The sequence below is a fragment of the Bombina bombina genome, chromosome 2, assembly GCF_027579735.1.
Source record: "Bombina bombina isolate aBomBom1 chromosome 2, aBomBom1.pri, whole genome shotgun sequence".
Lineage (NCBI taxonomy): Eukaryota > Metazoa > Chordata > Amphibia > Anura > Bombinatoridae > Bombina > Bombina bombina.
In genome coordinates this window covers 1,223,838,255-1,223,910,343 of record NC_069500.1, presented here as the reverse complement: position 1 = coordinate 1,223,910,343, position 72,089 = coordinate 1,223,838,255, and positions in this window count along the sequence as shown.

Genomic DNA, 72,089 nt, shown 5'->3' with positions numbered 1-72,089 from the left:
AAGTCAGGTTTACAAACATTGCAATAAAGACAGAGTCATAGGCAATAATACAAGTCAATAACTTCCCATAATTACAAACATTCTCTAACTAGCGATGAGGCCGGGGAGTTGACCCTAATGCTGCCTCATTTAGCACATTAAGTAACAAACATACAAATGTCAACGATACCAAATAGATCCACTCATGGGATCTGTAGTCTGGTTCCAGCAGGAGACTTAATTCTTACAATTATAAATGCTCATTGGGCTTCACATAGAATAGGAAGTGGATACTGTGCATATAGAGACGTCTAAGATATGTTGGGGTTGAGTTTATGAACTACTGTAGACCACCCAATGGACTCAGCTTGGGAATGGGGGAAAATTAGGTGGCCCGAAGAACTATTGGCAGATATGAGGATGAGAGAAGAGTAAAAGGAAGGAAGAGGGAGGTAGAGAGAGAAAAAAAAAAAAAAAAAAAAAAGGAAAGGGGAAGGGGAAGGAAGGGAAGAGACTCAGCCGCCTCGGCAGAGCAGCCATATCGCCATTAATTAAGTTTCACCACAAACTGCTCTCCAATCTGGTGGTTAACCTAATCATTAAGGTCTTTTGTCCTCCTGTATTCTTCCCAAGGAAGCCAGATTGAGCAGTAAAGATCATAACGGCCTTCAACCCTCAGCGCATACTGATGTAGTCTAGGGACTCCAGGACTGGGGTTAGCAGGACAGGGGTATGCTTCGCCCACTGTCTAGCGATAGTGAGCTTTGCCGCCAACAGGATAATAACTCCAAGTAGACGGGATGGTTTTGGGAGGTTCTGTAGTCCAAGGTGGAAAAGCGCCGTTTCGCTAGTGAGAGTATCAAGGAGACCCAGCCTCTGTAACAGGACTGTCACCTGGGCCCAAAAACGCCCCAGTCTTAGTATTTTTTTTATGTAAAACAGCTGTTTAACAAAATATCCTTTTAAGGGCTATTGGTAGTTTAGTTTAGATTAAGGAGTGTTTTTATTTTGTTTTTGTTTTTTATTTTCATAGGAGTATTAGATTAGGTTTAAAGTGAAGGTCCATTTTGATGAATTAGTGCCCAGTTTTTAATAAACCTATTAAAAACAAGGGCACTTTAATTCATTAAAATTGACATTTCACTGTTTTCTTCAAAAACTTACCTTTTAATCCTGGCAGCCGATCCAGTACTTCCTCCGCCCGTCACAAGCAGTCTTCTCGGGTCCGAAATGACAAATCCGGCTTCCTCGAATGACAGCGTTGCATCAGACCAAGATTCCCCCGGGGGGAAGCTATGATTGGAGGAAGCCTGATTCGTCATTTCTGACGTCTGCAGAGGCTTCAGACAGCCGGGGGAATTGCTGGAGCTGCGCAAGGATTAAAAGGGAACGGCTAGATTACGAGTTTTGCGTTATGAGGGATGCGTTGCTAACTTGCAGTTTTTTCTCACCGCTCACTTCCCTGCAGCACTGGTATCACGGGTTTTTATCAACCCGGCATTAACAGGCAAGAAATGAGCGTAGAGCAGAATTGTGCTCCATACCGCACTCCAATACCAGCACTGCTTAAGTCAGCAGTGAGCTGGTTGTACGTGCTTGTGCACGATTTCCCCATAGACATCAATGGGGAGAGCCGGCTGAGAAAAAGTCTAACACCTGCAAAAAAGCAGCGTAAAACTCAATAACGCAGCCCCATTGATTCCTATGGGGAAACTAAAGTTATGTTTACACCTAACACCCTAACATGAACCCCGAGTCTAAACACCCCTAACCTTACACTTATTAACCCCTAATCTGCCGCCCCCGACATCGCCGACACCTGCATTATACTTATTAACCCCTAATCTGCCGCTCCGGACATCGACACCACCTACATTATATTTATTAACCCTAATCTGCTGCCCCCAATATCGCCGACATCGCCGACACCGACATTATATTTATTAACCCCTAATCTGCTGCCCCTAACAATGCCACCACTATTCTAATTTTATTAACCCCTAACACCCCCTAACTTAAATATAATTTAAATAAATCTAAATAAAATTCCTATCATTAACTAAATTATTCCTATTTAAAACTAAATACTTATCTGTAAAATAAACCCTAAGCTATCTACGATATAACTAATAGTTAGCTAATAGTTAGCTAGTTTAGGGTTTATTTTTATTTTACAGGCAAGTTTGTATTTATTTTAACTAGGTAGAAAAGTTACTAAATAGTTATTAACTATTTAATAACTACCTAGCTAAAATAAATACAAATTGACCTGTAAAATAAAACCTAACCTAAGTTACACTAACACCTAACACTACACTACAATTAAATAACTTACATAAATTAAATACAATTAAATAAATTAAATACAATTACCTAAATTACAACAAAAAAAACAAACACTAAATTACAGAAAATAAAAAACAAATTACAAGATATTTAAACTAATTACACCTAATCTAAGAACCCTATAAAAATAAAAAAGCCCCCCCAAGATAAAAAAACCCCTAGCCTAAACTAAACTACCAATAGCCCTTAAAAGGGCCTTTTGCGGGGCATTGCCCCAAAGAAATCAGCTCTTTTACCTGTAAATAAAAAAATAAATAAAAAAAAAACCCACCACCCACACAACCAACCCCCAAAATAAAATCCTAACTAAAAAAACCTAAGCTCCCCATTGCCCTGAAAAGGGCATTTGGATGGGCATTGCCCTTAAAAGGTCATTTAGCTCTATTGCTGCCCAAAGTCCTAACCTAAAAATAAAACCCACCCAATACACCCTTAAAAAAATCCTAACACTAACCCCCGAAGATTCACTTACCGGGAGAAGTCTTCATCCAAGCGGCAAGATATCTTCAACAAAGCCGGCAGAAGTGGTCCTCCAGATGGGCAGAAGTCTTCATCCAGACGGCATCTTCTATCTTCATCCTTCCGACGGGGATCTTCAAGACATCCAGTGCGGAGCATCCTCTTCAATTGACGGCTTCTTAAGAATGATTGTACCTTTATGTGACATCATCCAAGATGGCGTCCCTTAGATTCCGATTGGCTGATAGAATTCTATCAGCCAATCGGAATTAAGGTAGAAAAAATCCTATTGGCTGATCCAATCAGCCAATAGGATTGAGCTTGCATTCTATTGGCTGATTGGAACAGCCAATAGAATGCCAGCTCAATCCTATTGGCTGATTGCATCAGCCAATAGGATTTTTTCTACCTTAATTCCGATTGGCTGATAGAATTCTATCAGCCAATCGGAATCTAAGGGACGCCATCTTGGATGACGTCACTTAAAGAAACATTCATTCCGAAGAAACCGCCGATTGAAGAGGATGCTCCGCCCCGGATGTCTTGAAGATGGAGCCGCTCCGCGTCGGAAGGATGAAGATAGAAGATGCTGTCTGGATGAAGACTTCTGCCCGTCTGGAGGACCACTTCTGCCTGTCTGGAGGACCACTTCTAATTCGGATAGGATTGATGGCACCACTTAAACGTGTTGTGTCGGGTCTTATACCATTCAGTTAATAAGGTCTGTGGCCTTAATATTCTACAATAATGTGTGGTTAGGTGCTATGTATCAACAAAGTTACATGACAAATTGGTTAGCAAAAGAAACTAACCGAAAAAAGATACTAATAAGCACTCAAAAGACCCCCAATTATATGGAGTTGGAAAAAGAAACACACTAATTAAAACATAAATCTTTATTGGAAATACTAAAATCTGGGATTTAAAACTAAAATGCTGGTCTGGAGTTCCCAGTACAAAGACTGGATATGAACCACTAGAACCTCTGGTTAGTGGTCAACAAATGGCAAATTAGAGAGCCGCTGGTTTATGTATCACTAGAAAATATCAATTGGGGTCAAGAAAGTATGGTTGGTAAGGTGATATGATCTCTGCAAAAGCAGCTGGCACTCTCACCTAATGTATCCTTGATGGTAAGGTAAATCACATAAAAAAATAAGTAACAATAGTGTTATATGTTAAACACATAGATAAAGTTGTGCCCTGTAGCAATCATATTATATATGATCAATTATAGCATTGGTTACCTGCATATACAGTTATCAATTTTATAAAGTTAACATCATACTGGTTGTAAAACACACTGAAACCTATTTGAACAGTGGGAGGCCAAGCCCCCTTATAATAGGTGAATAGAATAATGAATTTATACAATTGATACTGATAAAGTTATTGGTTCTGTAAATTATATCATATATCCCTATATAGGGGGTTAAATATTAGATTAACCAACAGCTTAATCAATTGAGATTGTTAGATGTCTCTGTTACCAGAATACATGTGGCGAGAAAAAGGGTTAAAGTGCTTGGTGTAAACTTTTTGCAGGCGTGATACAGCCTGACTATATTTACTCATAGATCCTGATTGAACTTTGATTAAAGTAAAACACAACAGATATACAAGAGTAAATTATATTGTTCTAAGCGCTAACATTAAGCCCATTAGAAACTAATGTATTAAATGTAGTTCTATTAAATCAACTGTAGTGTTAGTGATACTGATTACAAAGCCAGTGGTTAATTTTAATTCAGCATTACATTTATATCCTAGCAGCGTTCGTGTGGTTTGGGCAGCTGCCAATTCTGACGCTTGTTCATATAAGTATCAAACCAAGTGACACCTAGAACTATACTAGCTGCTGTAGTGCAGTCCCAATGGCTAAGTGAAAAAAAGAACTCTGTCAGCAGGGAGCTCCTAATTTTGGGTTTCCCTGCGAGTTAATTTAGCGTCTATATTATGTGGAACGCTGCCAGTTTCCTATCTCATTGCTAAATGTTTATAATAAAGGATACATCATTCCCAGCTCTGCCGCTTCATTACAGCCTCTATATAATAAATAAATTGTTAAGAGTGGCTATGTTAGCAAAGAGCTATTTCTGTGTAGGTTTGCAATGGTGCTATTTAATTAGATAGCCTGAATGTAATGTGAACCGTTGCCGTTTACTTCACAAACGGCAACGGTTCACATTACATTCTCGCCTTTTTCTCGCCACATGTATTCTGGTAACAGAGACATCTAACAATCTCAATTGATTAAGCTGTTGGTTAATCTAATATTTAACCCCCTATATAGGGATATATGATATAATTTACAGAACCAATAACTTTATCAGTATCAATTGTATAAATTCATTATTCTATTCACCTATTATAAGGGGGCTTGGCCTCCCACTGTTCAAATAGGTTTCAGTGTGTTTTACAACCAGTATGATGTTAACTTTATAAAATTGATAACTGTATATGCAGGTAACCAATGCTATAATTGATCATATATAATATGATTGCTACAGGGCACAACTTTATCTATGTGTTTAACATATAACACTATTGTTACTTATTTTTTTATGTGATTTACCTTACCATCAAGGATACATTAGGTGAGAGTGCCAGCTGCTTTTGCAGAGATCATATCACCTTACCAACCATACTTTCTTGACCCCAATTGATATTTTCTAGTGATACATAAACCAGCGGCTCTCTAATTTGCCATTTGTTGACCACTAACCAGAGGTTCTAGTGGTTCATATCCAGTCTTTGTACTGGGAACTCCAGACCAGCATTTTAGTTTTAAATCCCAGATTTTAGTATTTCCAATAAAGATTTATGTTTTAATTAGTGTGTTTCTTTTTCCAACTCCATATAATTGGGGGTCTTTTGAGTGCTTATTAGTATCTTTTTTCGGTTAGTTTCTTTTGCTAACCAATTTGTCATGGAGGACCACTTCTGCCAGCTTCGTTGAGGACATCTTGCCGCTTGGATGAAGACTTCTCCCAGTAAGTGAATCTTCGGGGGTTAGTGTTAGGATTTATTTAAGGGTGTATTGGGTGGGTTTTATTTTTAGGTTAGGGCTTTGGGCAGCAATAGAGCTAAATGCCCTTTTAAGGGCAATGCCCATCCAAATGCCCTTTTCAGGGCAATGGGGAGCTTAGGTTTTTTTTAGTTAGGGTTTTATTTGGGGGGTTGGTTGTGTGGGTGGTGGGTTTTACTGTTGGGTGGTATTTGTATTTTTTATTTACAGGTAAAAGAGCTTATTTCTTTGGGGCAATGCCCCACAAAATGCCCTTTTAAGGGCTATTGATAGTTTAGTTTAGGCTAAGGGGTTTTTTATTTTGGGGGGGCTTTTTTTTAGGGCTCTTAGATTAGGTGTAATTAGTTTAAATATCTTGTAATTTTTTTATTTTGTGTAATTTAGTGTTTATATTTTTTGTAATTTAGCTAGTTGTATTTAATTTATATAATTGTATTTAATTTATTTAAGTTATTTAATTGTAGTGTAGTGTTAGGTGTTAGTGTAACTTAGGTTAGGTTTTGTTTTACAGGTCAATTTGTATTTATTTTAGCTAGGTAGTTATTAAATAGTTACTAACTATTTAGTAACTATTCTGCCTAGTTAAAATAAATACAAACTTGCCTGTAAAATAAAAATAAACCCTAAGCTAACTACAATGTAACTATTAGTTATATTGTAGCTAGCTTAGGCTTTATTTTCTAGGTAAGTATTTAGTTTTAAATAGGAATAATTTAGTTAATGATATTAATTTTATTTAGATTTATTTAAATTATATTTAAGTTTGGTGGTGTTAGGCTTACAGTTAGAATTAGGTTTAAAGGGTTAATAAATTTAGAATAGTGGCAGCGACGTTGGAGATGGCAGATTAGGGGTTAATAAATGTAGGTAGGTGGCAACGATGTTGGAGGCAGCAGATTAGGGTTTAATAAATATAATGTAGGTGGCGGCGATGTTGGGGGCAGCAGATTAGGGGTTAATAATATTTAACTAATGTTTGCGAGGCGGGAGTGCGGCGGTTTAGGGGTTAATATGTTTATTACAGTGGCGGCGATGTCCTGAGCGGCAGATTAAGGGTTAAAAATGTTATTATAGTGTTTGCGATGCGGGAGGGCCTCAGTTTAGGGGTTAATATGTAGTTTAAGGGTGTTAGTGTACTTTGTAGCACTTTAGTTATGAGTTTTATGCTACAGCTTTGTAGCGTAAAACTCATAACTACTGACTTTAAAATGCGTTAGGAATCTTGTTGGTAGAGGGTGTACCCCTCACTTTTTGGCCACCCAGGACAAACTCGTAATACCAGCGCTATGAAAGTCCCATAGAAAAAAGGCTTTACAAAATTTACGTAAGTTGGTTTGCGGTAAGGCCAAAAAAGTGTGCAGTACACCTATACCTGCAAGACTCGTAATACCAGCGGGCGTAAAAAAGCAGCGTTAGGACCTTGTTAACGCTGCTTTTTTACCTTAACGCACAACTGGTAATCTAACCGTATGTTTTTGAAGTAAAAAGTGAAATGTCAATTTTGATGAATTAAAGTGCCCTTCTTTTTAATAGGTTTATTAAAAACCGGGCACTAATTCATCAAAATGGACCTTCACTTTAATTTTTTTATTTTTTATAATTTGGTTTATTTTTTTCTGTAATGTTAGATTTTTTTTTATTTTTTGTAATTTTAGATTAATTTAATTTAATCTTAGTTTTTTTTTAAGTAATGTTAATTTTTTTTAATTTTAATTGTAACTTAGTATTTTTTTATTTTATGTAATAGGTGTTAGGTTAGGGGGCTTAGTAATTAAATTAGTTATTTGCGTTGTGGGGTGTTGGCGGTGTCGGGTTTATTTTTGGGAGGCGGGTTAGACTGTCACGTGCGATTTAACTTTTTTTTTGTTTGTGTTTTTTTTCATATGTGCAGGCAATTTCTAAACTGCTATAAGTCACTGGCGTTTATGAACTTCCGGCGGGGTTTATGTGATTCCCCGATGTGCAGTGTGAAATTACAGGCAACACGGGTTTCAGCAGTTACGCTGAAGCCTGCGCCGTATATCTAATCTCGCCCCATGTCTGCATAAACCAGACAAAAGACTTAATTCTCGTAATTTAATACAATTATCTTCTTCTTCTTCAGATTCTGAGATTATAGCTCCTAAAAAACGTGCTGCCAAGAGAAAGGTAGACTTAGTCTCTACATCTGAGTTTTCGGACTCCAATATGGATACAGATAATAATTCTTGGCATTCTATTTATACCCCAGAATTCTCTGAGGATTCAATAAAATCGCAAAAGTTAAACTTTATCATAATGAAGGACAAGAATATTTAGATCAAGAAGATTTACAACACCCTCACTCCTCTAATTGGAGATCTTCCAAGAGGGTAGCAAAGTTTCTGGATCATTATATGAGAAAATCTTTATCAAATAAAGCTAGATCTACCCTTAAGGCGGAATGCCCACGTCCTGATTTACCTCACAAAACCTCTGTTAACCCAGAAATTGATGCAAATATAGTTCAGTTTGTGGGTAATAAGAATTTTAACATTAAAAAAGGTCCTGTTAGATACCTTAAAGCATGTCAGGTTAGATTCTTAGATACTTTAGGCCCTATAATTAAAAAATTTTAATTGACTGAAGAAGCAATTGTCAATAAATCTATGCTGGATCCTTATATTATTAGACAATGGATCCAGCGCTCTGTTTATTTGCTTGGAGATGCAAATATTGCACTCTCTACCCAACGTAGAAGAATAGTTTTACGGAAAATATATCTGAAAATTCCAGACTTTGCCCCTACTTAAATGGGGCCTCAAGCTGAGGGTTTACTTTTTGGGGATTCAGGTTTAAAATAATTAAAATCATACATTAATACCTTTAATTCATTGAACAAAGTTAAAACTTCCACTAAGAAAATCTTTTACAATCAACCAAGTTGTGTTTTTGACTAGGCCGGGAAAGGAAGAGGTCGCTTTCCCGGTCGCCCCTACTTCAGTAATAGGCCTTAATTTCAGTCATTTTCACCTCCGAACCCATGCTTTACAAGTTTTTTCCCCTCGAGATCCCATTCATGGAATTCGAGAATTTCCAGATCCAGTCCAAGACTCTTAACAGGTAAGAACATCTCATTTACACAACATACATTTTTCCCCTCACAAAGTTGGGGACAGATTGTCCATTTTTATAAAAAATTGGTCTTTAATAACATCAGATGCTTGCGTTATTCAGACCGTATCAGGTTTTCTCTTAGACTTTGGGGCATATTTATCAAGCTCCGAATGGAGCTTGATGCCCCGTGTGTCTGGCGAGTCTTCAGGCTCGCCAGAAACAGCAGTTATGAAGCAGCGGTCACAAAGACCGCAGCTCCATAACCTGTCCGCCTGCTCTGAGCAGGCAGACAGACATCGCCGGAAATCAACCCGATCGAGTGCGATCGGGTTGATTGACACCCCCCCTGCTGGCGGCCTATTGGCCGCGAGTCTGCAGGGGGCGGCGTTGCACCAGCAGCTCTTGTGAGCTGCTGGTGCATTGCTGAATACGGCAAGCGTATTGCTCGCCGTATTCAGCGAGGTCTGTCGGACCTGATCCGCACTGTCATTTCAAAAATATCTTCCTAATCCGATTGTATTTTCAGAGATAGACTCAAGACTTTTAGATCAGGAAATCTTAAATCTCTATCTGAAACAAGCCATAGAACCAGCTTACGATATAATAAATTATTTTATAAGCAATATGTTCTTCGTAAAAAAGAAAGCAGGATCTATCCGTCCTGTGATAAATATAAGGATTTTGAATGCTTTCCTCTCTTACAATCATTTCAAGATGGAGGACATTCATCTTCTGAGGGATTGTTTAATGGACAAGGATTGGTTAGTAAGATTAGACTTTACAGATGCTTATTTAACAAACCCTATTCATTACTCTCATTGCAAATTTCTCAGTTTTTACTGGAGAAAATCGCTTAGGCAGTTTACTTGTCTCCCATTTGGTCTTTCATCAGCTCCTTGGGCTTTTAAAAAAAATGTAAAACCTGTAGTAGCCTGGATGACATTAAGAGGTATTTTTTACTTAGACGATATACTTCTTATGAATCAGGATCCTTCTCTTCTTTTATTACATTTAGAGATGACCATCAACGTTTTAAAGAATTTAGTTGTTTTTTTTATCAATTACAACAAATCAGTTCTTTTGCCTTCTCAGAAGTTGTTTTTTCTGGGTTTTATAATAGATACAACCTTATCTACCCTAAGTTTACTGGAGAGAAAATAAAGAAAATAAAGTTAGAAATGTCACATCTTTTAAAGAAAAAATTCTTTCCTATCCGGACTCTTGCTCAAATTGTGGGACTTCTCTCCTCTTCAATTCAAGCAATATTTCCGGCTCCATTACATTACAGAGCTCTTCAGAAATTAAAAATGTATTATTTAAGGAAGGGTTTTTCTTATTTTCACAACATTTATTTATCAGCAGAAGCCAGACAAGAATTGACCTGCTTGCTTTCCAATATAGAAGTGTTGAATGGCAAAGTTATATTTGGAAAGTCACCAGACATTATAATCGAGTCGGATGCAAGCAATTCAGGTTGGGGTGCTAGATGTGGTTCTCAGATAACGGGAGGCAAATGGTCCCATTCAGAACGCAATCTACACATAAATTGTCTAGAATTAAATGCAGGTTCTTTTGCAATAAAAAGTTTCATCAAACAGAATACTCCAATTTCTATTCTTCTGAGGATGGACAATATTTCAGTGGTTCAATATTTGAATCGTCTGGGTGGAACTCATTCCAAACAATTGTCAAATATCACAAATAATTTTATACATCAATGTCTTCAGAACAATATTTCTATTCAAGCAGAATATACTCCAGGTCTCTCCAACTCTGCAGTAGACTGGGGCTCCTGGTATATCACAGACTCAAGCGATTGAAATTCAGATCCAAATCTTTTTCAGAATTTACAATTTATTAGAGGTCCTTTCTCCTTAGATTTATTTGCTTCTCATTTGAATGATCAAATTCTTCCTTATTACAGCTGGCGTCCGGATCTAGCCATAGACGCATTTCTTCAGAATTGGCCCCATCAGAGAGCATATGCCTTTCCTCCATTTTCAATGATTCCTCGATTTTTGAATGTTGTCAGGAGGAACAAAATCTCTCTCCTTCTGATATCCCCTTTTTGGTCCACCCAGTCTTGGTACCCATCCCTATTGGAAATGTAATTGTAATTGCCAATCCTGTTCCCTTAAGTTCCTTACCTCCTATCCGATCCAAACAGATATTTTCACGACCTAGTACTTCAAGGTTCTCTTCAACTTATTGCATGGGCAATTTCAGGGGATCCTGGGGTTCCGAAGGTCTTTCATCATCAGCTAAATCATTATTACAAGCCTCCTGGGCTCCAGGTACAAGAAAATGTTACCTATCCTCCTGGTCTAAATGGTCTAGCTGGTGCCATCAAAGACATTTGTATCCCTTTTCAGCTACCTTGACTGAAATTTAAAATGTTCTTACTTTTCTATTCAATTCAGGTTTAGATTATAGATCTATTAATGTTTATAGATCAGCTATATCAGCTGGACATGAATTATTTAATAACTCTCTTATAGGCCAACATATATCAGTTTGCAGACTTATGAAATCTATTAAGCATAAATGACCTGCTTCTGCTAAATATTCTTTCTTTTGGGATGTTAAAGGGACACTGAACCCAATTTTTTTCTTTTGTGATTCAGATAGAGCATGACATTTAAGCAACTTTCAAATTTACTCTATTATCAAATTTTCTTCATTCTCTTGGTATTTTTATTTGAAATGCAAGAATGTTAGTTTAGATGCCGGCCATTTTTGGGTGAACAACCTGGGGTTGTCCTTATGGGATTGGTGGTTTAATTCATCCACCAATAAAAAAGTGCTGTCCAGAGTTCTGAACTAAAAATAAGGCTTAGATGGCTTATTTTTCAAATAAAGATACAAGACAACAAAGAAAAAATTGATAATAGGATAAATTAGAAAGTTGCTTAAAATTGCATGCTCTGGGGGTAGTTATCAACGTGTCTACTTTCCTGCCTTCGCCGGCCCAATACGCCCCGCCTAAGCTCGCCTAACTTCGCCGCTGCGACCTGAAAAAATACGCCTAAGTTATCAAAAAAAGCTGTCAAAAAGCCGCAGGCGATGAGCAGCGGACTGTGAGAGTTTATCACTCATCCGATCTCGCTGCTCTTCGGCTGTTTGACAGCTTTCTTGCTAGCCTGTCACTAAGCACTCACACTAAACTACACTGTTCTACCCCCTATACCGGCGCCCCCGGAGCCCCCCGCAACTAAATAAAGTTACTAACCCCTAAACCGCCGCTCCTAGACCCTGCCGCAACTATTAAAAATGTATTAACCACTAAACCCGCCACTCCTAGACCCTGCCGCAATGTCTTATAAATGTATTAACCCCTAAACCGCCGCTCCCGGACACCGCTGCCACCTACATATACCTAGTAACCCCTATCCTGCCCCCCCTATACCGTCGCCCTCTATAATAAAGTTATTAACCCCTATCCTGCTGATCCCGCCACCATCGCCGCAAATAAAAAAATAGTTTAACCCCTAAACCGCCGCTCCCTGAACCCGCCGCAACCTATATTAAAATTTATTAACCCCTATCCTGCCCCCCCTACACCGCCGCCACTGTAATAAAATTATTAACCCCTAAACCTAAGTCTAACACTATACACTAACACCCCCCTAACGTAAATATTAATTAAATAAATCTAAATAATATTTATATTATATACTAAGTTAATCCTATTTAAAACTAAATACTTACCTGTAAAATAAACCCTAATATAGCTACAATATAAATAATAATTATATTGTAGCTATCTTAGGTTTTGTTTTTTATTTTACAGGTACCTTTCAATTTTTTTTAACTAGGTACAATAGCTATTAAATAGTTATTAACTATTTAATAGCTTACCTAGCTAAAATAAAGGAGAAATTTACCTGTAAAATAAAAACTAACCCTAAGTTACAATTACACCTAACACTACACTATACTTTAATAAATATTCCTATTTAAAACTAAATCTTACCTGTAAAATAAACCCTAATATAGCTACAATATAATTAATAATTACATTGTAGCTATCTTAGATTTATATTTATTTTACAGGTAACTTTGTATTTATTTTTAGCTAGTTAGAATAGTTATTAAATAGTTATTAACTATTTAATAAATACCCTAGCTAAAAGAAATACAAAATTACCTGTAAAATAAATCCTAACCTAAGTTACAATTAAACCTAACACTACACTATCATTAAATAAAATTAAATAAACTACCTACAAATAACTACAATGAAATACAATTACATAAACTAACTAAGATACAAATAATAAAAAAGCTAATTACAAAAAAAAAAAAAAGTTACAAACATTTAAAAACTATTACAACAATTTAAGCTACTTACACCCTAATCTAAGCCCCTATAAAATAACAAACCCCCCCAAAATAAAAAAATGCCCTACCCTATTCTACATTAAAAAAGTTCAAAGCTCTTTTACCTTACCAGCCCTTAAAAGGGCTTTTGTGGGGGCATGCCCCAAAGAGTTTAGCTCTTTTGCCTGAAAAGAAAATACAACCCCCCCCAACATTAAAACACACCACCCGCATACCCCTAATCTAACCCAAACCCCTCTTAAAATAACCTAACACTAATCCCTGAAGATCATCCTACCTTTAGTTGTCTTCACTCAGCCGAGCCACCGATGGAACTTGAAGAGGACATCCGGACCGGCAGAATTATCCTCCAAGGGGCGCTGAAGAAATCTTCCATCCGATGAAGTGATCCTCCAAGCGGCGCTGAGAAATCTTCCATCCGGGCGAGGTCATCTTCCAAGAGGCGCTGAAGAAGTCTGTCTATCCGGGCGAGGTCATCTTCGAAGCCGGGTCTTGAATCTTCATCCCGCCGGACGCTGGTACATCCTTCTTTCCCGACGAACTACCGACGAATGAAGGCTCCTTTAAGGGACGTCATCCAAGATGGCGTCCCTTCAATTCCGATTGGCTAATAGGATTCTATCAGCCAATCGAATTAAGGGTAGGAAAAATCTGATTGGCTGATGGAATCAGCCAATCAGATTCAAGTTCAATCCGATTGCTGATCAAATCAGCCAATCAGATTGAGCCTCGCATTCTATTGGCTGTTCCGATAGTATTTAGACGATTTTATTTCAAACTATTCATTCTATTTCCTCATCTTCTATTAGATTAATATAGTACTCAGAAAGGAACCCTATATAAGTGAATAGGGAAAACAGAAAGAATGCTCTTGTAGCACTTAAATTAATCAACAATGGTTAAAATGTAACTTTTACTAATGTCTCAATAAAATGACAGCTTCAATAATAATGTGAGAATTAATTATTTAGACATGCCAGAAAAAAAAACATTTAAAAACAACTAAGTTCATCGAATAGTGTTCACCAAATAGTTTCTTGGCTTTTTCAATAGTCGCTTGGCTTGAAAAAGCCAAGCGACTATTTGGTGAAACGATCGTGGAGCGTGTGATGTCACGTTGTGGGCGGACACCAACCTTCTAAAACAAGCATAGACATTGTTTACAACTATACAGTCAGTGTAATATACAGGATGTTCTAGCTATGGTTGTTCTCTGTAAACCCCTGTGATTTTACACATGTTTTAATAAATTTTTGTAAACATTAATCTGAGTTCACTTCTATCTGCTCCTGTTGGAGTCTCCCATTGCGTTTATATCTAGAGCTTGATGGTGAAGCTCTGCAAGCATGTGAGTATACAACTTAAATGTGAATTAACCCTGTTGTCTCACAGGACTTCACCTTTGCAGCATTGATCTGTTGTATTTGAGGTTAACCCTTGGAGTTTGACTGCAGCTTTGTTTCCACTGAAAAGGTAATCCCTGGGATCACTTATGCACATTTGGAGTTGGGATTTAGTCTTTTTTGGACCTATCCTTTTTGCACTAACACATTGTTTTTTGTCTGATTTATTATTGTTTGTGTTTTAACAGGTTAATAATGTTCTTTTTGTGTATTAAACTTCATATATAACTTGTTTTTTCTGAATTTGAAAAAATATAGGTAGGTTTTTTATATTTAAATTAGAATATACCCATAGCCTTTTCCATATTTAAGTTATGTTGTCTCCATTTGTAGTGTTATGATGAGTAACAAGAGCTGGTTTAACATATGTTTCATATATATCTCAGGTCCAAGAGTTGCTTGGAATATTTCCTTTTTGTTCCCCTTAGCATTTGATGATCTATTTGCTGTCCAAAAGAGGCCCTATTTTTCATATTCTATATACTTTGGGCCCAAAAATGACCCTAACCAATATGTTTGTTTATAGGTCCCTCCTGGTCATCAGCCGACTCTATGTAATGCTCAAAAGCGGCCATTAAACATTTTATAGATGGAATTCTTATACTCTTTAATTTAACTCTAAATTAGTGGTTAACTCAGTTTTGTTTTACCTTTTCTAACTATTCGTCCACACCAAACTGTCACATATGCTCTTGATGTTTTTCAGTAACTTGTAATTGAATTTTATGACATGCACTTATGAATATGTTGGAGAGCTTTTGTTTCAAATACTTGTATATTCCATTTTGATTACCTTAATAAAAAACTAAAAAAGATAATGAATGTATATTGCAAAAAAAAAAAAAAAAAAATCAAACTTGCTTTAGAACAAGGTTCTATTGAAAACAATTTTACAAACTGTATTAAAATATAAAAAATAAATTTATAAACAAATGTCAAATGAGATAAATGCTCACACTAATCCTACATAAACATACAGGCTCAGAAAGATATACGTAAACAAAAAGAGCGTTAACCAGCCAGGTGCAGGGCGCCCTGTTGTGTTACAAATGTGGGATGCTCGTGACCCTTAGGGAAGACACATCAACTCTTTGTGTTGTAGAACTTCCATAGTTTCTTTATATTAGTTTAGTAATATTACCCCCTTTAATGAGGTTGTATTTTTATTAGTTTGTCTGTCGTTTAAAACATACATAATTAGTTCAGTTGTAAATATGTGTTACTAATTTTACTGAAAAGACCATGGGAGTTTTTGCAATGGTTTAATGTTATGAAAACCTTATGGTGTATGGACCAAATGTTGCATATTTTGTAGACTTTTCCTGTTATGTAAGTGTGATTAGGGTCAAGTAGACTATGGCCAATTGCTACAAGGCTTCCTGCTGAGTTCAGTATGCAAAAAATGTTTTTGTTCTACATATTTACCTATGTCTGGAATAAGACCAGCAAATAATAAAGTAAAAACACGTTTACGGGAGTTTAAACTACTGTAATTTATTTAATTAGTCCAGACATTCTTTCTCAATATACTGGAAGCACTGGACAATCCAGGCAAAAGGAATGTGCTTGATGGCAATATCTCCAGCAGTTAGGGGACGTTGTGCTGAGACTTGATGTGCCTATATCCTTCACTGCATTAATTTAATTAATTCATAAACTACCCCCATTAGTGAATTTATTAACGCCCCCTTACTATTTTGCACTTAAAGGGCAATAGAGCATGTTGTCTTTGCACTAGTTATCCTAGCTTATCATGCTTTTATGTTGTACAAAGGTTTTAAACACATATGAAATGTCCTACTTAAAAGGGACATTAAACACTAAATACATTATAAGCATAGTATTGAGGTTATTCCCATCTCCCACTAGTCATGGGTGTCGCCATGTTGAAATCTTTTCTTCACTACATTCCAGTATTACGGCACCTCCCTCAGATACCTGCAGTGTAACCTAGGCTCCATAATGGTAGCACTCATGATTTGAGGGAGGTGCATAAATGTATTGTGTTTAGTGTGTTTAGTATTGCAGCTTCTAAGCAGGATACAGCCAGTGAGTGATTTGAGGTGACATGTGATTTCCATTTCTGGTTGGCTCATCAGCCATGTTCTGCTCAGCAGCTGCAATTCTAGGGTCAGTAATGCAAAAGTTGCACCCTCTAACTGATTAATACTTTTATGTTTTCCTTTAGAGTGTTTTACATTATTATCATCATTTATTTCAAAAGCACCAATGTGTTACACCACATCAGTAACACATACTATACATCCTAAGATTTCCTGCATTTCAAAACTATACTGTTCAAAAAATACATGTACTTCTTCTGCATTAGTGGGATGGAAGTTCTTATGTATACCTTTAAAATTAAAGGGACAGTCAACACCAACATTGCTATTGTTTAAAAAGATAAGATAACACCTTTACAACCCATTCCTCAGCTTTGCACAACCAACACTGTTATATTAATATACTTTATAACATTTAAACCTCTACATTTCTGCCTGTTTCTAAGTCACTACGGACAGCCTCTTATCACATGCTTTTTATTAGCTTTTCATAAGATACTGCTAATCCATGTGGGCCATATAGATAACATTGTGCTCTCTCCCCTGTAGTTGTGGCTGACAATGTACTAATTGGCTAAAATGCAAGTCAATAGATAATAAATAAATAGTCATGTGTTCAGGGGGCTGTCAAAAGAGGCTTAGATACAAGGTAATCACAAAGGTTAAAAGTATATCAATATAACAATGTTGGCTGTACAAAACTGGGGAATGGGTTGTAAAGGGATTATCTTATCTTTTTAAACAATAAGATTTTTGGAGTTGACTGTCCCTTTGAGACACATATAAACTATAAAGGGTAAAATTAATTATATTCAAAAGCATATTTTCGTCTGTGCACAAAGTGAGGTCCATGAAGACATGGTTTGGCAAGTTTGGAGTGGACGAATTCAATGGGGGCTGCACAGAGTCCTGACCTCTACCCCACTGAACATCTTTGGGATGGATTGGAACGCTCGTCCAACATCAATGCCTAACTTTACAAATGCTCTTTTGGCTGAATAGGCACAAATTTTCACAGACACACTCTAAAATCTTGTGGAAAGTCTTCCCAGAAGAGTTGTAGAAACTCCTTATTAATGTCCATGGTTTCTGAATGGTAGGTTGAACAAGCTCATATAGGTGTGAGGGTCAGGTGTCCACATGCTTTAGGCCATATAGAGTATATGAGCTAAATATGAATTAAAGTTGCTGGGTCCAAGAAGTAGCAGCTTTCTCAGTGGCTAGGGAAACACAAAACTAAATACAGCATTGAGCATATAAGATTAAAACAACATTACATTGAAAAAATATTGGGCTAGATTACGAGTGGAGTGATTTTTATTGCTCCCATTATAACTCTGCTTGAAGTAAGCTTTTTGCGCGCATTGGGAAGCTCTCGTATTACTAAGTTGAAAGTAAAAAAAACTATCTTAAAATTTTGCAATCGCATTAACATATTCCCAAATAGAAGTTAAAGGAACAAAAAAAGTGGAAAAAATACTACTCATGCACAAAAAGTGGAAAAAAACTAACAACCTACTCATGCGCAAACCTGCTCGCATATACAGTATCTCACAAAAGTGAGTACACCCTTCACATGTTTGTAAAATTTTATTATATATTTTCATATGACAAAACTGAAGAAAAGACACTTTACTACAATGTAGTGTACAGCCTGTATAACAGTGTAAATTTGCTGCCCCCTCAAAATAACTCAACACACAGCTATTAATGTCTAAACTGTTGGCAACAAAAGTGAGTACACCCCTAAGTGGAAATGTCCAAATTGGGCCCAAAGTGTCAATATTTTGTGTTCCCACCATTAATTTTCCAGCACTGCCTTAACCCTCTTGGGGATGGAGTTCACCAGAGCTTCACAGGTTGCCACTGGAGTCCTCTTCCACTCCTCCATGATGACATCACGGAGCTGGTGGATGTTAGAGACCTTGCACTCCCCCACCTTCTGTTTGAGGATGCCCCACAGATGCTCAATAGGGTTTAGGTCTGGATATATGGTTGGCCAGTCCATCACCTTTACCCTCAGCTTCTTTAGCAAGGCAGTGGTCTTCATGGAGGTGTGTTTGGGATTCTTATCATGTTGGAATACTGCCCTGCGGACCAGTCTCCGAAGGGAGAGGATCATGCACTGCTTCAGTATGTCATAGTACATGTTGGCATTTATGGTTCTCTCAATGAACTGTGGCTCCTCAGTGCCAGCAGCACTCATGCAGGCCCAGACCATGACACTCCCACCACCATAATTGACTGTAGGCAAGACACACTTGTCTTTGTACTCCTCACGTGATTGCTGCCACACACGCTTGAGACCATCTGAACCAAATAAGTTTATCTTGCTCTCATCGGACTACAGGACATGGTTCCAGTAATCGTAAAAAAGAAGTGTTTATTACTTGTCCTGATCAATAATGGAATCTTGCTCACCTTTAATAAACTTATCCCACTGGTTTATAGAAATAGATATGTAATGTGTAAGGTGGCACAAAAAACTTGCTGATTCCTTTTTAGTACAGTTTAGAATATGTATATATGTTCCTGTATTTTCAGTATTTTTTTTATAATGTGATATTTATATTACAGGGGAATAGTATTGTTATAAATACGTATTTGTATTGTCTTTCCCCTATTTTCTCCTTATTTTATGTTTTACTTTATCAAGACAATTAGTACAAGGTAGTTTTATTACCTGTCTCAATACTTTGCTTTCCCTTGATCTCTTAAAAGGTACACTCTTATATTAATTAAAAAAACACTTTGTTGTTATGATCCACATATAAATTTTATTTATACTAGACAGTCTTATGACAATCTTTAAAAACATAAACTTTCTTTTTTTTAAAAAAAACTAAAAAGACACCGGTGTCTAAATATATTATGTCTCCTTTGAGACTCAATTCATAAATCCTTCTCAATTGGTAACTTTTACTTGTTACATACTATCATAAAATTTATTTCATAAAGATACAGTTATACGATCTTATCATTTATGATACAATATTTTGGCAGTGTTCCATAAGAAATATTTTGACCACTTTGACTATTAATGGAATACAATCTATATTTTTGATACAATATTTTAACAATGTTTCGTTGGAAATATTTGATCACTTTTGACTTGTTTCTATTAAGCAGTGTTTTGTTAGGAATGATTTTGCAATTTTGCAATTCTGCTTAAATATTAAATACTAAATACCATCTTCTTCAATGTGATTAGATTGTCTTTAGGGAAAAAAGTGCAAATGCAATATCCTTTTTTAAAGTGTCTCTGTTGTGTGGTTTCTCAGGTTTTTTTATTCTAAGAAACGATATTTGATTATGATACTTCGTATTGGCAGTAGGAGGTAGTTAATTTAAAACCCATATAGCAGTATTGGCAGTGCACTGTTTGGATAAGATGCTTTCCCCCAGGTATAATTCCGGTGGAGCTCTATGTCTTCCAGCCTCCATTTTACCGGACAAAAGAATTCGGGATTCAGACTCTCCTGCGGATAGTGCTGGTCTGTGTCAACTTGCTCACCTAGTGAGAAAACTCACGGACATCTTGTCAACAGCCGTAATCCTCTCCTCGTTTCTGTGGCTGGCAAGGTAACCGGAGCTAGTAGTAATCACTCCGTTCTTCCCAATTTTTGGTATACCGGACTTCTAGGTGAAGGCAGCGTGTAGCTGATAGTTTGCTCCTGCAACTGCAGCACTCGCTCGTGACCCAACTGTAGATACTGAAGAATAGTCTAAACTGTACTAAAAAGGAATCAGCAAGTTTTTTGCCCTACCTTACACATTGCATATCATGGTTCCAGTAATCCATGTCCTTAGTCTGTTTGTCTTCAGCAAACAGTTTGCGCTTTCTTGTGCATCATCTTTAGAAAAGGCTTCCTTCTGGGACGACAGCCATGCAGACCAATTTGATGCAGTGTGCAGCGTATGGTCTGAGCACTGACAGGCTGACCCCCCACCCCTTCAACCTCTGCAGCAATGCTGGCAGAACTCATACGTCTATTTCCCAAAGACAACCTCTGGATATGATGCTGAGCACGTGCATTCAACTTCTTTGGTCGACCATGGCGAGGCCTGTTCTGAGTGGAACCTGTCCTGTGAAACCGCTGTATGGTCTTGCCCACCGTGCTGCAGCTCAGATTCAGGGTCTTGGCAATCTTCTTATAGCCTAGGCCATCTTTATGTAGAGCAACAATTCTTTTTTTCAGATCCTCAGAGAGTTCTTTGCCATGAGGTGCCATGTTGAACTTCTAGTGACCAGTATGAGAGAGTGTGAGAGCGATAACACCAAATTTAACACACCTGCTCCCCATTCACACCTGAGACCTTGTAACACTAACAAGTCACATGACACCAGGGAGGGAAAATGGCTAATTGGGCCCAATTTGGACATTTCCACTTAAGGGTGTACTCACTTTTGTTGCCAACGGTTTAGACATTAATAGCTGTGTGTTGAGTTATTTTAAAGGGGACAGCAAATTTACACTATTATACAGGCTGTACACTCAGTACTTTACATTGTAGCAAAGTGTAATTTATTCAGTGTTGTCACATGAAAAGGTATAATAAAATATTTACAAAAATGTGAGGGGTGTACTCACTTTTGTGAGATACTGTATATGAATATTTTACATTCCAATGTTCTTCACATAGCAGAATATGTTGGTAATATGGTAATATATATATTTATACATATATATATATATATATCAAAATAACAAGAGTATTGCATTGAGCAATGATACTTTGCAATGATACTCAATGCAATACTCTTGTTATTTTGATATCTAAATCTCTGGACTAACACAGATACTCCAATCAACGTGACTATATATATATATATATATATATATATATATATATATATATATATATATATATATATAACTTGATGTGGTACCTGGGCTTGTCCCATTTGGCCAGATGCGGTAACTAACCCTTCCATTTTTGCTTTTAAAGGGACACTCAGATAGAGCATGACATTTTAAGCAACTTATATAATATAATCCTATTATCAAATTTTCTTCATTCTCTTGGTATCTTTATTTGAAATGCAAGAATGTAAGTTTAGATGCCCGCCCATTTTTGGTGAACAACCTGGGTTGTTCTTGCTGATTGGTGGATAAATTCATCCACCAATAAAAAAGTGCTGTCCAGAGTACTGAACCTAAAAAAAGCTTATATGCCTTCTTTTGCAAATAAAGGCCTAGATTTGGAGTTTGGCGTTAGCCGTGAAAACCAGCGTTAGAGGCTCCTAACGCTGGTTTTAGGCTACCTCCGGTATTTTGAGTCACTCAAAAAAGGGTCTAACGCTCACTTTTCAGCCGCGACTTTTCCATACCGCAGATCCCCTTACGTCAATTGCGTATCCTATCTTTTCAATGGGATTTTTCTAACTCCGGTATTTAGAGTCGTGTCTGAAGTGAGCGTTAGAAATCTAACGACAAAACTCCAGCCGCAGGAAAAAAGTCAGTAGTTAAGAGCTTTCTGGGCTAACGCCGGTTTATAAAGCTCTTAACTACTGTGCTCTAATGTACACTAACACCCATAAACTACCTATGTACCCCTAAACCGAGGTCCCCCCACATCGCCGCAACTCGATTAAATTTTTTTAACCCCTAATCTGCCGACCGCCAACTACGTTATCCTTATGTACCCCTAATCTGCTGCCCCTAACACCGCCGACCCCTATATTATATTTATTAACCCCTAATCTGCCCCCCACAACGTCGCCGCCAGCTACCTACACTTATTAACCCCTAATCTGCCGACCGCAAAGCGCCGCCACCTACGTTATCCTTATGTACCCCTAATCTGCTGCCCCTAACACCGCTGGCCCCTATATTATATTTATTAACCCCTAATCTGCCCCCCTCAACGTCACCTCCACCTGCCTACACTTATTAACCCCTAATCTGCCGAGCGGACCGCACCGCTACTATAATAAAGTTATTAACCCCTAATCCGCATCACTAACCCTATAATAAATAGTATTAACCCCTAATCTGCCCTCCCTAACATCGCCGACACCTAACTTCAATTATTAACCCCTAATCTGCCGACCGGAGCTCACCGCTATTCTAATAAATGTATTAACCCCTAAAGCTAAGTCTAACCCTAACACTAACACCCCCCTAAATTAAATATAATTTTAATCTAACGAAATTAATTAACTCTTATTAAATAAATTATTCCTATTTAAAGCTAAATACTTACCTGTAAAATAAATCCTAATATAGCTACAATATAAATTATAATTACATTGTAGCTATTTTAGGATTAATATTTATTTTACAGGCAACTTTGTAATTATTTTAACCAGGTACAATACCTAGTTAAAATAATTACAAAATTACCTGTAAAATAAATCCTAACCTAAGTTACAATTAAACCTAACACTATACTATCATTAAATTAATTAAATAAAATACCTACAATTACCTACAATTAAACCTAACACTACACTATCAATACATTAATTAAATACAATATCTACAAATAACTACAATGAAATAAACTAACTAAAGTACAAAAAATAAAAAAGAACTAAGTTACAAAAATAAAAAAATATTTACAAACATAAGAAAAATATTACAACAATTTTAAACTAATTACACCTACTCTAAGCCCCCTAATAAAACAACAAAGCCCCCCAAAATAAAAAATGCCCTACCCTATTCTAAATTACTAAAGTTAAAAGCTCTTTTACCTTACCAGCCCTGAACCGGGCCCTTTGCGGGGCATGCCCCAAGAAGTTCAGCTCTTTTGCCTGTAAAAAAAACATACAATACCCCCCCCCAACATTACAACCCACCACCCACATACCCCTAATCTAACCCAAACCCCCCTTAAATAAACCTAACACTAAGCCCCTGAAGATCTTCCTACCTTATCTTCACCATACCAGGTTCACTGATCCGTCCTGAAGAGCTCCTCCGATGTCCTGATCCAAGCCCAAGCGGTGGGCTGAAGATGTCCATGATCCGGTAGAAGTCTTCATCTAAGCGGGGCAGAAGAGGTATTCCATCAGATCGAAGTCTTCATCCAAGCGGGGCAGAAGAGGTCTTCCATCCGATTGAAGTCTTCATCTAGGCGGCATCTTCTATCGACATCCATCTGGAGCGGAGCGGCAGCATTCTGAAGACCTCCGACGCGGAACATCCATCCTGGCCGACGACTGAACGACGAATGGCGGTTCCTTTAAATGACGTCATCCAAGATGGCGTCCCTCGAATTCCGATTGGCTGATAGGATTCTATCAGCCAATCGGAATTAAGGTAGGAATATTCTGATTGGCTGATTGGAACAGCCAATAGAATGCGAGCTCAATCTGATTGGCTGATTGGATCAGCCAATCGGATTGAACTTGATTCTGATTGGCTGATTCCATCAGCCAATCAGAATATTCCTACCTTAATTCCGATTGGCTGATAGAATCCTATCAGCCAATCGGAATTCGAGGGACGCCATCTTGGATGACGTCATTTAAAGGAACCGCCATTCGTCGTTCAGTCGTCGGCTTTTAACTTTAGAGCTTTTAACTTTAGTAATTTAGAATAGGGTAGGGCATTTTTTATTTTGGGGGGCTTTGTTGTTTTATTAGGGGGCTTAAAATAGGTGTAATTAGTTTAAAATTGTTGTAATATTTTTCTTATGTTTGTAGATATTTTTTTATTTTTTGTAACTTAGTTCTTTTTTATTTTTTGTACTTTAGTTAGTTTATTTCATTGTAGTTATTTGTAGATATTGTATTTAATTAATTTATTGATAGTGTAGTGTTAGGTTTAATTGTAGGTAATTGTAGGTATTTTATTTAATTAATTTAATGATAGTATAGTGTTAGGTTTAATTGTAACTTAGGTTAGGATTTATTTTACAGGTAATGTTGTAATTATTTTAACTAGGTAACTATTAAATAGTTCTTAACTATTTAATAGCTATTGTACATGGTTAAAATAATTACAAAGTTGCCTGTAAAATAAATATTATTCCTAAAATAGCTACAATGTAATTATAATTTATATTGTAGCTATATTAGGGTTTATTTTACAGGTAAGTATTTAGTTTTAAATAGGAATAAGTTATTTACTAAGAGTTAATTAATTTCGTTAGATTAAAATTATATTTAATTTAGGGGGGTGTTAGTGTTAGGGTTAGACTTAGCTTTAGGGGTTAATACATTTATTAGAATAGCGGTGAGCTCCAGTCGGCAGATTAGGGGTTAATAATTGAAGTTAGGTGTCGGCGATGTTAGGGAGGGCAGATTAGGTGTTAATACTATTTATTATAGGGTTAGTGAGGCGGATTAGGGGTTAATAACTTTATTATAGTAGCGCTCAGGTCCGCTTGGCAGATTAGGGGTTAATAAGTGTAGGCAGGTGGAGGCGACTTTGTGGGGGGCAGATTAGGGGTTAGTTAATATAATATAGGGGTCGGCGATGTTAGGGCAGCAGATTAGGGGTACATAGGGATAATGTAAGTAGCGGCAGTTTACGGAGCGGCAGATTAGGGGTTAATAATAATATGCAGGGGTCAGCGATAGCGGGTGCGGCAGATTAGGGGCTAATAAGTGTAAGGTTAGGTGTGTTTAGACTCGGGGTACATGTTAGAGTGTTAGGTGCAGACGTAGGAAGTGTTTCCCCATAGCAAACAATGGGGCTGCGTTAAGAGCTGAACGCGGCTTTTTTGCAGGTGTTAGGTTTTTTTCAGCTCAAACAGCCCCATTGTTTCCTATGGGGGAATCGTGCACGAGCACGTTTTTGAGGCTGGACGCTTGCGTAAGCAACTCTGGTATCGAGAGTTGAAGCTGCGTTAAAAATGCTCTACTCTCCTTTTTTGGAGCCTAACGCAGCCTTTATGTGGACTCTCAATACCAGAGTTATTTTTATGGTGCGGCCAGAAAAAAGCCGGCGTTAGCTACGCGGGTCCTTACCGACAAAACTCTAAATCTAGCCAAAAGATAGCAAGAGAATAAAGAAAAATTGATAATAGGAGTAAATTAGAAAGTTGCTTAAAATTGCATGCTCTATCTGAATCGCGAAATAAAAAATTTGGGTTCAGTGTCCCTTTAATCTTAGCTCAGAACTTGTAAGTGAGTGCTGGTCTTTGTGTGTTTTATATATATATATATATATATATATATATAGATATATATACACATAAACAGCCATTTATGTATAGGAATAGTTATATACAGATATATACTGTATACTGTATATGAATATATATTTAAAAATACTTTATTAAATATGAATATTGCAAATATGCTTTTACATGTTTTTATCTACTTGACTGCAAATGGTCCTAATGCACTTTTATATATATATATATATATATATATATATATATATATATATATATATATAAATACAAAGAAACATACATCTGACGAAGCCTCTATTCCAGCTAAAGGGGGAGGGGCGAAACACGTAATGTTTGGAATTTTGAACTGTGAAGCTACACGCTATTGCTATCAAGCAGCTCTGAGATAGGACTAGCGGGTGACCCTAGGCATAAGACCTGCAAGTGAAGAACCGCATTGGCTCACAGAACGTAAGTCCGGAAGAAAGTGGAGGCCAGGACAAGGCACTGGGAATTGGACTACACAGTGAAGGTAAGCCATGCGGGGTCTAGTCTTGCAGTGCGAGTAGAGGTACATCTGACTCCCATAAAGTATCTGGATTCAAGGAAGGAGCCAACACTGGTTTACAGCGGCTAACGATATTTGAGCCCTAGCTTGGGTCTATATTGTGGGACAGATCTATTTTTCAAGCTTGACTGGAGCGTGTTGGTTAACACTTAAGTGTCCGGTTTCTTATAGGACTGTTACACAGCCGGCTCAGGGACATGCTAGCATGTGGGGTGTATGTTGTGTATGCTTTTGTGTTCTATATTTCATCTACTTGATATTCTATTGGTACCGTTTTTAAGGGGAAGGTATACTTAGGGTCTTTTTTATCTCTCAATAAAGCAATTATTTTTGTATTTAGTGTGGCCTTGTCCTGCTTTGGTTCAGTGTATTTACATGTCACTTAACCCTTTCTGTTTGAGTGTTTTATATTACTTTGGACTGCAAGCAGATATACTTTTGCTTAAATTTCTATTTATATCCGAGTGCACCCTGACTTTTGGATTTTGTTTTTTTAAATACAAAAAAACCTATATCATATAGGTAAATTAAAGAATGCTTATAAGCACAATAATAGTGTTAATTCAAACTTAGCAAATAATACAATTTAAATAAAAAGAAGACAGCTGTAAAATTGCTGTGATCTGTTCCCCCCAAATAACTTTAAAAACACATCTATGCCTGAGACCTTTTGTGAAAAATATATGTTAAAAGTTCATGGGGAGTCTACTTTGAGACCCGTTGGTTAGGGAAAAGAACCTGGAAGCTAAACCTTGGGATTAGTAAATGTTGTGTAGTGGTGCTAAAAATAGCATCTTAAATATATTAGCCATTTCCTTAGTATGAGAGTTTAGAAAAATTTCCCTTCCACAATTTTCCCATATTCCCATCCTTCCACCTTTGCCCAAGTATTTGACTATTAATTAATTGACTATATAAGTTTGTTTAAGTAACAAGCAGAGTGCTAGATAAAATGGTGAACGCCCCCTAACGGGGTCGCGTTTCACATCATGCTTTCTCAGAGGAACTTGTAATACCTGCGCTACTTCCGAAGACACCCGCGATAAACCCCTTTTCTTTCCTAAGATATGAAGAGTCCATGACGTCATTCAATTACTAGTGGGAATATCACTCCTGGCCAGTAGGAAGAGGCAAAGAGCACCACAGCTGAGCTGTTAAGTGTCACTCCCCTACCCATAATCCCTAGTCATTTTTTTTGCCTCTGTCAATGGAGGAGGGGAAGTTTGGTGTCTGAAGAAATGAATTCCTTTTTCGGGTACTTTTCCCTGCAAGCAAGGATTTGGGTTTAGCTGAGTCAACGTCAACCTCTTCAGTAGAGTAGTGGTGGCTTTTAAGCAGTTAGGAAACAAAGCAAGGACTACCTCACAACTTCCTAACACATTGCTGCCCATGGTACAGAAAGCTAGAGTTGGTTACTCTGTTCTTTCTTTTTCTACAGGTCTCTGTAAGGAGTATGTGTCCTTTCACGCCTTATGAGCTGTCTTCCTGCTGAACAGCTAGACTGCAGGTAAGTGCTTTTGTCTTCTAGGTCTTGGAAACTTGCACTTCAGAAGAATATGTCATATGCACTAGATGGGAACAGTTATAAAATACTTTATACAGGATTTTCTTTGGCAGTGGGCAGGCACATTATGTATGTTGAGCCTAGGGGTTAATCTTCCCATTATTGGGCCGTTTTATGTTAAGTGTTATGGTAAGGCAACTCAGCCTGTCTGAGGTGTAGGGGGCCTGATTGGTTTATTATTTTAAATAATTTTTGCATAACGTTAAGCGGCTGTGGTATTACATTTTTTTAAAGTGACAGTGTATTTAAAAAAAATCTACAATTTGGGGAATTTTTTATTTAGTATTATGGACATGGACCAAGACTCTTTGTCTTTTGACAAATGCTTGTTATGCCTTGAGGCACAAATAGTTTTGCCTATGTAATTCTGTGCTGCATGCTTAGCTAGAACACTTTAATTTAAAGATAAATTGTTGCCCTCTGAGCCCAATGTGTCTCAGGATGATGCTGTTCAGGCAATGCCACAGCTTTCTCCTCAAACGTCCCAAGCCTCTATGGCGTCACATACAGTGCCCTGCAGTTCCTCTCAGTCTCCTGGAGGAGTTTATTTGCCTGCAAATTTTGCTGCACAGGTATCTTCTGCACTGTCTGCAGCATTATCTGCTTTTCCTATGCTGGGAACGCAAGAGGAAAATTAGACATTCAGATAGTAAGGTTTCTGTTCCATCTACTGCTACGCAGGTTGCCCTCCCTCATAAGTCTGATGAGGAGGATACGTCGGTAGCCTCTGAGGGTGAAATCCCAGATTCAGACAGTATTATTTCTTCATCTGATACTGAAGAAGTAAACTTCAGATTTAACCTTGAACACGTTTGTGTACTGTTAAAGGAGGTATTGGCTACTTTGGACGACACTGATACTTCTGTCGTTGTCAAAACTAAGAAGTCTAGTAAACTTAATAAATACTATGATGTTCCTTCCTCTGTGGAAGTTTTTCCTGACCAAGACCGTGTAACGGAGATTATTTTACAGGAATGGGAGAAGCCAGGGATTCCTTTCTCCCTGTCTCCTGTATTTAAAAAGATGTTTTCTGTTGCTGACTCCATTAAAGATTCTTGGTGCACCGTGCCTAAAGTAGAAGGGGTTATTTCTACTCTGGCTAAGAGAACAACAATCCCTATAGAGGATAGCTGCTCCTTTAAGGATCCCATGGACAAAAAGCTGGAAGCTTATTTGAAAAAGATGTATGTTCATCAAGCTCTTTAATGGCAACCTGCAGTTTGTATTGCCACAGTTGCAAGTGCGGCATCTTATTGGTGCAACGCCTTGTCTGAATCAATTTTAGTAGAGACTCTGTTGGAGGAGATACAAGATAGGATTAAGGCTCTCAAACTAGCCAATTTCTTTATTTCTTATGCCAACATGCAAATTATTAGACTGGGAGCCAAGATGTCTGTCTTCTCTGTCCTAGCCCGTAGAGCATTGTGGCTAAAATCTTAGCTGATGTTACCTCTGAGTCCAAGCTTCTGGCGCTTCCTTACAAGGGTAAGACCTTGTTCGGACCTGGTCTGGCAGAAATCATTTCTGATATTACGGGTGGAAAAGGGTCTTTTCTACCGCAAGACAAGAAGAACAGACTCAAAGGACGTCAAGGTAATTTTCGTTTCTTTCGTAACTTCAAAGGTCAAAAGTCTTTCTCTCCCTCTTCCAAGCAGGAGCAGTCCAAGTCTTCTTGGAAGCCCAATCAGTCTTGGAATAAGGGGAAGCAATCAAAGAAACCCTCAGCTGAGTCTAAGTCAGCATGAAGGGTCGACTCCTGGTCTGGAAAAGGATCAAGTGGGGGGCAGACTTTCCCTGTTTTGTCAAGCATGGAGACGAGATGTCCCAGATCCTTGGGCTGTGGACATAGTATCTCAGGGTTACCAAATAAAATTCAAAACTTTCCCTCCCAGGGGCAGATCCCACCTCTCAAGATTATCTGCAGACCAGGAAAAAAAGAGAATTGTGTTCAGGACCTTTCCTCCCTGGGAGTGATTGTTCCAGTTCCAGTAAGGGAACAGGGTATAGGATTCTATTCAAATCTGTTTGTGGTTCCCAAAAAAGAGGGAACTTTTCGACCCATTTTAGTCCTAAAGTGCCTCAACAAGTTTCTCAGGGTACCGTCCTTCAAAGTGGAAACCCTTCGTTCCATTCTTCCTTTGGTCCAAGAGGGTCAGTTCATGATGACCAAAGGCCTGAAGCACGCATATCTTCATGTTCCCATCCACAGTGATCATCACAAATTCCTGAGATTCTCCTTTCTAGACAAACTCTTTCAGTATTTGGCTCTTCCGTTTGGACTTGCCACAGCTCCCAGAATTTTCTCAAAGGTTCTGGGAGCTCTCTTGGCAGTGATCAGGTCTCTGGGAATTGCAGTGGTGCCATACATTGACGACATATTGGTTCAGACGCCATCTTTTCAACAAGCAACCTCTCATACAGAGATCTTGTTGTCATTTCTACGTTCCCACGGTTTGAAGGTGAATCTGGAAAAGAATTCCCTTGTTCCAGCTACAAGGGTGGTTTTCTTAGGGACCTTAATAGATTCCCTATCTATGAAAATTTTTCTGACGGAAGTTAGAAAATCCAAAATTCTCTCCTCTTGCCTCTCTCTTCAGTCTACTATTCGGCCATCAGTGGCTCAATGTATGGAGGTAATTGGTCTGATGGTCGCTTCTATTGACATCATTCCCTTTACTCGTTTCCATTTGAGAGCTCTGCAATTATGCATGCTCAGACAATGGAATGGAGACCATTCGGATCTGTCTCAGAGGATAGATCAAGACCAGTCAACAAGAGACTCTCTCCCATGGTGGCTTTTTTAGGACCATCTGTCTCAGGGCACATACTTCCGGAGACCTTCCTGAGAGATTGTGACCACGGGCGCCAGCCAGCTAGGCTGGGGAGCAGTCTGGGACTCGTTAAAGGCACAGAGACTATGGACTCGGGAGGAGTCTGCTCTCCCCATAAACACCTTGGAGTTGAGTGCAATTTACAATGCTCTGATGGCTTAACCTCAATTGTCTTTAGCCCGGTTTATCAGGTTTCAGTCAGACAACATCACCTCAGTGGCTTATATCAACCACCAGGGAGGAACTCGGAGTTCCTTAGCCATGAAGAAGGTGGCACGGATTATTTAGTGGGTGGAAGCTCACAAATGTTTTTTATCTGTCATTCACATTCCTGGAATGGACAACTGGGAAGGGGATTTCCTGAGCAGACAGACATTTCATAACCGGGAGTGGGCTCTCCATCCGGAGGTGTTCTCCAGGTTAACCCTGAAATGGGGGGTGCCGGAGTTGGATCTGATGGCATCTCGGCAGATTGCCAAGCTTCCATGGTACGGTTCAAGGTCAAGAGATCTTCAGGCCGCTCTAATAGATGCTCTGGCGGTTCCTTGGGATTTCAGTCTAGCATACCTGTTTCCTCCGTTTGCGCTCCTTCCGAGTTATTGCTCGTATCAAACAAGAGAGAGCATTGGACAGCAGCCTCCTGAGAGAATTACAGCTCATTCCACTAGGGCTGTCTCCTCTTCTTGGGCTTTCAAAAATGAAGCTTCTGTGGAACAGATTTGCAAGGCTGCAACTTGGTTCTCTCTGCATACTTTTTCAAAATTTTACAAATTTGATACTTTTGCCTCGACTGAGGAGAAAGTTTCTTCAAGTGGTGGTGCCTTCTGTTTAGGTCTGCCTGTCTTGTTCTCCCTCTCTTTTTATTCTGTGTCCTCTAGCTTGGGTATTGGTTACCACTAGTAATTGAATAACGTTGTGGACTCTCCATATCTTAGGAAAGAAAACAAAATGTATAAATACATTTCTTTCTTTCCAGATATGGAGAGTCCACAATCCCACCCTTTATTAAGACAGTTATTTTTTACTAAACCTCAGGCACCTCTACACCTTTGTGTTATTCCTTTTCCATTTCCCTTCGGTCGAATGACTGGGGATTATGGGCAGGCCAGTGACACTTAACAGCTTTGCTGTGGTGCTCTTTGCCTCCTCCTGCTGGCCAGGAGTGATATTCCCACTAGTAATTGAATGAGGTCATGGACTCTCCATATCCGGCAAGAAAGAAATTTATCAGGTAAGCTTAAATTTTGTTATCGCTCACGATCAACAGTTAAAGGGACAGTTAACATCATAATTTTTGTTGTTTAAAAAGAAAGTTAATCCCTTTACTAACCATTCCACAGTTTTGCATAACCAACACTGTTATAGAAATACACTTTTTACCTCTGTAATTACCTTGTATCTATGCTTCTGCAAACTACACCTTATTTCAGTTCTTTTGACAGACTTGCATTTTAGCCAATCAGTGCTCACTACAGGGTACCTTCACGTGCATGAGCTCAATGTTATCTATATGAAACACATGAACTAATGCCCTCTAGTGGTCAAAATGCATTCAGATTAGAGGAAATCTTCAAGGTCTAAGAAATTAGCATATGAACCTCCTAGGTTTAGCTTTCAACTAAGAATACCAAGACAACAAAGCAAAATTGGTGATAAAAGTAAATTGGAACGTTGTTTAAAATTACATTCCCTATTTAAATCATGAAAGGTATTTTTGGACTTGACTGTCCATTTAAAGGGGGGGCTGAGTAAATGCTACAGTAATATAGGAAGGTTCATATCAGTTGTATTTTCAGTGATTCTCTGGATAGAGAATCAATAAAAGAAATAAAAAGTTTTTAATGTCCATTTAAATTAGTGTGAATTAATGAAGCATAAAAATAACAAGCCTTTGTGTGCAGTTATGTAATATAGTACTTGCTTAATTAAAATGCAGCAGGAATTACAGGTGTTGAGTTATACAATGCAGTAGCATTATGATATGAAGCTATACTTGGAGTTGCAAAGTTCACAACTATTCATAAGCTATTAAAGCTATACAAAGACGAGATGTTTTATCCCACACATATGATTTTATTAAGTATCACCACAATGTGACAGCTGCTATTAAATTGTATTAGTCTTTGTAAATCAATAGACTACTTCATATAATGATACATGGCTTTATGCCTATCACTGTATGAATAGAAAAAAGCTTTTTAGAAAATGCATGTAGCCATTTCCATTTTACTATAAATATCCTTTTGTTGGTTCAACTAAGTTGTAGAAAAGCAAACCCAGTCTTTAGCATTGTAATTGAATCCTTTATTAAATGGACTATTTTGAAGTTTGAACTTGTATTTCCCTGCTGGGATGCTTAAAGGGATAATCTAGTCAAAAATAAACTTTTATGATTCAGATAGAGCATGCAATTTTAGGCAACTTTCTAATTTACTTCTATTATCAATTTTTCTTTGTTCTCTTTGTATCTTATTTAAGAAAGCTGGAAAGTAAGCTTTGGAGCCGGCCCATTTTTGGTTCAGCACCAGGGTAGCGCTTGCTGATTAGATGGCTACATTTAGATACCAATCAGCAAGCACTACCAGGTGCTGAACCAATAATGGGCCGGCTTTTAAGCTTTACATTCCAGATTTTTTAAATAAAGATACCAAGAGAACAAAGGAAAATTGATAATAGGAGTACATTAGAAAGGTGCTTACAATTCCATGCTCTATCTGAATCATAAAAGTTTAAATTTTACTATACTATCCCTTTAATTCCCCTATTATACCATGCTAGAAAAGTATATACAGTAACACCAAGGCTCCCTATAGAGTAAAATATTTAGGGCTAGATTACCACAAAGCTTCCATGCAATTTCGCATTAGCATTTACCTATAATACCAGCGCACATTTGCGTGCTCTGGTATTACTAGTGCAAATATCACGTTCACAAAATTTGCGCTCCACTCGTACACTCGTAATCTGGCCCATGATATGCAAACAAAGAACAATTGCCTTGACATACTATTTTTTTTTTAAATGAAATAAATACATTTAAAAAAACAATAATCTTTTAAAGAGTGATGTTACAAGAAAATAAATCATCCATGGTTAAAGATATTGGGCGCGATCTGATATACGGCGTAGTTTTTGGCACAAGCAAGGGAACCCGCGCCGCACGTAATTTCACCTCGCAACTCGACCTATCCAATATACTGCGCCATCAGATGCTAAACTGGCGTAAGTAGGAAAAACCTCCGATCAACTAAAATGTGTGCAAATACACATTTTAGTTGTCGCAAGTACTTACGCCAGTATTTTGTTCATGTAAAGTCTCAATAAAGTGTAGTTTTATTCAAATTAGGCTACGAATCGTAAAAAACAACGGCCAATTCTAAAAGATGCGACACGTAATTACGCCATTCAAAATTCATACATAAACCCATGCGCAGCGGCCATTTTCTTTAGTGTGTTTGGTTGGTTCTTGGAGCTACAGCATACTATAGTGAGTAGAGATTATTGGTAAGAGTGGTGAGAGAGGAGCATTTCATTAAGTTAGTTAGGTCGGATTGTTGGATTGGTAAGCCTGTACATTTACTTACACTTTTTTTTACATATTGCACACATTTTGCATACACACATATACAAAATACACAACACTTTTTTTTGGTCGTGATTGTGTGTGATTGAAGTGGGAGTGAGTGTGTGAGTGTGTGTAGTTTGAGGATGACAGGGAGAGCTAGGGCGGGGGGGAGGAGGGAAGGGGAGTTGCAGGGAGAGGATTATGGACAGGAGGAGCAGCAGGGTCCCCGTCAGGGAGTGAGTGGAGGGGGGAGAGTTAGAAGGGAGGATGGGAGCGGGGTTGCCCCAAGGTCAGGCACACTCAGAAGAGGGACAGAGGGTGCACATGGGGATAGAAGGGGGGAGGAGGGAGAGGATAGGGAGGAACCAACACCAGGGACATCCCAGGGAGGGAGCCAGGCGGCCCAGGACGAGGAGCGCATGAGGTGCCCCAACTTCTCTTTTGCAGAAAACCTTGTGCTAGTCCAGGCCGTCCTGGAGAACCACACAGCTCTCTTTGGCCAAGAGAAGGGCAAAGGAGTTGCCCGAAGGCGCAAAGATGCATGGCTGAGGGTCGAGGAGGCAGTCAACGGCGTGGCCCAGCAGAGGAGGAATGTGGATGGGCTCAAGAAACGGTGGAATGACTGCAAGAGGCGGGTCAAGGAGAAAATGGGCCAAGAAGCCATGCAGCAGAGGGGAACAGGCGGTGGTCCTCACCAGGAGGCGGAATATAATGAGTGGCAGGAGCTCATTCGCAGGTCCCTGAGCGTCACAGCAGTCCGTGGACTTCCAGGGGCTCGTGACTCAGGGACTGTAACATCAGCACATCATGCTGGTGAGTAACATCCCACATACCAGTATTATATGTATTTGAGATATAACATCCTTTAATGTCACACATTCATGTACACAATGAGGAGCATGATATTTAAAAATAGAAAAAGAAGTTCGATCCCAATATCCGTAATGTAAAAAACAACCTTTATTTTCCAAATTTTAAAATACAAACATGATACACACACAAAAGGAGTATCAGGTTTTACGCGTTTCGGCTGGTGCCATACTCATAAACCTGATTAGGCACAGGTGAGTGCCCGCTTAAAAAGGTAACAGAAGAGATGGTTATTGGTTGGTGTTCAACACACCCCTATTAACCATCAAAGTACTGAGAGCACACATTCAATTAATTATATCACACTTTAGATAAAGTGGGAAAATGGGAATAAACATAGAAAATTATATACATGTATTTAAGGTCTGGTGTTTAGTAACAAGATAGAAGGGTGATGAATGGCCAGTACATACAGGTTTAGATCCACATGTATGCTGCAAGGCATGTTTTCAATATTTTGAATATAGGAAAAACAAGCATGTTATTGCTATGTTGCAGAACAAAAAGGCATATTAAATGACAAAACAAAAATGTAGGAATAATAAAACAACATTAAGTGCATGTACATTTGATAAACTAGACCCATTGGTATTTAGAAACAATGGGTACATTCTATTCCAACATTGTTTTGAACATAAGCCACTGTATAAGAAACACAGGATCAAAATGGGATAATAAATATCAAGGTAGCTTTGCTGACCATTTTGTTTAAACTTACACTGATTATTTATAAACAAGCCCTTTTATTTAATATTTAAACAATTTTGAATAATCAAACAGAAGAAGATAATACATAACTCTTCTCATGTCCCTATAAGATTATAAATCAATTGTTCAGATTAGTGCATATTATTTTAAAGAAAATATATTATATTAGTGTAGTGCTGGTGTTTTTATTCTGAGCTAGCCCTCTCGTGAAAGATTTATCCTATATTCTAAAGATATTAGTTTGTAAGAGGTGTGCCGGACCATGAAGCCAATCATTATTTCCAATGGTTTATGATATCAAACTCAGAATTAAATCCACGTGGTATCTGAGTATTTAGCTTCATGATCCAGTACACCTCTTGCCTGGCCAAAATTTCATCCTTGTTCCCTCCTCTGGGAGGCAAATTGATGGTTTCAATGCCTCGCCATCTGAAAGATTTAGTGTCCTTGCCGTGCCCCTCAATGAAGTGTCGTGAGAGTGCCGAACATGGTTTATCATATTTGATATAACCAAGATGCTCTCTAATCCTTGTCCGGACTTCCCTACTTGTCATTCCAACATACTGTTTGGAGTGTTCCTCACACTCTATGAGGTACACGACATAGACACTTGAGCATTTAATGCATCCCTTGGACAAAAAACTTGTCCCCGGTTGAGCATGAAAAAAAGTCTTTGCCTTCAACAACGGTGTCGCAAGCCTTACACCTGTGGTCCCCACATTTGTAAGTGCCATTGACTTGTAACCAGGAACTTTTCTTCCCTTTTTTAGATGGTAAAAGACTAGGGGACAGAAGGTTACCCAAAGACAGATTTTTTGAGTAGACACATCTGAACCCTTTTTCTACAGTTGTTTTTAAATGTACATTGCCCAAAAGGATAGGAAAGTATTTCCTAATGATGTTACATACAGCAGAATATTCTGAGGAATATTGAGTAATGAAAGTGAGTGGTCTGTCTTGCTCTTTCACTTTGCGCTGTTGGTTATTTGGATTTCTTTCTGCTGTGACCACTTTTTTTGGCTACATTGTCTAGTAATTTTGAGGGATAACCCCTGTTCTTAAGTCTCTGTTTTATATCTTTAGTTTCTGCATGGAAGTCTCTGTCATTGCTGCAAACCCTTCTTGCCCTCAGGAACTGACTTTTTGCGATGCCACTAAATACATGTGGTGGATGTCCACTTTTATGGTGGAGAATTGTATTTCCTGAAATAGGTTTCCTGTAAAGTTTAGACTCAATTTTTTGTGTCACAGAGTTTCCAATTAGTGTGACATCCAAAAAATTCGCCATAGAGTGATGCCACTCATATGTGAACTTTAGACCGTGACTGGCTTCATTTAGAAACCCAAAAAATAATTTGGCCTTTTCTTCACCCGACGACCAGATGAAAATCAGGTCGTCTATGAAGCGGCGGTAGAAAACTACCTCCGCTCCGAGGGGGCTGTCACCTCCATAGATGAAAAACCGCTCAAGCCAGCCCATGTACAAGTTTGCATAGGAGGGGGCAAATTTAGCCCCCATGGCTGTGCCTTGTTTTTGGAGGTAAAAGACCCCCTCGAAGCAGAAGTAGTTGTGCTCTAATAAGTACTGGGTAATTCATAAGATGTATCCTATACTTTCAGATGACATATCAGCACTGGACTGTAGGAAAAATTCAATGGCCTTCAGGCCCATGTCATGGGGTATGCTGGAGTATAGAGAAACCACATCAATGGTCAGCCAGCTGTATTGTTCATGCCACTCAATACACTCCAGCATACCCAAAACATGTGAGGTATCACGAATGTAGCTTGGCAAAGCCAAAACATATGGCTGCAATACCCCATCCAACCAGTCACACAAGGGTTCCAGGAGGGAGCCAATCCCTGATATAATGGGGTGACCCTTCACATTAGATACACTCTTGTGGACCTTGGGCAGATGGTGGAAGATGGGGATAATTGGGTGCGTAACATATAAGGAATCAGCTGTATGTTGGTCAAAGATTCCTAAATCAACCCCATCATCCAACATCTGCCCAAGCTCATATTGGAAACGTTTTGTTGGATTTTGGTCCACAACAGAGTATGTGTTGTGGTCATTTAATTGGCGCAGTGCCTCATTTACATAGTCCACTCGATTAAGTACCACCACACTGCCTCCCTTATCTGATTGCCTAATCACAATATTGGCATTATTTTGTATTGAGAGAATGGCTTCTTTTTCCATTTTGGAGAGATTATGTGTAACAGGAGCAATGGATACACTGAGTTTCTTCAGGTCATCCACCACTCGTGTATGAAATACTTCCAGAGATTTCCCTCAGTTATGTATTGGGTAAAAATTAGAGGCAACTTTCCTCTGTGGAAATTTATAGTCAGTTGTTGTGCTAGGTACTGCAGACTCCCTCTCTAAACTTTCCAATGATGTTATACTACATGCCTCTTGAAAAGTGAGAGAGGGGAAGTTTGTGGGATCAGTGCTGTTAAATGTGCTGAGTCTAGTGTCATCAGTTGTTGCTGTCATCTCAAAATGTTTGTTTAGGGTCATTTTTCTTATAAATCGATTCAAGTCGATTATGGTTTGGAAAAGATTAAATTTCCTGTTTGGGCAAAAGCCCAAACCCAATTCCAAAATCTTAAGTTCAGCTTTGTTGAGTACATATGAGGACAAGTTTATTACACTACTGGAGGTCACTGTTTTGTCTGTTTGGGGTCCCTCAGAGTATATCTGTGTTTGGGAGCATGTACCTGTTTCCCCCCACCCCCCGTGTGTTTTTTGGCCACGCGAAAAACCTGTGATGTTGTGGCAACTTGATGTGATGTGCCAGATTCTGATTGCTTGTTCAAATGTGTGGTGTCTTGTTGCTTGGCCTGTGTGATCTTAGGTTTTGTGCCTGTAGTGAGTTGGTTATGCTGAACCAAGTGAGTGACCTGTGGTCCAGATTCTGCCTCCTCGCCACTAGTTTCTAAATTATCAATGTACTCTGCGCCAGATCCCTCATCACCAGAAGTGGAAGCCCCTTGTGATGACAAATCATCATCTGTTGTTTCGGGATCAGAGAAAGTAACTCTTTTCTTTGATTTATTATTCTTTCCCTTCTTGTGATGAGGGATATAAGGCTGTATATCATTGTCCACAGCAGTATTACTATCTGCTGTGTTAGGGTGGCTAATGTTGTTTTTATTATTGTTTTTTGATTGGGCATTTTGTTTGTTGTTGAACTTCCTTCTATTACATTTGTTTGTTCTCTGCCAAATAAACACCTGATTGTCAGAATAATCTTTTTGATCACGTAAAAATTTAGTGTGTTTTATAGAGATCAAATCTTGTCTTGAGGATTCAACAACATCCCTTAGCATCACATCAAAACATACATATTCATCACTGAGTTTAAAATTATTCAATTCAGTTTGTAATTTTGCAATTTCATTGCGCACCATAATCAATTGATCACTTTTATATTTAATAAGCATACCCATGAGTCTTAAAGAGCATTCAGAGATTTTTACTAATCCCTATTATTATCTGCCCTAACCCTCTCCATACCCGTCCTCTGTCCACCTCTCTCCCTATTACCCAAAGAACTTATTTTTAATTTGCTTTTTGCTTTCCTCAAATAAGGGAAAGAAATGATCACTAAGATATTATAATACCTTACTGTAATTGAAAAACAATTATTGGTTTATGTTTGTTGTTCATTATATGTCCATGTTTTTTCCCAAAAAATCAATAAAAATTATTTAAACAAAAAAAAAAAGAGCATTCAGAGAGTATATTGTTCCACTCTCTAATAAAGTCCTGATCAGTCACTTCAAAATTTGGAAACTTTTTTACTCGTAGACCCCTGGGAATCATATGTAATGCCAGATATTTATTGAGTATCCATGAGTCTAATTTAAGTCTTATTTCCTTGAGTCTCAAAATTTCCAAATTATTAAACAGGTCTCCTAGTTTAACATCCATAGATACAGTTGAAAAGAATTCTTCCAGTTCCAGACCCTCCAAGTCCTGATCATTTAAACTAATGAGTGAATAATACTGTGTGCAGTCAATAGTGGTATCCATGTTGTTTTGGCTTTAAGCAAATCGAGAGCAACCAAAAACAGCTAAACTTGGGTAAGCACAGAGTCAAGGAAGTAATATTGAGAAAAAGAATAATACTGTGTATTAACCCTTGTTAGCTGATTAATGTATAATAGGCGTATTCACAGCCTCATATGTGACAGTCTTTGGTGATAATCAGAATAGAACCCTTGTCAAACATGTATACCGTAATCAAGGAGTGATTTCTCTGTGACATACGAAATCCTATAGGTAATATTGAGGACTCACCCACACCGACCAAGCAAACTCTGTCAGACGAGCATCCACGATATGCGGAAATAGAGCCGTCCAGGCGCTCCAACTACTCGTCACCTCCCGAGGAACGGTCACTCGATTCAGCCGCTACTCGTCAGGTACTGCGTCTGCAAGTACCTCGGTTACGCGGCTCCTTGTCAAACCAGTTCCGGTCTGCTTCCAGGTGCAGACATCCAATGGGAATCCATATGTTAGGTCTCGTGGTGGGTGGTCAACCAATCCTATGCAAGGAAATGTCTTGTTGAGAACAGTATCACCAAAGCTGCTGTGTTTGCTCCGAAATAAATGAGCACCTTGTCCGCCCTTGGTTGCCTCTGAGATGCTGGGGGATAGAGGGTATCTGTAAAGGATTCCTTGTAATCCTTGATGGGTAATCAAAAATAGAAAAAGAAGTTCGATCCCAATATCCGTAATGTAAAAAACAGCCTTTATTTTCCAAATTTTAAAATACAAACATGATACACACACAAAAGGAGTATCAGGTTTTATGCGTTTCGGCTGGTGCCGTACTCATAAACCTGATTAGGCACAGGTGAGTGCCCGCTTAAAAAGGTAACAGAAGAGATGGTTATTGATTGGTGTTCAACACACCCCTATTAACCATCAAAGTACTGAGAGCACACAATCAATTAATTATATCACACTTTAGATAAAGTGGGAAAATGGGAATAAACATAGAAAATTATATACATGTATTTAGGGTCTGTCTTTTTAGTAACAAGATAGAAGGGTGATGAATGGCCAGTACATACAGGTTTAGATCCACATGTATGCTGCAAGGCATGTTTTCAATATTTTGAATATAGGAAAAACAAGCATGTTATTGCTATGTTGCAGAACGAAAAGGCATATTAAATGACAAAACAAAAATGTAGGAATAATAAAACAACATTAAGTGCATGTACATTTGATAAACTAGACCCATTGGTATTTAGAAACAATGGGTACATTCTATTCCAACATTGTTTTGAACATAAGCCACTGTATAAGAAACACAGGATCAAAATGGGATAATAAATATCAAGGTAGCTTTGCTGACCATTTTGTTTAAACTTACACTGATTATTTATAAACAAGCCCTTTTATTTAATATTTAAACAATTTTGAATAATCAAACAGAAGAAGATAATACATAACTCTTCTCATGTCCCTATAAGATTATAAATCAATTGTTCAGATTAGTGCATATTATTTTAAAGAAAATATATTATATTAGTGTAGTGCTGGTGTTTTTATTCTGAGCTAGCCCTCTCGTGAAAGATTTATCCTATATTCTAAAGATATTAGTTTGTAAGAGGTGTGCCGGACCATGAAGCCAATCATTATTTCCAATGGTTTATGATATCAAACTCAGAATTAAATCCACGTGGTATCTGAGTATTTAGCTTCATGATCCAGTACACCTCTTGCCTGGCCAAAATTTCATCCTTGTTCCCTCCTCTGGGAGGCAAATTGATGGTTTCAATGCCTCGCCATCTGAAAGATTTGGTGTCCTTGCCGTGCACCTCAATGAAGTGTCGTGAGAGTGCCGAACATGGTTTATCATATTTGATATAACCAAGATGCTCTCTTATCCTTGTCCGGTCTTCCCTACTTGTCATTCCAACATACTGTTTGGAGTGTTCCTCACACTCTATGAGGTACACGACATAGACACTTGAGCATTTAATGCATCCCTTGGACAAAAACTTGTCCCCGGTTGAGCATGAAAAAAAGTCTTTGCCTTCAACAACGGTGTCGCAGGCCTTACACCTGTGGTCCCCACATTTGTAAGTGCCATTGACTTGTAACCAGGAACTTTTCTTCCCTTTTTTAGATGGTAAAAGACTAGGGGACAGAAGGTTACCCAAAGACAGATTTTTTGAGTAGACACATCTGAACCCTTTTTCTACAGTTGTTTTTAAATGTACATCGCCCAAAAGGATAGGAAAGTATTTCCTAATGATGTTACATACAGCAGAATAGTCTGAGGAATATTGAGTAATGAAAGTGAGTGGTCTGTCTTGCTCTTTCACTTTGCGCTGTTGATTATTTGGATTTCTTTCTGCTGTGACCACTTTTTTGGCTACATTGTCTAGTAATTTTGAGGGATAACCCCTGTTCTTAAGTCTCTGTTTTATATCTTTAGTTTCTGCATGGAAGTCTCTGTCATTGCTGCAAACCCTTCTTGCCCTCAGGAACTGACTTTTTGCGATGCCACTAAATACATGTGGTGGATGTCCACTTTTATGGTGGAGCATGGTATTTGGCCTACTAACAAAAACATCTACAATTAGATTTCACATTAAAGGGACATTAAACCAAAGCTTTTTATGTCATTATTCAGATAGAGAATACAGTTTTAAACAACATCCCAATTTACTTCTATTATGTAATTTGCTTCATTATTTTGTTATTCTTTGTTTATTAAATATCAATGCACATGGGTGAGCCAATCACATGAGGCATTGATGTGCAGCCACCAATCAGCAGCTTATGAGCCTATCTAGATATGCTTTTCAGCTAAGAATATCAAGAGAATGAAGCAAATTAGGTAATGGAAGTAAATTACAAAGTTGTTTAAAATTGCATGCTCTAGCTGAATCACGAAAGAATAAAAATGGGTTTAATGTCCATTTAATGCTACTTAACACATTGAAATTCATGATATGAGGTGGAATAGTGAAATACTAACATGTCTCGGAGTAACACAGGCCACAAGCCACATGTAGAGTTTTCAGTAAATGGACACTATAGCCATCACAATACTTTTAGCTCAAGAAAGCACGTTATGTGCCTACATCAGGCTCAAGGAAATTGTGTGACCATAGTGTCACTTAAAGAACACATTTTCTCCATCACTGACATGTACACAGAACTATTGTATGAAACACATACATGTATACTTTGCATATTAAAATCCCTCATATCACAAATCACATGATATGAGAATGAGTATAGGCCCTAGCATGTATCAATGTACATTGTATGCCCACATGGATATATATATGATTGTACTAATACCTCTCATCATTTGACTCCTCCACAGAACCTCCTGTCACCAGGGTGCAAACGGCCATGCATCCACCGCAACCAGCAGGCCAGAGGATGGCTCCACCACTACCACCAGGTCAGATAATCCCTCAACAGTATGCTCCCAGACATGAGGTGGGTTGGATTGCCTCTGTTGAGGACCCATATGTCATGCCCCCAAGATTTGAAGAGGAGCCCTGGCAGGAGCCCTGGCCGGAGGACTATTCTTTTGGTAATGAGGGGCAGCCAAGGCATCCCCAAAGGGTAGATGTCTTTACCCCCCCCTCCCAATATCAGGCCAGTCAGGACTTTTACCACCAGGACATACAAACTGGTCAGGCTGAGTGGTCGCACACCAGTCATCAATGGGACTACCAGTCCACCCGGAGAGCTCCACCATCTGCTCCCCTTGGAAGAGCTCCAGCATATGAAGAGGAGCATATAGCTGTGGTAGTTCCTCCTGAGGCACCAGCCAGCATTGTTCCTGCTGAGGCACCAGCCAGCATTGTTCCTGCTGAGGCACCAGCCAGCATTGTTCCTGCTGAGGCACCAGCCAGCATTGTTCCTCCAGAGGCACCAGCTAGCATTATTCCTCCAGAGGCACCAGCCAGCATTGTTCCAGATGCAACAGCAGCTAGAGGTGAACCTGTGCCTAGAATCCCTGCTGGTGAAGAGCCTTTAGATCCTCTGACTTCTGCCCTGGGCGACGAATACATTGCCCTCCAGAGGAGGCAAACATCAACCTGCGAGAGGCTCACATCAACCTGTGAGAGAATGCAGAGAGACCAAGTCAGGTTTTACAAAAGCCAACAGACTTTACTACAGCATTCCATTGAGCTGCAACGGGACATGGCCGCATCTTTAAGTGGTATCGTCCAGAACCAATCTCAGATGCTGAGAGTTATTTCGGACATGCAGATGCAGAGTGACAACAGATGGCGGGAACAAAACCAACTGTTGGGTGTGTTGGTGGAGCATTTCACACACCAGCAGGACATTGCCTCCAGCCTCTCATCTGTGGCCAGCACTCCTGCAGAATCCTCTGAATCCACACAACCCAGGAGAGGAAGGAGAGCCACTCCAGGCACCTCAGCCCCCTCATCTAAGAAGCCTAAAAAAAAATAATATTGTTATATTTCATCCTAAATCTTGTCCTCTGTTATTTACCATAAAACTGTCATCCACATCCATGTGAGGGGTGTTTTAGTACACTAATATTTTTGAAAAATATAATAAGGCCTGTGTGGAAATGGCCCAGAAAAGGTAATATCATCATGTTTATGACATATTCATGTTCTCTAACCACATCACATAGTTGTGTATGAAAGGTACATATAGCGATATTCACTTTTAAGATGTAAATCAAGGTTTCTCACATCCAATAGAAATTGATCCATGTGCAGGGATATGCACGAGCCAAGGCTGTGGCGGACATTTTCTAAGGTAAAGACTTTTAGTGAAGGACACCTTGCCTATCCCTGCACATGGGTATATATATCTAAATAATAATGTTTTTACAGAAGGTGTGAACATAAGGTATAAACATCCATTTTCATTCCTCAAAATGATAGTCAATAAATCATAGTGACCAAAACATGAATTGAACTAATGATATATTTTCAGTAATTAGGGTGGTTAAGGGAATGGGGGTGGGATGTAGTAGTTTCACTTACATGCAGTGGAACTCCGCAGTATGTAATTCGATGAACAGCTGCAGCAGGGGCAGCACCATCACCATGGACCTCAGCAGCAACTATAGAATCAGCATGTGTAGACAGAACAACAGGGGATTGTAGGGGTTCCAGCACCCCTTGTACCCCATGATGACCCCTTGTGCCCCATGATGACCCGTTCTGCCCCATGATTGACCCCTTGTGCCCCATGATGACACCTTATGCCCCATGATGACACCTTATGCCCCATGATTGACCCCTTGTGCCCCATGATGACCCCTTGTGCCCCATGATGACCCCTTGTGCCCCATGATTGACCCCTTTGTGATTGGTTTGACAAACTTGCAGGTGCAGGAATAATAAATGCTTTGAAGAGGTTAACTATTTGTGATCAAGCTGCTGATATGTATGTTGTTAAGCATGCACTTGTTAGGCCTTCAGAGAGTTACGTTGGTTTCTAAGTCAGTGCAAGGGTTTAGAGAGTGAGTGAAATAGTGCGCTAGTGTCAGGGGAGGAGATCAAACACCTTACTGGGTATGCTTAGATCCTTCAATCTAAGCAACAATGATGTACTAAAAAAAGGAGGGGTAGTAAGGGCGCTAAAAGCTGAAGATCTTGGGGTTGTTAGTGTGTATCGTTAAACTGCTATTATTGCATTAATATTTGTGGTGCATTAGGTGTAAGCAAATAATTTCTAAGTGATTCTACATATACACTCTAAGCGTGTTAAATTTTTTTAATAAAAGTAAAAATTAGAAATTAAATTTCTCTCATTTATACAAAGACACTTATATGGAACAATTATTAGAGACGTCTCTCTATTGTATTGGGGATCCAACCAACAATATCACAAGTCAGCAAAAATACACAATCATAAAAAATCGTATGGTATATAAAATGTATCAATATTTGTCAATTTATACAGTGTTAAAAATTGTAGCAGCCTTGTATATAAAAACAATGTTGAATGAACTTTGTTGTGTTCTTATATAGAAAAGTTCCTCTCCATTTAGTAAGGTATAGTAGCTGGAATTCTATTACAGCGGTGCTGTGAGAAAATAATTATAAAGAACACCGTAGTGCCTCTGAGTCCAGAGAGTATTAAATTAAGGGTTTTATATAAGTGTCCTGCATATACAGTATTTTCAGGTAGTATTTATTTATCTTCTTGTGGTAACATACCTCTCTTTTCTGGTATCCAAAGCCGTGAGGTGTGCTGTGTCTCTTCCACGGCTGGTCTTTGCCTTGTGAAGCCGGCATCTGACGTCACACCCGGTTATCCACAGAGGCCGCCCACAGGTGTCAATCACTCTTCCGGAGACACTCTTAGGTAGTTACCACTTGTAGCAGTTAGTTGGTTCAAATAGAATGTATTCTGATGCCGCCAGTGTTGGCGATCCTTAGGACAAGTCCTTTATCTTATAGTAACCTGCTCTTAGTGCTTAGGCACGCAGGTTATTTTCATCCGACAGGTGTTCTGTTACCAGGAACAGTTCCAATTTTTTAAAAAGTCAACCCGGGTTGTCAAATATTAGTAGAACTCTGGTGCAAGGTCCTCTCACTTCAACGCGTTTCACTCTCTTAGGAGCTTTATCAAGAATCCTTGATAAAGCTCCTAAGGGAGTGAAACGCTACCTTAAAATACTGTATATGCAGGACGCTTATATAAAACCCTTAATTTAATACTCTCTGGACTCAGAGGCACTACGGTGTTCTTTATAATTATTTTCTCACAGCACCGCTGTAATAGAATTCCAGCTACTATACCTTACTAAATTGTTGTTTTAAATTGTTTTTATATACAAGGCTGCTACAATTTTTAACATTGTATAAATTGACAAATATTGATACATTTTATATACCATACGATTTTTTATGATTGTGTATTTTTGCTGACTTGTGATATTGTTGGTTGGATCCCCAATACAATAGAGAGACGTCTCTAATAATTGTTCCATATAAGTGTCTTTCTATAAATGAGAGAAATTTAATTTCTAATTTTTACTTTTATTAAAAAAAATTTAACACGCTTAGAGTGTATATGTAGAATCACTTAGAAATTATTTGCTTACACCTAATGCACCACAAATATTAATGCAATAATAGCAGTTTAACGATACACACTAACACCCCCAAGATCTTCAGCTTTTAGCGCCCTTACTACCCCTCCTTTTTTCAGTGCAAGGGTTGCAGCACCTTCAATTTGTGGCGAGATGAGAATGGAGTAGATTTTCTGAAATCTGCGCGCGTAAGTCCTTACGCCGTATATTGGATACCAAACTGCGTGTGTTTTGTATGTCAGTCTATGGGCAAAAAAACGATGGGCGAAGGCAGAAATATACATGCGTAACTTCTAAGTTACGCCGTATATAGGATACCAAACCCGCGCAAATATTGGCGTTGCTGGCTTTTGCGGGCGACGATTTATATCGGATCGAGGCCATTGTGCATATGTTAAATTACTTGTTACCATTCTAATGCTGCTTATTTAATCACGTTATATAATTTGTTTGGAGGTGTCTCAAATAAGTCAGGGCAGTTTAAGGGCTAAATAAGTGATAGTAACAACAAAAATCTTCGTTCATAGACAGTAATGGTAACAACAAAACTCTGAAAAGAAATTGTTTGTTTTTTGTTTGTTTTTACTACCAGATGCACATAATAGTAAAACTCATATGATAGTGTTGAAACTCCATAAAGACTACTAACCAGCCATTAGAATCTTATATTATTTAATGAGCCACATGTAATGAACTTTCACTAAATACTAGATGTGTGAGTAGGAATATTTTCCTAAAATGGAGCTGTTATGAGAAATATTTTCATAGCAGCTATAGGACAGCAACTTCCATAGGATCTAGGCTTTTGTGTCTGAAAAATATTGTGCATGATTACACCATATCATGCAAACAATGACAAGCAACATCTGCATGTGGAAAAGGGCGCAATATAACAGTATGTACATTAACATGAAAAGTGTCACATGATACTCACATGCACAATATCAAGAAAGCCCTGCATCCAATAAAATGAGGCACAATGATGCATGATACTGACAAAAAACACCTCAGACATCCACTAATACTACACAGCCTGAGTGGCAGCTGATGAAGTAGATGGGGAAGAATATTCTGCCATTTCCATAACCTTAATAAGTGGTTGTTTTTTGTAGCATTTTCACTAGATTTGATAACCTATTCACTTCCTAAGATATACTGTATATATTATTTTCAAAATTTAGCATTACCTGGCATTGATTAACTGTTTATTAAACATTGAATCTTGTCTAACTTGAATAAATCATTAGAAGAATAGAGGGGGAACATTACACCTGATTAATCTGTGTATTTATGGTGTTCTAAAATAAGTCTCGACTTATAAGAATGCGGGACCTGCGTCACTTCCGGTGACATGACATCAGCTGTTGGAGGTGTGTGGCGCTCACTGTGCATCCGCAAGTAGCCCAACCTCTCAAAATCAGCTATTTCAGTAGCAGCAAAGGGTCGAGGAATTATATGGAGATTAGCCTTTACTGCGCATGCGCTCCCGACACACTCCGCGCATGCGCACAGCATCAGAGGGTCCAGGATTTACAGATTTAAATAAATTTATGTATTTGCAAAATTATTTAACTATACAGAAACCTAGGGGTTCTATGTACAATGATTGAGAAAACCTATATATTAAATGGGAGTGTTGGAGTTAGCAGGAGCAAAACTGTGTTCTTCCAACACATAATTTTGCAAATACATACATTTATTTAAATCTGTAAATGGTTGATTCCATAAACCTTAGGCCGATCTTATATGAAGACACAACCGTTAGATTTTGTGGGGCCACGTGACACTGTACTTTAAGTGTTGATCATTTTGGATTCACATATTTTTTAATATTATTTCAAATTGTATGTTTGTTTTTTTTCACCCCCATTGTACGTCACCACGGGCATGCGCACTGAAGGCAACTCGCCTATATAAATCCTGAACCCTCTGATGCCGTGCGCATGTGAGGAGTGTGTCGGGAGCGCATGCGCAATAAAGGCTAATCTCCATATCATTCCTTGACCCTTTGCTGCTACTGAAACAGCTGATTTTAGGAGGTTGGGCCACTTGCGCATGCGCAGTGAGCGCCACACACCTCCAACAGCTGATGTCAAGTCACCGTAAGTGATGCATTCTTATAACTCAAGACTTATTTTAGAACAATGGCCCCAAAAAGAATTTCCTCTAAACTGTGCACAAATTTATTAGAGGGCAGAGGAAAATGTTTAACAGTGTGAGATGTGATTGGCCAGCTTCTACTATTGCATGCTGGTAGATGTAGTAATATCTTGTTTTATTATCTAGTGTTGGGGACTACAACTGCTCATGTCTTAAAGGGAGATTGTACAGTAGATGTTTCTTTGCATACATATTTTGTTGATGGTCCATAACCCACCTGGGAGTGTTTTTGTAACAATGTATAGTTTTGCTTATGTTTTAAGGTGGTATTTCAAGGATGCCTGATTTCTTTATAAAACCAAAAATATTTCAATAAAATTGCACTACCTAAATAAAAAGAGATTGAAAAATAAAATTAAGAAAAACATAAGAATATTAATTATAGGATATTTGGGGGCAATTGAAGGAGCGCTGTCCTTACTGCCCCAATAGACCAGCCTCCTGAATATAAGGAGCATGCAAAACTGACAAAGATAAATACAGGTAGAAAACCCTTTATCCAAACTGCTTGGGCCCGGAAAAGGTTTGGATTTCGGAATGGTTTGGATTTTGGAAAATTTGCTTCTTTGAAATTGGACAGTTTGGGGAGGGAGGGCATAGATCCAAGTGTAAACAAAAATGTCTTACGTCATTTAGGTCATATTTAAATTTCATAATACAGCTTATACATGTAACTAAAGATTGCTTTATATCATTTTTTAATACTTTTGTGACTTACAGGCAGGGTAAATAGTCATTTTTGATACTTGTATTTTTAAAAAAAATATTAGTGAAAAAGTTTGGATTTTAGAATTTTTGGATTTGGGATTATGTACCTATACCTAGGAACACTGTATATAATTGCACCAGTAAATACATTAAAGGTATGTTGTCACAAAAGTGTTATATTTGTTATATATTGCAATTTGCTTGCCTAAAATTTGAGAGAGGTAAAATGGGGTCTTATAGTAGATCTGAGAGAAGAATGGTCAGTCATTAATGACGTCCAAAGCATAAGAGAATGAGTAGAAGAAACAGGAATAAAATGGGGGCATTATATCACCTGTAATCAAGATGGGGTTTTAGGATTCTGTCTATCTTTTTAAAGGGGAGCAACTTTCCTATGGTGAATGCTACTACATTGATCCAAGATAAGTGCTTTGGTGATAAGCATAATTAACTAGTTGGTTTGTGGGACTCATATAGGTTCCTGTATTTAAAGCCAGACCATAATGTTATACTAAAGCCACATTACTACAGGACTTGCTGAAATAAACAAATGCTCAAGCATTGGGTTAGATCTGTGCAAATCCAGATCTTAGTGTGTTCTTTCCCCAGATGAATGCACATGTCTAATGGGAAATATATATCAGCTATTAAGACTGCTTTGAGCAACACTGCTTACAAAATACACGGTTTAAGAATATTTAAAATGTCAAATTTTTGGGGGGGCGGAGCCAACTGCAGTGCTAGCAGGACGTGTCTTGGTGCAGCTCCCGGGCCCAAGATCCTAATTCTGAGGTTTATTTGTGTCTCACAGTCTCTTTTTACTACCTAAATCTGTGTGGATGGACCCAGGAACTGTTACTTAGCTCTTATTCACTTTGTGGGGACCCGGTGAGTCTGCACCTAGTTTCTATAGCTGACCTGTGCTGCGGAGCTGAGAGGGGGAGCCGCCATATTGAAAACGCTACCCTTTCGACTTATAACTTTCTATCTAGCGTGGCACCTGAAAACTTATCTCTCACAGTTCCCTCTCCAGCTTGCACTATGAGAACCTCGGCCTGCTTTTTAAAGGAGTTGAGGCTCTTGCTTAACAAACACCACGCTTCTCTGGCTGAACATCTATATGCGGTGTGTAGCGGAGATGGCGGCTGTCTATTCCGGCAGCCCGACATCACTGAGCCCGCCTTGCATGAACAGAGGGGGGGTGTCGCTGAGGGGCCCCGGCGATTACCCCCTGCCTGCAACACAGCTACGATGGGCCGGGGAGATGACACAACAAAAGAATCAGACCATCTTGTCTATCTGGCGACTCGAAGGGCAGCACATACTACCACAGCTTTGGATGGTCTCCTTCAAGCCAATGTCATCCCACCTGAAGCTCTCGCACCAATCTTGGCACACGGCCATTGTAGCGAGTCCCTGAAGTTACACAGCGCAACTCCAACTACAGCTCTGGTGACTCCACATGCTCTCCTCCACGCCTTAGGACAGTACTCACCGGCTCCGTTACAAGACGGTGCACTACTCTGCGCAACCCACTACCTGCTGAGATATTGGGACCCTGGTGGTAAGCTATGAGCTGAGGGAGTTTACACATATGGTAGTGGTTGCCCATCCCAGTGGGAATTTCCTTGATGGGGAATAAGCTAGCCCTAAACAAGTTCACGGCTCCTGGAGCAGTGCTGGAGACATTCCATGAACAGCCCAAATTATAGTAGATCTTGTCACCACACCGTGCTTTAAGAATAGGGCACAGTATTTGCTAACTATCTTTTCGCCTATATTACATGAGAAATACTTGTGGTGACAGGGTATGAAAAGACACTCTTTTTTTTTTTTTTTCCCCAGCATGGAGAATGCCGGCTCTATGTAAGGATGTGCCTTTTTTGTGCTCATATTTCTCTTTGTCTGTTAGAACCCTGGCTGTAATATGTATTGCATAACATTGCTCTGGATTGTTGAAGATGTCAATTCAATCTGCCTATTACTTTAATGTTTGCTTTGTTTGCTCTCCCTATGGTAATTCACGCTATGAGACTGTTATATATCATTAGCCACTGGTGTGGGGTAAATTTAAAGAACGTCACTATGGAACTGTTTATTACTCATCTTCTCTTCACTGTTTTAAGTGCTTATATCTTTATGTCTATATGCAATTTGTTAACCCCTACTCTACAATATGCTCTGGGATCTCCCATGGGTTATTTCTAGAACCACCTCACCATTGAGATGTGATAACTATAACTATATTTATGCTGATGCCATTTCATTTAAAGCTGCACCATACATGCTATACGCCATTCTATTTCTCTGTTACTAAGATATCATACACTATAGAGAAACCTCTTTCCCATAACAGAAGTTGAGCACACTGTTATACCAGCCCATTTACAGGCTTCTAATCCAGTTATGACTGCCAAAGCTGAACTACTTCATCCCAAAGTAGCAGCTCACTATAAGTTAAATATATTACTCCGGTGTTGCCTAATGTGCTATAAAGCCAGCTACTTGGGGCCTGCTGTATTATGTGGTTGATGTATATTTGAATGGGGCCAGACCATCATCTCTCTACTTATCATGTATAGACACTACTTTACACTTACAGGCCCCTCTCTGATTATTTACACCCACTGTTATATAAATAGCATTTAAGCACTTTATCTTATAACATCTATATGTCTTCAGCTTATTATACTTCCTACACATGTTTGGAATTTAATTATGATTTCTAAGCACGACATCTTGCTGCCAGCGGCCGGGGCAGCGGGATATTCATAGTTTATAAATATATAGCTCCATAGTTTCAGACATACCTTATAAGTAAAGCTCTTATCTTTTGGACCTACACTACTAGTATTATCTATAATTCCCTTACCCGCATTATTTTAACTGAGTTGCATATCTAGTGCCCAACCTCTAAGTTTAGATTTTTTGCCTCAATATACCAAGTATGATATCAGCCCAACGTATAATTAGCTCCCTCTCTCGGTTCGGCAGCACAGGCTGTTTATTACGTTCTCATGCTCATAATTAAACCCATTAAGGTCTTGATTGTCTATTTAGGTAATAATAGATCTAAAATCCATAATATGCCACTGGTATTGTTAGAACTCTCCCACCAGACATCAGGATACTAGCCTTGATATTCACCTAAAATGTTTGATGAGCCATTACTTGAGGTGTGCCTGCCCTACCTGTGATATTCTACAATTTAAATGCCTCCTTCGCTGCATACCCTATCCATCGCATCCAACTTCCCACCTCCCCCCCCACCTCCCCACAATGAACCTCCTACTTTAGGAGGTCTAACTGCGCGGCTTCTCTTGTCTATGCCGCAACCTACCTATCTATATTTATCTATCTTACCATATTACCTACATAGTAGAACTGTATTTTCATTTGTGTTTATACTTAACATGTCAATTGCTCAACTAATTTGAGTTCATTGGTTTAAATATGATCATTCACATTGCTAACTAAGAAAACGAGGTTCCAGTATTCTGTTCTTTTTTTTTTTTCTTTCCTAATAGGATACTTCATATTGAGAATCTTATCTTTCAACATATATAGAAATTGTTAAATTGAAATGTAACATCCATATTTGTTTTCCTGATGTGTTGTTTAATTTAAGTTGTACTGTTTTCGCACAACCTCAATAAAAATACTATTTACAAAAAAAAAAAAAAAAAATGTCAAATTTTGATAGAAATGTTGTCATTGTCTTGCATGAACATAGACTTTGAAAAGCCCCTTGGGCATGTTTCTTTTATCTGCTATGGCCAGTAAGAGACATATAGAGGATCTCCTGCATTAACCAAACACTCACTGTGTAGAATGTAGGGATTTGCATTCAAGGGTTTTTGTTATAAAATTCTGCTGTTGTCAGTGGCATTTGGCTGTTTTCAGAGCCAGATTTCTTCTTGTGAAAGTGCAACACCCAAAACTCTGTGCAAATCCAGATCTTTGTGTGTTGCACTTTGACAAGAATAAAAGAGCCGAATACAGCTGGCGGCGGCCATATTCAGCATTCGCTTTATAATGAAACAACAGAATGCACATCCCTAATAGAATGTTGCTTATTAATCTAGCAGTCACACTGTGGGGTGTGCAAAACTACAAGGTACAATGCACAAACTACATGTTAAAGTCCTATTGTTATCTCAGGTGTAAATAATATGTCAAATTCCTTTTACATTCAGATACTTGTAAATGACAGTTTTAGGAAAACAATATGCAACTGATTGTAACTTATGACATGAGTGGTTATGTCTGAAGCCTGTTCCTACATGCACTAGACAAACACATGGTTATAAAAGAATATCTTTATTATGATTTATTTTAGGTGTAGCCTGTTAAGAGGTCACCATGGAGCCCAATAGATTAGTACACAGCTGCATGATATTAACTATTCATTAACTGGAATTAAAAGCTTCAAATGTGTCATTCAAACTGCAATTGAACAGCATTTTCCAAATACCACAGGGTGACCAAGAACCTTGTAGGTGACTTATAGGAAGAGCAGGTAACCCTGTTGTATCCACTAAAAGCAGATGTGCACACTGACTTCTCTGAGCTGTGCACTCTCTGGATTTGGACTTTGAAAGTCTCTTAATTCTTCTCTTTTCTTCTGTTTTGTTTTCTCTGAATACTACTAGATTTACAAAGTCAGTTTTCACATCTAAGTGCTTAAGAAAACTGTTTAAGAACCATTTCTTTTTTTTGGAAAAATAGACAAAACAAGCTGAAGCATTTTCTGCACTTTACTAAAATGTGGTTTATTCATGTCACTGTCTATCTGTCTGCCTGTCTGTCTATCTATTTTATATCTACCATCCACCCATCAATCACTTATCGTCTATTTATATCTACCATCCACCCATCAATCATAAGACAACAAGCGTAACCACTGTCATAAAATTAATATAAAATGTTAATGTATTGTTTGCAGTTGTTATCTGATAAAGCCAATTAGGTACAGAATAGATATGTAGCAGTGATAGCCTGGAGAATTCCCCAGGGTGCATTTCAATCTCTGTGAATTAGAAAATTGCATGAAAGGGAGCAACATAAATAATGAAAATATATTGCAAGGCTGTTTTATTATGCATAATATTTTATATAAACATCTCAAGTTGTTTACTGTCCCTTTAGGTGCCTTTGCTGGGATTCAAATGCACACCAACTGTATTAGAAGTCATACCGCCAGAGTGTTCTACCTCTTGATGATTCTTGTATCAGTTTAATATTAAAGGGACGTGAAACACAACATTTTTTTTCATTATTCAGATAGAGAATAATATATTATTATTTTTTTCCAATTTATTTCTCTTATCTAACCAGCTTTATTCCCTTGGTATCCTTTGTTGAAAAAACAGTAATGCACATGGGTGAGCCAATAATGAGTCATACATCTGCAGCCACCAGTTAGCAACTCCTGGGCCTATCTAGGTATGCTTTTCAGCAAAGAATACCAAGAGAACAAAACAAATTGGAATAAATAAAAAAAGGTTGTTTAAAATTGCATATTCTCTCTGAATCATGACAGAAAAATGTGGTTTTCATGTCTCTTTAATTTAAAATGCTGTTAGTCCCTGTTGTTCATTCTACAGGGAAATGTGCTCCCCAGTGAGCTCTCAATGTAAATGATTAAACCTAGATATTTGCTAATGCTTAAACAATTTTCATAAACTCAGGAATAAAAATTTACAATAAAGTACAAAAATAAAGTTATATTATCTTACCTTGTTTATGAGTACATTCTTACAGTCCTGCTGTAAACCACTACACAAAAAGATGAAAAACTATTTTTCCAGTTGTTAAGTGATCACGCTTCAAAAGTGCAACAATCCAAAAGTTAATGGGCCATTATAGTAATGAAATCATTTATTAGAGCATGTCATTTTATTTCAATTGAACCTGCTGCAGTTTCCTTTCGGGACCAGAAGTTCTCTGCAGCTTCTGAGTGGCACTTTACCTATGTGTTTACCCACTTTGCAGGGCTATCAAACATAAATTGCAGGGTTGATATAGATAAAATGACAAGCTCTAATGAATGAAAGCATGTAACTTTCTAACTATTGTGACCAACACTGTTATATTAATACACTTTCTACCTCTGTGATTACCTTGTATCTAAGCCTCTACAGACTGATCCCTTATTTCAGTTCTTTTGATAGACATGCATTTTATCCAATCACTGCAGACTCATAAATAACTCCCACGGAGTGAGTACAATGTTACCTATATGGCACACATGAACTAGCTCTGTCTAGCTTTGCAAAATTGTCAAAATGCACTGATATAAGAGGCGGTCTTCAAGGGCTTAGAAATTAGGATATGAGCCTACCTAGGTTTAGTTTTCAACAAATAATACCAAGAGAACAAAGCAACTTTGATTGTAAAAGTAAAATGGAATTTTTTTTAAAATTGCATGCCCTATCTGGGGCCCCATACAATATGCAGCGTCGCCCGCAAAAGCCGGTGACGCCGGTTTTTGCGCGTTTTTGGTATCCTATATACAGCGCCGCATATAAATGCGGCACGTATATTTCACCTGTCGGACGTAGTTTTTTTACCCATAGACTAAAATATAAAAGACGCGCAATTTGGTATCCAATATCCAGCGCAAGGACTTACGTGGCGAAAATGGAGAAATCTTACTCCATTTTCACCTCGCCATAAAATGCAGCCGTAGCAAGCCTTGCGCTGAGTATTGGAGCCACGTAACTCCCTAAAATGTCTGCAAAAACAAAACTAACACCTAACGCATGCGCAATGTCTATCTACCTGTCAACCGCAATCCCCCACTGCAATAACTAATAAAGTGTATTAACCCCTAAACCGCCATAGCCCACAACGCAATAAACCTATTCTATTATTAACTCCTAAACCGCCATAGCCCACACCGCAATAAACCTATTCTATTATTAACCTCTAAACCGCCATAGCCCACACCGCAATACACCTATTCTAGTATTAACCCCTAAACCGCCATAGCCCACATAGCCTATTAAATCTATTAACCCCTAATCTGTCGCCGCCACAATAATAAAGTTATTAATCCCTAAATCTAACCCTAACCCCCCCTAACTTAATTATTATTTAAATAAATCTAAATAATATTACTATTATTAACTAAAGTATTCCTATTTAAAACTAAATACTTACCTATAAAATAAACCCTAAGATAGCTACAATATAATTAAATAAATTAACTACAATTATCTAAAATTAAATACAATTAAATAAACTAAACTATAGTACAACCCCCCCCCACTAAATTACAAAAAAATAAAAAAAAATACAAGAAGTTTGAACTAATTACACCTAATCTAAGCCCCCTAATAAAATAAAATGCCCTATCCTATACTAAATTACAAATAGCCCTTAAAAGAGCCTTTTCGGGGCATTGCCCCAAAGTAATCTGCTCTTTTACCTGTAAAAAAAAAAAAAGAACAATCCCCCCCCTACAACCCACACACCTCTACTCTAAAACCCACCCGATCCCCCCCTTAAAAAAAAACCTAACACTACCCCATTAAAGATCACCCTACCTTGAGCTGTCTTCACCCAGCCGGGCCAAAGTCTTCATCCAATCCTGGTACAAGTGGTCATCCAGCCGGGCAGAAGTCTTCATCCGATCGGGGCAGAAGAGGTCCTCCATCCGGCAGAAATCTTCATCCAAGCGGCATCTTCTATCTTCATCCTTCTGGCGAGGAGCGGCTCCATCTTGAAGACATTCGACGCGGAGCATCATTCCTGCACGACGACTACCCGATGAATGGCTGGTCCTTTAAATGACGTCATCCAAGATGGCGTCCCTCGAATTCCGATTGGCTGATAGGATTCTATCAGCCAATCGGAATTAAGGTAGGAAAAATCCGATCAGCCAATAGAATTGACCTCGCATTCTATTGTTTAGCTTTCAACTAAGAATACCAAGAGAACAAAGCAAAGTTGGTGATGAAAGTTAATTGGAAAGTTGTTTAATATTACATGCCCTATCTGAATCATGAAAGTTTACTTTGGACTTAACTGTCCCTTTTAAGTGTGTGGAAAATAGAAGAACAGAAAATGGAAAGCCCAGAAATTTCATAGTAAAATTACAGGGAAAGGAAACAAAATAAATAATTAAAGTAATTTGCAAAGTTTTATTTTTATTACACATAATTAAACATTTTATAGTATAATCTTAAAGGGATACTAACCCCAAATTTTTTCCTTTCGTGATTCAGATAGAGCATGCAATTTTAAGCAACTTTCTAATTTACTCCTATTATCAATTTCCTTCATTCTCTTGCTATCTTTATTTGAAAAAGAAGGCATCTAATCTTTTTTTTTGGTTCAGTACTCTGGACAGTCTTTTTATTGGTGGATGAATTTATTGTTCACCAAAAATGGGCCGGCATCTAAACTTACATTCTTGAATTTCAAATAAAGATACCAAGAGAATGAAGACAATTTGATAATAGGTGTATATTAGAAAGTTGCTTAAAATTTCATGCTCTATCTGAATCACGAAAGAAAGATTTTGGGTTCAATGCCCCTTTTGAGGGGCTAGATGCATTTAGCATTATTAGAAATCTCATAATCAGGAATTCTTGCTATTTACATGCAAATAAGAATCCACTTTTTTCCCCTCATTTTAATTATCATGGATCATTGTTGCATACATTTACAATTTGTAATATAAAGTAAATGCATTGACCTTGAACAATGCATTAAAGGGCCTATAGTAATTAAATTATATGATTTGTTAGATAATTGTATTGTTACACTAATAATAACTATGTAGTTAAATTCCTACAGCAGGAGCCTTGCTGTGCCTCTGAACAGGACAGGGGCAGTGATTGGTGGCTTCATGCATATGTCACTCTTTATTGACTCACCAATCATGTCCTGCATTGTGGCTCCTGAGTGAGTATTTAGCTATGCATTTAACCACACAACATGAGTTAAACACATAATTATCAAAACATTAGATTAATAATAAAAAGTTCTAATAAATAAAACTGTAATTTTTAAGGGTAAACTATTTTTTGAAAATTTTTTTTGTAGCTGTCAAAAATAAATGTTTTTATAAATCTCCTTAGGCTGTATAAGTATGATGTATAAAAATGATTGAATTGCAGCTGTTTTTGAGAATTCTTCCATCAGCCTAGGAAAGTAAGCTCTGTATAAGGATCTGTACACCTGCAAACTGCATACAATAGTTATGTATTCAGTCTTCTGCCCTGCTGCACCTGAAGGAATGTGCATGTCAGCCTGGTAATACAGGGTACAATAGAGCTTCTATTAGATTAAACCAGTACAACAAAACCATTCCAACTCAAAATATTTAACTATTGAATTGCTATTAAAATGTTGCCTTCCAAGGAAAGTACTAACTTCATCAAAAAATTTGTTTTGTTTTCATTAGTTAAATAAATATTCTAGTTTTGTCAAATTAGTTAAGTTAAATAAATCATTTTGTTTCGTCATATCAGTAATGTTAAGTTAAATAGTTTTTTTGATCCATTCATTTTTTTGGATCCGTTCTTTATTCATATTCATTATTCTATTCTAAAGTTTAGAATAGAATAATGAATATGAATAAAGAATGGATCTGAAAAACAATTTAACTTAACATATCTAATATGCCGAAACGAAATTATCTAAACTGCCGTCCCCCCACGTCGCCAACACTAAATAAAATCCTATTAACCTCTAAACCTCTGTCCCCCCACATTGCTAACACTAAATACACCTAGTAACCTCTAAACCGCTGCCCCCCCCCCCCACATCACCAATACTAAATAAACCTATTAACCCCTAAACCACCGTCCCCCACATCACCAGCACTAAATAAAGCTATTAACTCCTAAAATCCCATCCCTCCACATCACCAACACTAAATAGTATCCTATTAACCTCTAAACCACCGTCCCCCCACATCACCAACACTAAATAAACCTATTAACCTCTAAACGCCTTTTACGCACTTACAGCTGGATTGCATAGTTACCTATTGGTTCGCAGCATCTTACAAGGACACCACATACGTCAGGTGTCTGGGGGTGTGCTCTGCAAATTAGGTTATTTATACCTGAATCAAGACACTACCAAACTATCTTTGAGAAATTGCCAGTCGGTGTGAAACGCGTCAGATGACGTAACTCTACCCTTGTCTTTCATGAGTCTGTGAGTTTGTTTTCAATTTTAATACATATCGAATAAATTTTCATATTGTTTTACACATACAACGCTTGTGCATAGTATATTTGCCTCTGTTGTCTAAGAATACTAAGAAGCACCTTTACGGTCACATTCACCTATAAGGAGATTGTTTTCTTTTTTTGCGTTTAATTAAAACTTTACCCTGGGTAATATAAAGTTAGTAAACGGAAAGACTGTTTTCATAAGACTTTCTGTCCAGCAGTGTATATCCTCTTAAAAGAATATTTGTGATAAACAGTGGTACTTTAATTAACCTACAGTAAGGGAAAGTATTGACATCTAAAGATAAAAAAAAAAATCCAAAGTACACAAAGGAAATCAGTATGAACTAGTAGAAACAAAAACACAATTTATGCTTACCTGATAAATTTATTTCTCTTGTGGTGTATCCAGTCCACGGATCATCCATTACTTGTGGGATATTCTCATTCCCAACAGGAAGTTGCAAGAGGACACCCACAGCAGAGCTGTAATATAGCTCCTCCCCTAACTGTCATAGCCAGTCATTCGACCGAAAACAAGCCGAGAAAGGAGGAACCATAGGGTGCAGTGGTTACTGTAGTTTAAATTTAAAAATTACCTGCCTTAAAATGACAGGGCGGGCCGTGGACTGGATACACCACAAGAGAAATAAATTTATCAGGTAAGCATAAATTGTGTTTTCTCTTGTAAGGTGTATCTGTCTCCCAAATATAGCCTCCGAAGAAGCAAAAGTATCAAATTTGTAAAAGTTTGAAAAAATATGAAGCGAAGACCAAGTTGTCGCCTTGCAAATCTGATCAAAAGAAGCCTCATTTTTAAAGGCCCAAGTGGAAGCCACAGCTCTAGTGGAATGAGCTGTAATCCTTTCAGGAGGCTGCTGTCCAGCAGTCTCATAGGCTAAGCGGATTAAGCTTCTTAGTCAAAAAGAAAAAGAGGTTGCCGAAGCCTTTTGACCTCTCCTCTGTCCAGAGTAGACAACAAACAAAGCAGATGTTTGACGAAAATCTTTAGTAGCTTGTAAGTAAAACTTTAAAGCATGGACCACGTCCAGATTGTGTAACACAAGGATGGAACAACAATCTCTTGATTGATATTCTTGTTAGATACCACCTTAGGTAAGAACCCAGGTTTGGTACGCAGGACTACCTTATCCGTATGAAAAATCAGATAAGGAGAATCACATTGTAAGGCAGATAGCTCAGAGACTCTACGAGCCGAGGAAATAGCTACCAAAAAAAGAACTTTCCAAGATAAAAGCTTGATATCTATGGAATGAAGAGGTTCAAACGGAACTCCTTGAAGAACCTTAAGAACCAAGTTTAAGCTCCATGGTGGAGCAACAGGTTTAAACACAGGCTTGATTCTAACTAAAGCCTGACAAAATGCCTGAACGTCTGGAACATCTGCCAGACGCTTAACTAGCTGACAATCCTTTTTCTAAACCTTCTTGGAGAAAAGATAATATCCTAGCAATCCTGACCTTACTCCATGAGTAACCCTTGGATTCACACCAATAAAGATATCTACGCCATACCTTATGGTAAATTTTCCTGGTGACAGGCTTTCGTGCCTGTCTTAAGGTATCAATAACTGACTCGGAGAAGCCACGCTTTGATAAAATCAAGCGTTCAATCTCCAGGCAGTCAGCCTCAGAGAAATTAGATTTGGATGGTTGAAAGGACCCTGAAGTAGAAGGTCCTGTTTCAGAGGCAGAGACCATGGTGGAAAGGATGACATGTCCACTAGATCTGCATACCAGGTCCTGCGTGGCCACGCAGGTGCTATCAGAATCACCAATGCTCTCTCCTGCTTGATCTTGGCAATCAGTCGAGGGAGCAGAGGAAACGGTGGAAACACATAAGCCAGGTTGAAAGACCAGGGCGCTGCTAGAGCATCTATCAGTGTCGCCTTGGGATCCCTGGACCTGGATCCGTAACACGGAAGCTTGGCGTTCTGGCAAGACGCCATGAGTTCCAGTTCTGGTTTGCCCCAATGATGAATCAGTTGTGCAAATACCTCCGGATGGAGTTCCCACTCTCCCGGATGAAAAGTCTGACGACTTAGAAAATCTGCCTCCCAGTGCTCTACACCTGGGATATGGATAGCTGATAGGTGGCAAGACTGAATCTCTGCCCAGCGAATTATTTTTTAAACTTCTAACATCTCTAGAGAACTTCTCGTTCCCCCTTGATGGTTGATGTAAGCTACAGTCGTGATGTTGTCCGACTGAAATCTGATGTACCTCAGAGTTGCTAACTGAGGCCAAGCCTGAAGAGCCTTGAATATCACTCTTAGTTCCAGAATATTTAATGGAAGGAGAGACTCCTCCTGAGTCCACGATCCCTGAGCCTTCAGGGAGTTCCAGACTGCACCCCAACCTAGAAGGCTGGCATCTGTAGTAACAATTGTCCAATCTGGCCTGCGAAAGGTCATAACTTTGGACAGATGGACCCGAGATAGCCACCAGAGAAGAGAATCCCTGGTCTCTTGGTCCAGATTCAGTTGAGGGGACAAATCTGTGTAATCCCCGTTCCACTGACTGAGCATGCATAGTTGCAGCGGTCTGAGATGTAAGCGTGCAAACGGCACTATGTCCATTGCCGCTACCATTAAGCCGATTACTTCCATACACTGAACCACCGAAGGGCGCGGAATGGAATGAAGAACCCGGCAGGAATTTAGAAGCTTTGATAACCTGGACTCCGTCAGGTGAATTTTCATTTCTACAGAATCTATCAGTCGCTAGAAAGGAAACTCTTGTGAGTGGGGATAGAGAACTCTTTTCCTCGTTCACTTTCCACCCATGCGACCACAGAAATGCCAGTACTACGTCCGAATGAAACTTTGCAATTTGGAAGTTTGACGCCTGTATCAGGATGTCGTCTAAATAAGGGGCTACTGCTATACCCCGCGGCCTTAGGACTGCCATAAGCGACCCTAGAACCTTTGTAAAGATTCTTGGGGCTGTAGCTAATCCCAAGGGAAGAGCTACAACTGGTAATGCCTGTCTTGAAAGGCAAACCTGAGAAACCGATGATGATCTTTGTGTATCGGACTGTGAAGATAAGCATCCTTTAGATCCACTGTAGTCATATTGACCCTCCTGGATCAGTGGTAGGATGGTACGAATAGTTTCCATCTTGAACGACGGAACTTTGAGGAATTTGTTTAAGATCTTTAGATCCAAAATTGGTCTGAAGGTTCCCTCTTTTTTGGGAACCACAAACAGATTTGAGTAAAAACCCTGTCCCTGTTCCTCCTTTGGAACTGGATGGATCACTCCCATAACTAGGAGGTCTCGTACACAGTGTAAGAATGCCTCTCTCTTTATCTGGTGTGCAGATAATTGTGAAAGGTGAAATCTCCCTTTTGGGGGGGAAGCTTTGAAGTCCAGAAGATATCCCTGGGATATAATTTCCAACTCCCAGGGATCCTGAACATCTCTTGCCCACGCCTGGGCAAAGAGTGAAAGTCTGCCCCCTACTAGATCCATTCCCGGATAGGGGGCCATTCCTTCATGCTGTCTTAGAGGCAGCAGCAGGCTTTTTTACCTGCTTACCTTTTTTCCAGGTCAGTTTCGGTCTCCAGACCGTCTTGGATTGAGCAAAAGTTCCCTCTTGTTTATTATTAGAGGAAGTTGATGCCGCACCTGCCTTGAAGTTTTGAAAGGCACGAAAATTAGACTGTTTGGCCCTAGATTTGGACCTGTCCTGAGGAAGGGCATGACCTTTTCCTCCAGTGATATCAGCAATAATCTCCTTCAACCAGGCCCGAATAGGGTCTGTCCCTTGAAGGGAATGTTAAGTATCTTAGATTTTGAAGTCACGTCAGCTGACCATGATCTAAGACATAGCGCTCTGTGCGCCTGTATAGCAAAACCAGAATTCTTAGCCGTTAGTTTAGTCAAATGAACAATGGCATCAGAATAAAGAATTGGCTAGCTTAAGTTCTCTAAGTTTGCCAAGTATGTCATCCAATGGAGTCGCTACCTGTAAAGCCTCTTCCAGAGACTCAAACCAGTACGCCGCAGCAGCAGTGACAGGGGCAATGCATGCAAGGGGCTGTAGGATAAAACCTTGTTGAGTAAATATTTTCTTAAGGTAACCTCTAATATTTTATCCATTGGATCTAAAAAAAGCACAACTGTCCTCGACAGGGATAGTAGTACGCTTTACTAGAGTAGAAACTGCTCCCTCCACCTTAGGGACTGTCTGCCATAAGTCCTGTGTGGTGGCGTCTATTGGAAACATTTTTCTAAAAATAGGAGGGGAAGAGAACGGCACACCTGGTCTATCCCATTCCTTATTAATAATTTCTGTAAACCTTTTAGGTATTTGGAAAAACATCAGTACACACCGGCACTGCAAAGTATTTATCCAGTCTACACAATTTCTCTGGCACTGCAATGGTATCACAGTCATTCAGAGCAGCTAAAACCTCCCTAAGCAACACGCGGAGGTGTTCAAGCTTAAATTTAAATGTAGAAATATTAGAATCAGGTATCTTTCCTGAGTCATTAACATCACCCACTGACTGAAGCTCTCTTTCCTCAGCTTCTGCATTTTGCGAGGCATGGTTCTTAAAGCGTCAGTATGCTCTGCATTTTGTCTCACCCCAGAGCTATCTCGCTTACCTCTAAGTTCAGGGAGTCTGGCTAATACCGCTGACAGTGTATTATCCATGACTGCCGCCATGTCTTGTAAAGTAAACGCTATGGGCGCCCTAGATGTACTTGGCGCCATTTGAGCGTGAGTCCCTTAAGCGGGAGTCAAAGGGTCTGACACGTGGGGAAAGTTAGTCGGCATAACTTCCCCCTCGTCAGATTCCTCTGGTGATAAATTTTTTAAAGACAGAAAATGATCTTTATTGCATAAAATGAAATCAGTACATTTGGTACACATTCTAAGGGGGGTTCCACCATGGCTTTTAAACATAATAAACAAGGAGTTTCTTCTATGTCAGACATGTTTATACAGAATAGCAATGAGACTAGCAAGCTTGGAAAACACTTTAAATCAAGTTAACAAGCAAATATAAAAAACGGTACTGTGCCTTTAAGAGAAACAAATTTTGTCAGAATTTGAAAAACAGTGAAAAAATGCAGTAAATCAAACGAAATTTTTACAGTGTGTGTATAATAGGCTAACAGAGCATTGCACCCACTTGCAAATGGATGATTAACCCCTTAGTTCAAAAAACGGATAAAAAAAACGAAATAGACGTTTTTTAACAGTCACAACCAACTGCCACAGCAAGCTGTGGCCCTACCTTCCCCAATAAACGACTTTGGAAAGCCTTTGGGCCCTTTAGAGATGTCCTATAGCATTCAGAGGGCCTTTGAGGGAAGCTGGATGTCACAGTTTGTAATTTTAACTGCACCAACTGTAACTTTTATACTACAACAGTGGAAATTGTTTCTAGTCAAAATTTAAGTCAGCCATGTGGAAAAAACTAGGCCCCAATAAAGTTTTATCACCAAAGCATATATAAAAACGATTAAACATGCCAGCATGTTGCAATATCATAAGGGTATTACCCCTGGGAGTAAGCATGATACCAGTCGTTATTAAATCACTGTATTTAGATTTAACTTACATTAATCCGGTATCAGCAGCATTTTCTAGTGTTTTCCATCTCTAGAAAAAAATATAACTGCACATACCTGATAGCAGAATAAACTGAACGCCATTCTCTCGCTGAAGTTACCTCATCTAAGTAATCCCCTCAGACATACAGGGAATGCAGAATTATTAGGCAAATGAGTATTTTGACCACATCATCCTCTTTATGCATGTTGTCTTACTCCAAGCTGTATAGGCTCGAAAGCCTACTACCAATTAAGCATATTAGGTGATGTGCATCTCTGTAATGAGAAGGGGTGTGGTCTAATGACATCAACACCATATATCAGGTGTGCATAATTATTAGGCAACTTCCTTTCCTTTGGCAAAATGGTTCAAAAGAAGGACTTGACAGGCTCAGAAAAGTCAAAAATAGTGAGATATCTTGCAGAGGGATGCAGCACTCTTAAAATTGCAAAGCTTCTGAAGCGTGATCATTGAAAAATCAAGCGTTTCATTCAAAATAGTCAACAGGGTCGCAAGAAGCGTGTGGAAAAACCAAGGCGCAAAATAACTGCCCATGAACTGAGAAAAGTCAAGCGTGCAGCTGCCAAGATGCCACTTGCCACCAGTTTGGCCATATTTCAGAGCTGCAACATCACTGGAGTGCCCAAAAGCACAAGGTGCGCAATACTCAGAGACATGGCCAAGGTAAGAAAGGCTGAAAGACGACCACCACTGAACAAGACACACAAGCTGAAACGTCAAGACTGGGCCAAGAAATATCTCAAGACTGATTTTTCTAAGGTTTTATGGACTGATGAAATGAGAGTGAGTCTTGATGGGCCAGATGGATGGGCCCGTGGCTGGATTGGTAAAGGGCAGAGAGCTCCAGTCCGACTCAGACGCCAGCAAGGTGGAGGTGGAGTACTGGTTTGGGCTGGTATCATCAAAGATGAGCTTGTGGGGCCTTTTCGGGTTGAGGATGGAGTCAAGCTCAACTTCCAGTCCTACTGCCAGTTTCTGGAAGACACCTTCTTCAAGCAGTGGTACAGGAAGAAGTCTGCATCCTTCAAAAAAAACATGATTTTCATGCAGGACAATGCTCCATCACACGTGTCCAAGTACTCCACAGCGTGACTGGCAAGAAAGGGTATAAAAGAAGAAAATCTAATGACATGGCCTCCTTGTTCACCTGATCTGAACCTGTGGTCCATCATCAAATGTGAGATTTACAAGGAGGGAAAACAGTACACCTCTCTGAACAGTGTCTGGGAGGCTGTGGTTGCTGCTGCACGCAATGTTGATGGTGAACAGATCAAAACACTGACAGAATCCATGGATGGCAGGCTTTTGAGTGTCCTTGCAAAGAAAGGTGGCTATATTGGTCACTGATTTGTTTTTGTTTTGTTTTTGAATGTCAGAAATGTATATTTGTGAATGTTGAGATGTTATATTGGTTTCACTGGTAAAAATAAATAATTGAAATGGGTATATATTTGTTTTTTGTTAAGTTGCCTAATAATTATGCACAGTAATAGTCACCTGCACACACAGATATCCCCCTAAAATAGCTATAACTAAAAACAAACTAAAAACTACTTCCAAAACTATTCAGCTTTGATATTAATGAGTTTTTTGGGTTCATTGAGAACATGGTTGTTGTTCAATAATAAAATTAATCCTCAAAAATACAACTTGCCTAATAATTCTGCACTCCCTGTATGTGAGAACAGCAAAGGATCTTAGTTACAACCTGCTAAGATCATAGAAACCTCAGGCAGATTCTTCTTCTATTTACTGCCTGAGATAAAATAGCACAACTCCGGTACTATTTAAAAATAACAAACTTTTGATTGAAGAAAATAAACTAGCTATATTTAACCACTCTCTCCTACAACGTCCTTGCTTGTTGAGAGTTGCAAGAGAATGACTGGCTATGACAGTTAGGAGAGGAGCTATATTACAGCTCTGCTGTGGGTGTCCTCTTGCAACTTCCTGTTGGGAATGAGAATATCCCACAAGTAATGGATGATCCGTGGACTGGATACACCTTACAAGAGAAAATGTAAACCTACTTAATCTAAACGGAACTGAAGTATCTAGAAGAATAGTACAATATGGCTTCCAATGTTAATACTTCATGTTGAACAAAGCAAAAAGATAGACATACTACTGGAGGCCATAACTATTACAATCACTGTAGATGCAAACATCAGACTGTATAACTAGGCAACACAGTCCAGTATGTTTGCAAGTCATTTTTCTTATCATGCATAAAATCAGATTACAATACCTATAGAACTAACTAGATTATTGTATGACATACAATTTTGCAGATTCGGATAGAAATATAATAGTGAAAATAAATGTTTGTTCACAAACCCTCAGGGTAAAACAAAATAACACACACAAAAGTACATGTACACATTTTCATTTTCCCATAAACTCTAAAAAAAAAGAAAAGAAAAAACTTAACTGATCAAGTTTGCAGCAAACTATTGTACAGGTAGATATTTCTATTCAGTCCCATATTCCTTTCACAATTATAAATCTCAATTTATAATGCAAGTAAATATAAAGACAGGTTCTGCAGGACAGTGAGCCAATTAAACTCAGCTTCCTGCAAAATAATAAAAGGGGCAAACTAGTTTCTCCTTCAACAGAGTCTGAAGACCTCCAAAAGATCTGATCTAACTTCATAAAGAAAAATAAATAAGACTATAGAAGGAATATGTAAAGAACTTTCACCCATAGAATCATTAAAAAAGTCTGCTTTTATCATGCCGCTTTAATGAAAAACAACAAGGAAATAGATTAAGCACAACTGTAAAATGTCTTATTTGTCTTGTTTCCTAAAACGTATGAACTATTACAAATATGATATAAACTGTATAATTAGCTCATCAAAGAATACATATTAAATAAAAAAATATAAGCTCCATAAGCAAACATAGGTAAAATGCACATATGTACAATAGCACTTGACTTTTCTTAAATGGATATGAAACCCACATTTTTATTTCATGATTAAATTTTAAGCAACTTTCAACTTTTTTTTTCTTCAAACTACTGGTATCCTTTGTGGAAAAATCAGCAATGTAATACTGGGAGTTACCTGAATATATTGGGTGAGCCAATAACAAGATGCCTTTATGTGCAGTCACCAATCAGCAACTAGCTCCCAATAGTGCATGGCTGTTCCTGCACCTACCTAGATATGCTTTTAACAAAGGATATCAAGTGAACAAAACAAATGAGATAATTTAAGTAAATCAGAAGTTTGTTTAAAATTCCCTGTTCTATCTGAATCTTGAACTTTTAATTTCTGCTTGACTGTCTCATTAAATAGCATCGGATAAAGCACTGTCTCTTATGTTTGGTGCTGAGTAACATATGACCTATTTGTTAAAAGGCAATGGTAAGTGCTTCGTATATGTTTAAGATAAAGAACTCTCTTTATATTTTAAATTGATCATATAGAGACTTGTGTCATTTTAATTCATAAATAAAATTTGCTATTTTTTGTATCCTTGCACTTTTAGAAGACATCAATACAACAAAAAATAAATAAATAAGTAAATATAATCTGAAGGCCTTTGTTATCTTTCATAGTCTAATCAGAGTTAAAGGGAGAGTGTGTTGTAATTTTTCTCCCCTTTAACGTGTTCTCAATTATCCATTTTACTTGCTGGATTGTATTAAACTGATTCCTCACCTGCAACTCTTCATTCTCTTGGTATCTTTGGATGAAATACTCTTAGGTAGGCTCAAGAATGTAGTAGCATAACTGGCGACGCTGTGTCTCTTTAGAAGTCTGAGCTGTATCTTTGTTCCTGTTTTCTCTGGTCTCATTCAGTCGCTTCCAAAAGATATATTAGAAAAATATATGCCTAAATATTTATAGATGTTCTATTAGTGGTTGCCAGAATGAAAATTACCCCAGAATAATTATCTGGAAAGTGATGTACAGGGGACAAATAGGTATGATGAGAGTCTTGAGTACCAGGTGTGAAGGAAATGATCTCCTATTACACTAGAGGAACTAGTATGTGATTTAATTGTTTGTGTAATATTTTCGCTCTCTTGGTGATAAATGCATATCTAGCATTACAAGCTACGTCTTACATTATTTACTTTATTATGTACTCATATTTTTCACAATTACCCCTATAAACATGCTCTAGTGACGGAATATGGCTACTTATATTGTACAATCCATGCCTGCTTGTTTAATTGTATTACTGCAATCACTACATGTCTAAAGTAAAAATAATCATAATATTAAATAATACTTTTTTGTTCTGTAAATGTGTTTTCCAACTGAACAGATGTTTGGACTGAGGACAACCGAAAAGCAAAATCGCATGATTTTGAAATGATGGGAATCCTCCAGTTGGACAATACTTATTGTTGTGTAATTTCAAATTTGCAAACTTAAAATATCAAAGTGAAATATTTTCAGTACAGTTGTGTTTCTTACATTCCTTTAACTAAGTAACAAAACTGAGTACATAGAACATTTTGTAGCGTACTGTAAAGGTGGAATATATTGCCAAAGTACAGGATGTTCCTCACCTTCTGCATTCTGGGGGGTTACATACATGTGTTAAGGGTATTTTTTAGAAGCATGTGGTGAACTTGTAAGTTTCTTCCTCAATACCTGAATGTGAAACACTGTGGAGTTTGACCTCTCTTTAGGTTAAATTGTTAAAGGGACAGTCAACACCATCATTTATGTTGTTTAAAAAGATAGATAATCCCTTTATTACCCATTCCCCAGTTTTGCATAACAAACTGTTATAATAATACACATTTTACTTCTGTAATTACCCTGTATCTAAACATCTGCAGACTGCCCCCTTATTTCAGTTAATTTAACAGACTTACACTTTAGCCAGTCAGTGCTCACTCCTCGGTAAATTCACGTGCGTGAGCTTAATGTTATCTATGTGAAACACATGAATTAATGCCCTCTAGTGGTGAAAAATTGTCAAAATGCTTTCAGATTAGAGGCGGCATTTAAGCTCTAAGAAATTAGCATATGAATATCAAGAGAACAAAACAAAATTAGTGATAAAAGTAAATTGGAAAGTTGTTTAAAATTACATGCCCTATTTGAATCATTAAAGTTTTTTTGTTGTTTATTTTTGGACTTGACTTTCCCTTTAAGCAGGATTTTTTTAATATAAATCACTTTGCAAAAGGTACAGGATACATGTGGACATGTGAATATGTTAAAGTATATATTAAAGGGGAAAGAATGAGAAAGTAAAGGGATCTGCCATGAACAGTAGTGATTTTGAGAAGGTCTGAAGCATCAAAAGCTTGAGGCAAGCCTTATGTTCAAGAGTCAGCTAACCCAGATCTTCCAACTGTCCCTATTTGAGTGGGTCAGTCTCTAAGTCTGAGCTTTGTCCTGCTGTCTTTTTGAGACAGCCATATGTCCCAATTTGCAGAATTTTCCTTAGCCTTGCCTATAGATAATCATACACATTTACAAACCAACCACACACTCACAATTCTACCCTCTATCCAGCTGTAACCCCCGCCCCCTCCCAAGATGCCCCACCCACAAAATGGCAACAGACCCCCTCAACCTTCTAAGCCCATACCTAGCAACAAATGTGTAGAGGTAGATTTTGGTTGTCTTTTATTCTGGTCTTATATCCCAGTGCTAATTTTATCCTTTTGGTAACAAACTGCTTCAGTGCAGTAGAGAATTCCTTTGTAGGTACATCAGATAAACAAGCTCCAGATCTGTACTTCTCTATCTTCAAGTGTGTAGCCGTTTACATTATTATTAATAAATACAATACAATTGCTTACATCTCATTGCCTATTTCTCATGAGCGTTTGAGATTAATGTCCTTTTAAAGCATATGGCTAATAATTTCATTTTATTTTATAAAATTAATATGAATTACCTTTCTTATTAATCCACTGTTTTGTTTGTTTATATGTGTCCTAATAAAGAAATAATCTGTAATATTACTTTTATCACAGTTGACAATTGTGTAAACATATATAAAGACATCAGTGTTGGGAAGGCAATGGGTCATATAACTGAAAGGAGATAAGAAGGCTATAGGTATTTCATAATCAACTATAAATACAAAATGATCTTGTTGTAGCTAACGCTAACTAGCGGTGCAAACAACATCTCTTAATTATATCTGTTTAGATGTGGCACTGTGTATTTATTGGCCAATGTTCCTGAATAACATTCGGTACATTTTTATTGACAATGTTGTACTGCAACCTCAGAACAGCAATTAAAGCTAATTTTCTCTGTCGATAAGCCCAAGTACAATCTGGATCCCTTCCTGTTATTCTGTGAACATTGGACTTTATCTTCTCTTATTAGGCAGTAATATTATTGAAAAGAAATGTTTTGCTGTCTTGTTGGCTTTATCACATAACATTATTCAATTCAAGAACTGAAGTAAAAGCTTTATTACGTGTAAGTAATTTAAAAATAAAAAATAAAGATTTAGAAATATAAACAAA